We start from the raw sequence: 67,306 nt of genomic DNA, 5'->3' as shown, positions 1-67,306 counted from the left end.
TTTATAATATCTCTTCTCTTATATTTAATTTTTCTTGTCTCGTTGCACTTTTTTCCAAAGGAAAGTTAAATGATGACGGGAAATGGGTATCTGGAGAGCTTTACTTTCTCTTGGTCATGAGTAGGCATTCACTTTATTGCTTCACAACAGAATGCCCCTCTTAGTGTTGGGAAGATTTAGGGCAGCTAGATTTATTACCTTACCCTCTGGCACAGTTGTACAAATACTGTAATAGTTTTGCTTCCCGACTCCTCTTGTCTAGTCTCTGTGATGGCCACATTCTTTTGGTAATTGATGATTTCACCAGGTACATGCATATACCTCATTCGCTTGTCAGTTTTGCGATTTTTTCAGTAGACACTGTATTCCATTTTTCAAAGCTAAGTCTTCCTGCTTCAGACTTGGGAGAACATAGTTTTAGATAAATTTTAGGGATAACTAGCCTCATCCTTTTCGGGTGCTGGGGGAAGGGATTATTTGGATTAAGCGAACTGTGAGAAGAAAACCTCCTGCCACACAATCAGCACATCATCTTCTCGGGTAACAAACACCACGACACCAACCGGGAGGAACCCAGGAGGTTTTGTGGGTAACAGACCTTCTCTCCAACGGCCTCACCTCTTTCTCCTTCTGACTTGCTCTTTGGAAAGCACTGAGCTGTGTCGTGGTTTTGAACTTGTGCAGAAGGAAGAACGGAAGGGAGCAACCTGTTGCAGGATGCGTGCGCGCGTGCACACACACACACACACACAAATGTCAGCCATGGATGACTGCATTTTTCTACTACGACCTACTATGGCATTACACAACCAGTGCATGTGTGTGTGTATCCAGACAAGCTAATCTGTAGAATGCGAGTGTGTCTTTGTGTTGTGGTTAACACCTCCCCACTTTCACAGGCAGAGATAAAACATATGGGGCCGCAAGCAAGTGAGAGTAGAAATAAGACAGGCCCCTTTTTGTACCACATTGTCGGGTGGGTTGAATACGACACGTGAAGGAGTAGAGGCAGGAACCCACACAGAGCAGTACCTCCAGGCTCTGGCACGACAGCGATAGTCACCGGAGTGGCCTGCCCAAGGGAGGACAAGAGTCAGAGCTGGGCTGGCCCAAGCCTTCCCCATCTTGGTCATGTTTCCAAGCTCTAACAGGTGCCTTGCAGGTGCCAGCCTCTGGCATTCAGAGCTGGACGCTTCCACCCCATCCGGCCTTCAGCACGTCAAGTTCTCCTAACAATATGCTATAGGGTCGGTCCAAGAGATCCAGTTTCTTGCTTCTGTGGTGTTCATTTTGCACGTGAAGTTGAAAGTTTGGTGACCACAGGGAAGGAGGTACAATTTTGAGTGTATCTTTCTTCTCTCCATCAAATGCCCCCACTTTTCTCGAAGTCATTGACAGTTCTCACTCTCTGCCGAGAGAGTGGTCTACGGCCGGCACCTGTCTATACCCTGCTCCTCAACACAGACTTTGACTACTGAGTGAACCCAGTAAAAACGGATCACACTGGATAATCACATCATTTCTTTATTTTAACGTTTGCTATAAATATTTTATACTACACACTTGTATGCGCTTATATCTCAAGTATGAGATGGAGATACGTTTCGGGTTTGAAAGTAAAAAATGTTACAAATGTTCTTCAAAGTTACATCAATATGCCAACCCTCTGTAGAGTTTCACCAGGGTTTTTGAACTAAAGTTGAAAGGGAATTGCATGAGTCTGAGCTTTTTCCAAATTAAATTATCATGTCTACTTATGACCGTCAGTTCCTGTCATGTAACATGATTACATGGGCTTTATCAGAAGTGACACATTGGGTGATTTATAGGATGTGTCAGCCAGCAAGATACAAAGGCTGATAATTTCCTGTAATTACTTTTAAAAGAATTTTGAAAATGGACTTTAAATAAATAGTACGGGGCTTCTAGGCTTCTATTTGAAGTAATATTAAAATATCGCTCCAAGATATTACAAGGAATCAAACAATGCAGCCTTTTAACTAACTGATTCAAGCATTGAAGAATAGACACTGTTTTTAAAACATGTTCATTATAGTTGATTTGCAATGATCCTTCAATTTCTGCTGTACAGGATAGTGACCAGTCACACACACACACACACACACACACACACACACACACACACACACACACATTCTTTTTCTCACATTATGCTCCATCACGTCCTATCCCCAGACTGGATGTAGTTCCCTGTGCTGTGCAGCAGGACCTCACTGCCCATCCATTCGAAATGCAAGAGTTTGCATCGACCCACCCCCACTTCCCGGTCCATCCCCTCCCGCCCCTCCCCCAGGGCAGCCACAAGCCTGCTCCCAGAGACACGGTTTTTTTCACGGCGTCTTCCTAAACTGAGAGTTGGTCGGGATGACCTGGGGCTTGCTCATCCCTCAGCCGGCAGAGAGATTCTGCTGCGTCTCTCGCTTTGCGGCCGTGTCCTTGTTCATCTAATCTGTGAGTCACTTGTGCCCCTTGCTCTGAATTCACTCCTCTGCTCATTTCCTTGCCAAAGCTTTCTCACCTTTCACAGCCAAGGGGGAAAAATGCCACTGCCAAGAAGCAGTCACTTCCAGGGATCCCTGGGTTTTGAATAATCCCCCGGCCTGGGGTCCGTGCCAGTCTGTCCCCGAGGCTCTGAGTCATCACGACTACCTGTTCTGCAAGTGAAGCTTCCCACGCTCAGCTGTGATTTCCTGCCAAAATGTGTAGCAACAGGCTACGGCCCGTTTTGCCGTTTCTTTCTCGACGGTGTCTCGGTCCCGCCTCTTGACTGGTGACGCACTGCACTTTAGAGTCTCTATCTTCGCAGACCTGACATCGAGTCAGCGCAGCAAGAGGGAAACAAGGGGCTTAGAACGCCTCAGACACACAGGCTTTATTTCTATTATTTGGGTTTTTAGGGCCACACCCGTGGCACAAGGAAGGTCCCAGGCTAGGGGTCCGATCAGAGCTGCAGCTGCCGGCCTGCACCACAGCCAGAGGAACCCTGGAGCTGAGCCACATCTGCAACCTACACCACAATTCATGGCAACACCAGATCCTTAACCCACGGAGCGAGGCCAGGGATCGAACCTGCATTTTCACGGACACTATGTTGGGTTCTTGACCCACTGAGCCACCAGGGGAACTCCAGGTGTGGCTTTAAACTGAATTCCCCATCTGTTCCCTGGGGAATTTTGAAGAAGCGGCTCACCCTGCTGGCGGCTCACACTGGGAATCCGTGAAATAGCCTCCCTGATGTTCACTGGGCCGGCATCACGGGCCGGCCAAGGCCCAGTCCCTCGTCCCTCATTCTGTAGGCCAGGAACTTGCACTAAGTACATTTCCGGATGCACTTGCTGCTCAGAAATATCAGGTGATGAAATACTGGCCGGGGTGTGAGCTTTACTTCCACGCCGGACGGTCGTTCAGATCTCTCACCCGGCTGCAATGCCTGCAGGGAACCCCGATGAGCATCCGGCCCAGTTTACCTGGCTGCCCAAAGCTTTTACCGACAGCCAGCGTTCCTGTCCAGGGTATTGCTTCACAACAGAGCCGACGTCTCCCTAGTCCACTTAGTCATACCCTCCCTCCATGTGCCCGGGACCCACCGCTTTTTCCAACGAGAGGATAATTTCTTGGGGGTCAGCGACCGTATCTTTCTCACGCATTCACCCTGGCAAGTCAGCTGGCGCAGCAACACAGCCAGTGTTCATCTTTACAGACAGATGTGTGTCAGAAAAGATCTTCTATTTTTGCTCTCATGAAAGATGTTGAGGAGAGAAAGACAGTTGTGCCCTGCTGTCTCGCTGTGTATGTTTCCTAAGACGGAGCTTCGGAGCTGGGGGTTTTCTGCGGTCTTGTGTCTCAAGGCTTAGGGCTTAGCACACAGCATGACAGAAATGATGAATGAAGGAGCGACTTCACAGAAACTGAGGTTCACCTCCATCCTTTCGATGTATAACATCTCGTTATCTGATCATCTACCAAAAAGTGCCTGGTCAGAATTGGCCCTGTCCTCAGAAGGCTGTACGGTCTTAAAAAGCGGTTTCCAGTAAATTAAGAGCCCGGCTGTTGGGATCTTGGCTTAGTTTACACCCATCGGGTAGTTTATTGATTTACTAGAAATCTCTCCGCTTGCAAAAGTGGGTGGGTCAGACAAGGTCGTTTTTCCTAAGCTGATTTCAACACCAGAAAATTCTTCGAAGCCCGAGTTAGTTTCTGTCTATTTCTTACCTCCTTAACTCACTAACTCCAACAGGAAACACACGTTTCAATTACCTGGTGAAAAGTCTCACCAGGTAACTGAAATGTGCCAAAAAATAAGCACTTGAAAGCCAGCGCTCAGCTAAGTAGGACCACAGGTTTTTATTAAAATTCGAAGATTCTCTTCCATGTGGAGCCACAATGGGTCATGAGACAAGAATTCTTGGGACTGCCCTATGTGCAAATGTCCAAGAACCCCTGGAAGCTCTCAACATAGGGTGAAAATACGGTCAAAGCTGTTTCTTAGGAGAAAGACAATCCCCTCTTTAAAAAAGGGGGCAGTTTCAGGACCGGATTAGGAAAGGATGGCTTTTAATCAACTCTGTTTATTCTAACTCACTGAAGCACGGGAGGTGCAGTATTGAACTTGATTTGGCAGAGCTGAGAATCTGAAACACGTGACACCCTTATGCAGCAAGAATGATCTATGGTGGATCCGAGGGAATCCTTCCTGGGTTCCGTCTGCCGAAGATCAGCGCTCTCCCACGGCAGGCTCTTCCTGCAGAATGCGGCGGGATGATGAAATGCCTTGGCCCAGCTCTGAGGATGTGCGATGCCGTCAGCCTGAAAGCATTCTGCCCCACCTGGCCCAGAGAGCACTGCGTCTGATACACAGGACGTGTTTATTTTTTTGGACCTAATCGTCAAGATCCTTATTAGCAGCGGAAGAAAAGTAAAGATTTATTCATCAATAACATCCAAAGACTCCATTTACCAAATTTCCATTCTTTACTTTAATGAAATTTGTCTGTAGGGCTTTTAAAGTTCATTTATAAAGTGGGAAATATATTCAGCTCTGCTGTCTTGGAGATAGATGGCCTCATTATTACGTGTCTGTCAAATATAAGTAGGGCCGTTAATAATGTAAAGACAGCGACTAAAGATTCCCAAAATGCGTGTTTCCTTTAGAGGAAATTGCAAGTCTAACCCTTGAGTTCCTTTTGGAATCAATTACCTGACTTCACACGTATAATGAAATACTTTACTTTTTAGTTAGGAGAACCACATAGAAGATAATGTTCTTCAAAATATTTCCCAAAACAGGAAGAATGTCAGCACAAGAGGATAATGAGTAGACTCATGTTCCAATTTGGGACTAGCCTATGCGACATACCATGCAAAGGACAGTCGCGGCTCCCTTCGGACGGGCATACGGACTGACACGTGATACTGGAGTTGGGGCAGGTGTCCAAAAAGAGAAAAATTACAAACCGTTGGAAGAAAATGAGGCTTCCCTTCGCCTACATTTGATGTGTTCATATGTATCCAGAGATGCCTTCCACTTCCCTTATCCCCACAGTGAGTTCGAAAAGAGAATAAAAGGAGAGAAGGAGTTTTAGAGTAAATCTCAAAATGGATTTTCAGGAGGACGCAGTCCAGTTTCTCAAATATCCGCGTAGAGGGAGAAGTCAGTCCGTATTTCAGCTCTCTTCTCCCTCTGTCCTACCGGGAGCCAGTCTGACCACACAGCCCTGCGCGCCCCAGATATGAACGGTGCCCACTATACCCTGCACGGTCGGTACCTTCCCGGTAGGGTTGTCCACACATATTATCAGTTCATATGCATTCATCATGTGCCGTTCTTCCCGGAAGAGATGCAACAGCAACGCGTGGCTCTTTCCTTTTTTTTAAAGCTTAAAGTTCATCTGAAAGCATGAGAACGGCATCCGAAACTCCTTAGTGAAATGAAGGACTTCTGGATTTCTGACAAACGGGAGGTCCTATGGACGTGCTGCCTCAGCAGACTTCACGCAGAAGAGGGCGTGGGGTTACCTCCCCAGAAGGTGGGGTTGACCCGACAGCTTGGCAAGGACGGGGGAGAATTTGGAAATACTTCAGCTGTAGGTTCTCTGCTAAAGGGGTGACTCGTCAAGATCTGAATAGACGTCTTTATAGATTCAATTGTCAAAAGATCAGGGTTGGCCTACTGCAAGCATTTCCATTCAGCACCTGTTTATCGGGATAATGGTCAGAGGACGGGCGATTAAAGACTCCACTGGTGAGAAGATAAACAAGACCGTTCGCTTCCATAACCTTCAAGAGATGGCGGCGAGGATGCCCTTGAGACGTTGTTCCTTCACCTGGGAAAGGCTAGGGCTTTGAATGTGTGACTGGGACGTGATGCAGGACGCAGTATCCACGGCTTACGACTGCGTGCGAGACGTCGTGGGTAGCTTCTGCGCGGTGGCAGCTTCACGCATCGAGGGCACAGCTGGGAACCTGTGGTCCACAACTGTTCTCACCATTTCCTGGGTCCCCGGGGTGGAGAAACACCTGCCAGCGGGACCCCAAAGGAGGCTGGCCCTAAGAGACGTGGTCTCCTTTTTCTTTAAAATTCCATATTCTGGGAGTTCCTGTTGTGGCGCAGTGGTTAACGAATCCGACTAGGAACCATGAGGTTGCGGGTTCAGTCCCTGCCCTTGCTCAGTGGGTTAAGGATCCGGCGTTGCCGCGAGCTGTGGTGTAGGTTGCAGACGCGGCTCGGATCCCACGTTGCTGTGGCTCTGGCGTAGGCCGGTGGCTACAGCTCCGATTCAACCCCTAGCCTGGGAACCTCCATATGCCGCGGGAGTGGCCCAAGAAATGGCAAAAAGACAAAAAAATAAATAAATAAATAAAATTCCATATTCTGGCAGAGTTACCCTGCTCTGTCTGCGGGCAGAGGAGACGTCGTGCCAGAAGAACAAGTGCAGATTTTCATGTACTTCTTCAATGTACAGTATCTATGGTGAGAGAGACAAGAGCACCCCGTTGGCGTATGGCCCCGAGAAGCATCGCGTGGCGCGAGCTCTGGTTAGCACAGCTAGGAAAACACGTGCAGGACCTGAGTCTCCTCTGGCAGGAAATCTCTTTTCTCTTTGGAGACTTGAAAGAATATCGTTCATGATGGATCTTTGTTCACTTTTATCAATTATTCAGTTGTTAACAAGAGTTAACGTGACTGGCTAAGGCAGGCAATTTCAAGCGCATCGGGGGTGACATAACTTACTCGTTAAGAGCACTGGCTTTGAAAATTTCGACACCATTTCTCTCTCTCACTGATGAGGCGTGCGTCCTGGAAGACGTCCTTGAAACGCTCTGGCATTCATTTTCCTCATCTGAAAAATGGGACAATAACTGCCCCTGCCTTAGAAGATTGTCGTGAAGAGGGCCCAGAGAAGGGGTTTGCTGAACCAATTGTTTACTGGTCTCCCACACGCTTAGAACAGGATGCAGGTGTGTTTCTTTTCAAACGTAATCAAGAGCTGTTTCCCTTCCTTTCTCTCTTTTTCCAGAACATAAATCTGCTGGGAAGCATGTCTGTCATTGTTCCCAGTGAGAGGATGGGGGGCTGTGGCCAGGGAAGGAGCAGGCAGCTGGGGTGCCCACCTGATGCTGCCATCCCCTGATTCACACATCCTGGTGCATCCTGGGTCCCCGCTGTGAGGCTTATCACTCACCCTAGAATCTGTTATCGCCTTTGACTCAACGAGAGGCTTGGCTAAGCTGGGATTTTGGCATAAAACTATTCCTAACTTCCATCAGATTTAGGTTATGGGTGAACACATTGAAAGGAGAGCTGATTTTGTCCTCTCGCTCCTGGCTGCATCAACACGTAAGTATTCTGTTTCCACATTGTTACAATGACAAGATTTTTTAAAATTCACCCACAGAGGGAACATAATTTTCGCTGGCGTGATTTTCATATTCATAGATACTGGATAGGGTCTTTACATTAGTGTTGATATGCTCGGGACACACTGACGAGCATAGCTGTGGAAAAGCAGAAATTTTAAAGACATTGACCAAAAAATCGTGTATTTCTTGGACAGAGTGCACAGTGAATCATCCTCACATATCATTCCTTTCCTCTAAGCTAAAATCATGTGGTTAGGATTTTCCAGCGGATTCAATTATAACCTAGTTTTGGACAATAAAATGCAACAAGATGCCAGGCAAGGCAGGAGATGTAAGATGCTGACGTGCACCCTCTCTGCATTTCCCTGGTTGTCTGGGGCGTCGTCTACCTCTCCGCGCTGTCTCGGTCGGTTTGGGCTGGTCCAACAGATCACCGCAGATGGGGGCTCAAACAATAGGAGCTTATTTCCCACAGCGCAGAGGCTGGACGCCTGCAGACCCAGTGTCTGAGGGGAACCTGCACCTCCTTGTGTCTGCAGGCGGCCGGGGGAGGAGCGAGGTCTCCCTGGTCTGGTGTCTCTTCTGCGAGGGCGTGGGTCCCACTGTGAGGGCCCCACCCTCTCCACCCCATCACCTCCCAGGCCCCCGCTTCCCACCACTACACTGGGTGCCAAGAAGTCAACATCTGGATTTGGGGGGACACAGACATTCAGTCCACAGCAGCTCCTGACACTTTTCATGCACATTTTCAGAAATGTATCATGCGTACCTTTGTCTCTGAGTACAAACTCAGCATCATTCATTCATATAATATACTATTTTATGTACTAATTATTCCATGTGTGGCTACCGATCTGGAGCGACTCCCTCCAAACTTATCATCAGACGCGTCTGGACAAAATTCCACTACCCCAGTGTGCTTGTCTCATGGCAATGAGTCTAAAGGCTTCTGAAATTTTAACTCCAAAATTGGAAATTTTTAAACATAATTTACTTCGTATGAAGAGTTTCTCATTTATATCTAACTATATTGAACAAAGATATATTCCGTACAAGTACTCTTCCTGTTGGGCTTTTTTCTTTGTCAAGGGGCTTGCCCTAGGCATGTGGAACTTCCCGGGCCAGGGACTGAACCCCAGCCACAGCAGTGACAATGCTGGGCTGCAGCCTTAACTGCTAGGTCACCAGGGAATTCTTCTGGCTGACCTTTTTAACTTCAAGACTCAACATATAAAATCAATATAATTTTTAAAAATATGCTAATAATTTTCTCTAAATGGGGTTTGAACAGATTTTAAGCTTTTTTTTTTTTTGGTCTCTTTAGGGCTGCACCCATGGCATATGGAGGTTCCCAGGCTAGGGGTCTAATCAGAGCTACAGCTGCCAGCCTACACCACAGCCACAGCAACACCAGATCTGAGCCATGTTTGCCACCTACACCACAGCTCACGGCAACACCAGATCCTTAACCCACTGAGCGAGTTGAGGGATCGAACCCGCAACTTCATGCTTCCCAGTCGGATTCATTTCCGCTGCACCACAATGGGAACTCCAGATTTTAAGCTTTTTGATGACCTGATTATTATTTAAAAGCCAGGATTAGATGTTGTTGTTGTCATCTGCACAACATGTTTGCAATTATTTTTTTTCTCTATTTGACTTTGATTGGTTAAAATCCATCACCTTTCCTTCCAAGGGCCCTCCTAATGTGATTACTTAATTCTCAAATGACTTTTCTAGTTTGCTGCTTCGAATCTGTGTTAAGTAAAATCTAGATAACAGACGACAGTATCTACTTTATATTGTCTTGAAAATTATATATAAAATTTGCACATAATGCCATGAGAAGATTCTGTTTAATTACTTCTTGGTCTCCAACAATGTTAGTTGCTACCAATTAAAGGCATTAATTACCTTTTAAAGCCAATAGGTTGACTCTTCTTTTGTATCTGTTGTGTTATAATCACAAAGGCAAGAGGAAAACCTATTGCTAAGTGAAAAAGTAACATATTTCTAGTGGAAATGGAGCGCTGAAGGTGGGCGGTAGATCTCTGCGTGATTTTCTCTGGAATTTTTTCAGAAGTAGAGAAAGGAGAAATCACTGACTAAAAAGTAGGAATTAATTTTCCTTAGTTTATTCGCTAAAAGCACAGTGAAGTCAAAAGAATCTGAATAAAGTCTGTGTTTTCATGATAAAGGGAAATCAAAGGGATTACTTTATTTAAATCAGTTGTTTTGCTAATGAGGCAGGCAGAAGTAATAATTAGAGACAATAAACTAATTAAAAAATAACAACATTTAGAAGGCACAGGAAAGCAAATATTTAAAATAATTCCAGTGACCAAAGTGATAAAGACGAAACAATTATTCTCATTTACTGTTGGTGTCATTGTAAACTGGCATAACTCTTTTGGAAAAGCAGTTGAGTCATAAAAACAAATATCTTCTCTGACTCAGTAATCCCATTTCTGGGAATCGATCCAAAGAAAATAACTGAAATGAAGGCAAAAGCTACATGAACAGACAATACTCATTATATTGTGTTTTCTAAGCATAAAAATTGAGAAGATGATGAATATACAAAATCAGAAAATAAATAAATGACGGTGCAGATTCTGAGTGGAATATGATGCTCTCATTAGCAGTCACGGACGCTCCTTCCTACAGAATGCTGGTGGAGTGGTGTGTGCCTTTCTCCGGGTTCTAGTTAGCAGACAGAGCACATGGAGTGACTTCCTCTGCTTCCTAAAGGCCCATTTTAGGAACAGTAAACCACAAAGAAGGGCATTCATCAAAGTCCCAGAGGAGGAAAGGTGAGCCCACAGCCAATCGGTAATATTGATAAATGTGCAGAATGTGGAAAACACTCAGACACATTTATAAACAAAACAAAATCAGAGCTAACACCGGGCTGGACCGTGTGTAACCAATAGCATGAGAGGAGGGCCAAGCCACGCCCCTCTGAAGGGTCCACAGCAAATCCTCATTTGCTTCTTAAAAGCCTGGGGAGCGACAGTGGGCAGAGACCAACGTCATGACCTGCAGAATTGTCGATGGAAAGGCTCTGCAGGTCATCACAGACGGACGGACGGACGGACAGACAGACACACAGCCCGTCTGGGGTGGAAGGCGATGTACATCCGCGGAACACGGGAAGGGCGAGGGTTGCGCTCGCCGATGTTGATGCCCTGGAGTCAAGCGTTCTCCGTTGCGCTGAGGATGGACGTGAGAGGAGTCCTCCTGCTTCTCCCAGGGCCACCCTACGCTGAACACTTCCAGTCCCAGCTCTCCCGCGGGAGCAGAGCTGCCAGTCAACCTACCTGTGCCAAGGGGGGCCTCTAGGTAACTCTCCAAGGTTGCTGAAGGCAGTCTGAGCATCTTCGCTGCCTGATCTCGTCCTCCAATCCACAAACACAAGCAGACAGCAGAAGAACACCATTGTGGGATGAATAAATACTGTTACCAAGTGCAGAAATCACATAAAACGCAAGGGGACAGAGAAGATTTAAAATGATCTGTCCGTAGTAGTATCACTAGAAAGATTCAAGAACATAGGGCTTCCATGAAATGAGACTATGGTTGAGAAGGGTTTAAAAATCTGAAATAATTCTTAGATTTTTAAGATTTAAAAGCAATCATTGATACTGGCTCCTGATAAAGCTTCTGCTCATGAATTTCTGTCCCCCCTGGTAATTGAAGTTCTTAACCATCTATCTGTATCTTCATTTTGAGGGGGAGGGTCAGTACTTTGCCCTGTAATCTCAGCTCTTTAATGGGTTTAAGAAGAGTTGTTGATTTTCAGTTTGTTTATTTTTTTTTTCTTGTTTTATGGATGGATATACAGTTCCTTACATGCTGGCCTGGAAACCATTTTGTTCACATTTTTGGAATTTTTAGTAGAATGTGCTTCAGAAATAGAAACATAAAATTCCATTGAAGGGATTCAAGAAACAGACAAAGAAATCTCTCAGATTTGGGACAAAGAGATAAAGAAAGGAAATGTGTGAGAAGAGGCTAAAAGGTCAGTGAGTCAATGCGAATCTAGTTCCAAGAAGGAGACCATCCAGGAAAGAGAGGGAAAAAGCTAACAAAACAGAGGAGAATTTGGTGGAACAGAAAAGGAGGGCCTTTAAACTGTGCTGATGAGATGATGAAAAAGAACCGACATGGAGACACAGCTTTTTGAAATTTTAGTGCTCTGATAATAAAGCTTTCGGAGAGGTGGAGGGTGAATTTGCCTTCCCTGGGAAGGAAAACAGCCTGGCTCCAGGGTCTGGTTTCTTACTGGTACCAGCGGAAGCGGTGCAACCTTGCATCAAAGCCCTGCGGTAAATTGGTTTGAACCTAGAAATCTGTCATCGCAATGTCCATCTGCTGAGAAAGTAAAGCAATACTGCATTTCTTTGGGGACCGTACACAGAAATGCCCACAGCCACAATGTTAAAAAATGAACTGGATCACGTACAAGACAAGAAGAACTGCCGGGGCTGGGGGAGACTAGAGAATGTGCAGGCTCTGCCTAAAGGTCGATGGAGCCGAGAAAGTGCCATGAAACCAAATCCAACCAGCCAGATCGGCCTGCCTGCTGAGGGCAGGGACTTCCAGGGTTCTCACTCCCTTAGACCAACCTGAAAGAGCCAAGGGCAAACCAACCAACCACAACATCTGGAGAGAAGAGGAAACGGGGTTCAAGAAATCATGGATCTAAGCTCAGAAAGGAAAAGACACTTTAGGCTCCAATCAGAAAGCAACTGGTCATATTAGGATAAGAAGCTGAAAAGTGCCAAGGCAGTATTTTGAATTGAAACCTCTGAAATAAATAATAAGAAGGTACAGACATAATGAAGGCATATAGTGCTTTAGTTAAAGGAGAAAGAAAGATGGCAGGAAGGGAGAAAGAAAGAAAAAAATAAATTTAACAGAAATCCCAGGTAAAGTAAAACCCATAAACAGAAGTCAGGGTCCAGATATTAAAGAAAGACGTGGTATGGGCTTCAGGTGCCTCTACAATGAAAAGACTTTCTGATTTTGTCGCTTTACATATTCTCCTTAAAGGGACACAGATTCGGTCGTTAACAAAACTGGCATTTCCCCTGAGCCCTTGACATCTGGGAGGGGATGCGTCTGCACTGATGGTGCTGGGGGCCGGGGAGGGACAGAGGGGGTCGTAGGTAAGAGGCAGACTTTTCTATCTGGTCAAATGGAGGCACTCCAGGCTGAGGTGGGATTTAGACGCAGACAAGCTGGTGGGGATGCAGAGGCTCCGTCTTCAGTAGGATGGCAGCGTTGAGGGAAGTTCCAAAGTGGCGGAGATCCCACTGGTATTTGCGTTCTTCCAGTTGGTGTGCCTTTATGGCACACCAAATGGATGCGGACGGCACGTTTCCAGGAAAATATGTAATTTGCTTTGGTAGCGCTGTGGAATTACCAGGTTTTCTCCCTGTTTCCCTAGCTTTCTTTTCTGTGGCCTGCAACTCCATAGTAAAATGGATCTTATAATTAAAAGTGGAACAGCTTCTTCTAGACATTAAAGTCATTGACCAAAGTTAATTATCAGGGTTACAGCAGCCACACCTGTTGTACCATGCAGTTGCCAAGAAGCATCCTAAAAATATGAAAATGCATTCACTGTCAGGATTTGGTCCAAGTGCCTCCAAAAGCCAGCGGGATAACGACCTCTCCCAGTTCTGCTGTGATGAGCTGGGGGCTGGTGGTGGGGAGCCGAGCCCCAGGAACAGCTTCAGGGCAGATGCGCGAGAACATCTCTTTTCGCTCCTCTGACCTTCAGGACTGTCAGGCCACTAGCTGGGCCAATTATAGTTTTCTTTTGTTTTAATGCTAAAAATATTTGGAGCATATATTTCAAAGTCAAAATTTACTCCTGCGCAAGAGGAGAAAAGGACCTGACTTGCATCTTTCCTTGTGCTTTGCCAAGTTTTCAAAAGGAATTTTTTTTTTTTTTGAATATGGTATCACAATAAAGTAAGGAAATGCTCACCCATTGGGAAGGTATTTGAGACTTTTGATTGAATCCTGTGTGCTTCAGTCATCATCTAGGCAAGACTTGGCCAAAGGCTAAGTGGGTGGTTGGCTCTTGGGGGAAGGGGATGGTGTTGGCAGGTAAGGAACCCTCAGGTGTAAGTTTCTGCAAGTCTCAGAGCCAGACAGAGGTTGCGGGGTGGGGGGGCGGCGGGGGTGGGGTGAGGTCCTCCAAACCGGGTGTTCACAGCCCGTCTCTGTCTTGCTGGGGGGATGAGGGGGTGACTCCTAGAAGGACCCTCCTCTGGCCACTGCCCCCAGCCCGATTCCTTTCCCTAATGCCACTCCAGTGGCCAGTGGGTTGCGGGGGGGCGGGGGGAGGGTCTGGCTGTGCCCAGCAACTGTTCAGCCGTCAGCACTTTCTTGCTCATCTCCCTCCGTGAGATGGATTGTTCTAGGTGTGGCTGAAGGAAGCTGACCTACTTCAGCTTAGGTGTGAGTCGTGTGTGAGGGTGCTCTGGCGACGGTAAAATTCTGACGAAGAGTAAAATCCTCATGTGCTATCAGTGGGATATATTTTTCATCACAGATAACTATATAGGAAAATAAAAATATATTATGCCCTGTTATAATTGCACCTAAAGATAATTGAAGGAGTTCCCGTCGTGGCGCAGTAGAAACAGATCCAACTAGTATCCACGAGGATGTGGGTTCAATTCCTGGCGTCGCTTAGTGCGTTAAAGGACCTGGCGTTGCCCTGAGCTGTGGTGTAGGTCGCAGACGTGTCTCGGATCCCGAGTTGCTGTGGCCGTGGTGTAGGCCGGCAGCTGTAGCTCCGACTGGACCCCTAGCCTGAGAACCTCCACATGCCGCGTGTGCAGCCCTAAAAAGCAAGAAATAAAATAAAATAAAATAGAAATAAATAAAATTTAAAAAGATAATTAGCATTTGAGAGCTGCGTTTTCACTTGCAGACAATTTTTTTTTCCAGAAATGTTGACGCGGTCTCAGGTGAGCCAGCGGTGTGTGCCCTGAGTAACACTGCTTTTCTAGCCTCGCAGCTGGATGCTCCACTCCCGTTCCTTGCCCCTCTCTCCCTACCTCTCTCTCTGTGTCTCTCACCAAAGGAAGTGTGGGATCGTAGCCAAGAAAACAAGCTAATGGTTATCTCTTAACTAAATATCTCTGAAAGAACTTGAAAAATTCTGGACAGTGCCAAATTTTTGACGATTATTGAACTGTAAAGAAATGGAATCTACCGTGTTTTCATGGCCCCTTGTTCATATTAATTAGACAAACTCTCCAGTAAAAATTTTTCAAAAGAATAATATAGTTCATGATTTGACTTAAGACTTCAATCGGAACCAAACATAAAGCTACACATTGTTATGTGAGTTTATTGTTTGTGTAGCGCAGGTCTGAGAACACAAACACATCCCGACGTGCAGAACATACTCTTGCTGCTTGAGCAGGTGTGCGGGGAGAGGCACGATGGAGCTGCTCTCAGCTCTGCCACCAACATGCTGTGTGATGCTGGGCACACTACTTAACCTCTCTGGGTCTCAGATTTTAATTTGATCATTGTTAAAAGTAGTCGAGATAATATATGCAAATTCCTAGAGAGAAATGTTCAGTAAATGTTATTCTTTGCGCAGATTACCCAAATCTTTTTTTTTTTTGCAGATAAATTAGGTAACAAAAACACAAAGTCACTAATTCCATAAGAAAATTCTTTTCAAAGCATCTTCTTTCTTAAAAAAATTGCCAAATATTTGTTTGAATTAGTTCATTGAAATATGTATTTTATTTATTCATTTATTTGTCTTTTTGCCTTTTCTTGAGCCGCTCCTGTGGCATATGGAGGTTCCCAGGCTAGGGGTCCAATCGGAGCTGTAGCCGCCTAACTACACCAGAGCCAGAGCCACAGCAACGCGGGATCCGAGCCGCATCTGTGACCTACACCACAGCTCAGGGCAACGCCGGATCCTTAACCCACTGAGCAAGTCAGGGAACGAACCCACAACCTCATGGTTCCTAGTCGGATTCGATAACCACTGAGCCACGACGGGAACGCCTATTTATTTATTTTTGATTTAATTTTTAACTTTTAATTTTAAGGGAATTTTTAAAATTGAAGTACATTTGCTGTACAATATTATATTAGTTTCAGATGTATCACAGAGTATTTCAATATTTTTATAGATTGTTCCATTTAAAGTTGTTATAGAACATTGGCTATGTCCCCTGTGCTGTACACTGTATCCCTGTAGATTATCTACTTTATATCTAGTAGTTTGTACCTCTTAAACCCTATCTCTTTCTTTCCCTTCTCCCCGCCCTCTCCCCACGGCAACCACCAGTTTGTTCTCTGTATTTGTGAGTCTGTTTCTGTTTTGTTACATTCATTGGTTTATTTTTTGGACCTCATATAGAAGCGATATCATACAGTATTTGTCTTTCTCTGCCTGTCTTATTTTACTAATCACAATAGCCCATGCGCATTGATGTAAAGGGCAAGATTTCATTTCTTCTTTATGGCTGAGTAGTATTCTGCTGTATGTATACGGCACATCTTCTTTATCCATTCATCCGCTGATGGACACTTAGGTGGCTTCCGTATCTTGGCTGTTGTAAACAGCACTGCTGTGAGTGGTGGGGTGCACATATCATTTTGAATTAATGTTTTTTTTTTTTTTGATCTATAACCAGGAGTGAAATTTCAAAGCATCTTCTTTCTAATACTTTAAAGGCACTATTTATATTAATTAATACTTAAACATATTACAAGAATTTAATTTATATTTATATATAATACTCTATAGGGGATTTTACTAAAAAAGTTATCAACTGTTTTATGTCCTCATATGTTGGAAATAAAAAAATGTTTAAAAACACTCAATTCTAGAAATTTCACCTACTCAATATTTATTTGTCTAGTCATTCAATTAGGCTAATAGAATGATTTTTCTCTATGTTGAAATAGGAATCAAAATGAGACATAACTGTGCAAGGATTTGCATAAACACCGTAGGGGCTCTTTGCATCTGTGCGGGCAGGGTCGCGGAAGCCAAGGGCGGACCTGGGAGACGGCCTTGCGTCCTCCCAGGTGCTCGGCGCTGACTGGTCGCCTGGGCCTCCTTCCTGCAGAGGCCGCTGTCAGAGCCTCGGTGCTCGCTCTTCCCTTTCAGTGACGTTCGCCGTTGTGGCTGAACTTGATTTTCCCACAACCTTCATGGCTGTGACTCAAAAGGAAGTAAATATTTGCCTTGGTGTGGGAACTTTGTAGAAGAAATCTATGTGGAGTCCTGCTGACACCCCACTTCCTGGAGGAGAGGGCTCCAGGCTTGCAGTGCCCTGCCTTTAAAGCACATGAAGTGAGCCCACAGGCCGTTTGAAAAGGGACTGCATTTTGTCATGATCACAGGTTTAAGGTCGCCTCCGACAAAGGCTGCGAAAAATAGACTTTAAGAACAAGATCCTTCATCTTGTTAAGAACCCATTTTAGACAAAACCTATTGGTTGTGTGGACAGGACCCTCTGACCTGTTGTTATCCAAGAGGAGAATTCCAGGCTTATCACACTCTGCTGAGAAATCCTGTCCACACGTACACGGACGTTAGGCTTGCTCAATTTAACACTCTCGTTGGTTTAAATTATCAGTGTGCAGGAAAACTACGCTGTCTCTGATCGCCACTCAGAAGGTGTTAACAACAAAAATGCCACCTCATTAAGTATTTTTTAAAAGATACATTTATCAAAGAATAAGGCTGAATACATTAGTCTGCAAATACATGTGAATTACTTATGACTAAAACTCCTGGAACTAATACGCGAGAAGAAATAAATGACTAGAAGTAGGTGTCCCAAGCTCCTGAAAGCGTACATCTATTAGAATGTGCTTTATTTTATGTATGGCTGATTAGAATTTCAGATGATTACCAGTGTTATTCACAACTCTGAGCACTTACATCGCAGCTCAGAATCACTTACGCATTTCCCATGTTCATACGCATTCACTTATTCGTTTACACAGCATCGTCGCTGTGACCTCACACGGTGACTCAGGGTTGATGTTGTTAGACGTGGCTGTGGAAATGACAGGTAACCGACGTATCTCCTTGGGGGCTACTGAGTCTGCAGACCACATCCAGATCCCCGGCACGTCTTTGACCAACACAGCACATGTATCTTGTTTCGTATCCTTGGAGTAGTCATGCTTCTACAGTACTTCTTTTTTTTTTTTTTTTTTTTTTTTTTGTCTTTTTGTCTTTTGTTGTTGTTGTTGCTATTTCTTGGGCCGCTCCCACGGCATATGGAGGTTCCCAGGCTAGGGGTTGAATCGGAGCTGTAGCCACCGGCCTACGCCAGAGCCACAGCAACGCGGGATCCGAGCCGCGTCTGCAACCTACACCACAGCTCACGGCAACGCCGGATCCTTAACCCACTGAGCAAGGCCAGGGACCGAACCCGCAACCTCATGGTTCCTAGTCGGATTCGCTAACCACTGCGCCACGACGGGAACTCCTCTACAGTACTTCTTGAGAAGTCGGCTGGTCACTTCCCACCGGGGGAAGGTTCCAGTTAACTCCTCCTGGTTCGCAAATCTGCCTACGACGAGGGGCTTGTGGCCATCTGGGAAGGGCATGCCTGGCACAAAGCGGCTGGTGCTGGAGCACGGGGAAGGGGAGCGTGGGGCAGGGGGACACGGGCTGGGGATCTGTCCTCGAGCAGCCTGGGCTTCCTCCCAGCACGGCGGCCTCAGCACAGCGGGACGTCTCACCTGCTGACCCGCTCGCCAGAGGGCAGGGTCCCCAGAAATCAGTTCCTTAGGTCCATCCGGATTCAAGGGGGAGAAATAGCTCCACCTCTGGCTGGGAGGCGAGTTGAGGCCGAGAGCTAGGAGGACGTTATCAGACAGGAGGTGCTATTGTTGCCGTCTTTGGACAGCAATTTACGGAAAGTAGACTAGTCTCTCAGAAAGGAACTCTGTACCTGTCCGAGGTATGAAACCCTTCGTCTCTCTAGAGCACCATCCAGGTGATAAAAAAGAAAGTTCTCTTAACTTAAAATACAGCCCAAGGGAGCAGGGAGAGTGACACGTGTCAGGAGTGGGAACCAAGGAAGAGAGTATTTCAAATTATAAGATGCCTGCGAAGTGGTGGGCTCGTCAGAGAGTCGCCTGAAACCTCCCTGGTTCTGGAAAAGACAACTCCGTGAGGAGTGGAAGACTGTGCTTCTCAGCTGCTTCTCCGTTTTAATCAAATTTTTCACTGAGAACAGCAGAGACTGCTGTGGCTCCTTCTAAGCGCTAATGACGACTGAAAGCCTGCAACAGGAAAACTCTCTGGCAGAGGCTGCTGACACTTCGGAAAGTCTGGGTCCCAGGTTTTAAGCCACCCGGGATGAAGACCGTATTTCCTAGACTGCTGCGGGAGGCAGGACCCTACGATGCTCGAGATTGCTCGCTGCTGATACAGGCCCATGGCATCCGCAGGACTGAAAAGGACGGGGAAGCACTTCTGTGACTGGTTAGGTCACGGGCACCTCTGAAGTTAAGAGAGGAGATTGCGCTGGGTGAACCTGACCTAATCAAGCGGACCTGTAAGAGGAGCTGTGGTCCTCAGAGCGACACTCGGCGCAGAAGAGTCTTGGGGGGCAGCTCCCCCGGGTTGGCTTTGGCAGTGGAGAGGGACGCCTGGGACGGAGCGTGGGGCTGCAGAGCGAGCACAGCCAGCGAAGTAGGGAGCCTGATCCTCCAGCTGCACAAAGCTGCATCCTGCCAACAACCTGGGAGGGCCTGAGGAAAGGGTGCTGAGCTCCAGGAGAGAGCCCAGCCTGCTGGCCGCTTGCTGTCAGTCTCGGGAGACCCTGAGCACGAGATCGGCTAAGCCAGGCACACTTCTCTCTGGAAGTGAGCTGAGAAGGGGGCGTCCTTTTAACTGTAACATTTGTGGTCATTCTCATGCGCGATCTTGAAGTTAGGCTTACTTATCAAGTGAGGTAATTGGAGTGAATATTTTGCCCTCCTCCTGCTTCTTGCTCTCCTCCTGCTGCTTACAACTCAGAGACCACCACTCTGAAGCGTGAAGCTCTTGCCAAAACCTGGGAAAGGTGGGAGAAAAAGCTGGAAGGGCCTGGGATTTGGAGGGCAGAATGAGGGTCCTAGCTCTGGGCTAGTTGCTTCTGGATTTAAATAAGTGAGAGGGCAGAAACGTCTACTTCTAAGCCCATTATTATTGGAGTTTGCTGACGAGTTGTGCTTTTCCTAATGCCTATCATCTTGCTAAGTCAAATCAAAAAGACTCAACTTTTTTTTTTTTTTTTTTTTTTTTTTTGTGGCTGCAGATCTTTAACCCACTGAGCCACCAGGGAACTCCAAAAAAAAATCAACTTTTAAATATGTATATTATGATATTTTGGTACCTAAATCACTATTTTGATGGTATTTTGTCTTTTAAAATCTACAAACACAAAACCTCACACACTCGAGTCCACAGTTTATAAACCATGGTCATTAGCAAAAGACAGCAGAGGGGAAATTTGTGGTTCCTTTCAGAAGAGTATGAACCCAAAGAATAAACCTTATATTTGAGGCATTCTAATGGAACAAAAGGAACAAAAGGAGATCATTGTGCAAATAAAGAAGCTATGGGTTTTAGAGGAAGGGACTTCAGTTCCTGGTTCAGACTCAGCAAAGCAGGCAAGAAGAAGGCTGCCAATGAGCTGAACCATTCTGCTCCCCTTGAGTCACTGTAAAGTCCACTCATCATACCTGTAAACAGATCCTAAGTGTCACCCAACTTGGACACCTGGTTAATATTTACTATTGCTTTCCAATTTAGGAACTCTGATAAATCAAATACATAACAGTAGAAGATTCTCCCATGAAATAGTAATAGGTGTGTCACGTGATCGTTTTGTTCAAAAAATGTCATTGCTATGGAGAGCTGTAGCCATATCTTTGAAGATTTCATCAAGCCACCGGCATATTGAAGTCATTCAGACGTCTGACAGGAAGACATCTGCTTAACTTAAAAAGTTTTCTCAAAAGATTTCATTTTTTTTCATGGCTGCACCGCCATCATATGGAAGAAGTTCCCAGGCCAGGGACTGGATCTGAGAGCAGCTGTGACCCACAGTGCAGTTGGGGCAGTACCAGATCCTTTAACCCGCTGTGCTGGGACAGGGATCACACCGAGCAGCTGCAGTTGGATTCTTAACCCACTGCACCACAGCGGGAAGGCCAAGATTTAATTTTTTTAGAGCAGTTTTGTTTACAATAAAATCGAGAGGAAGATACACAGGTTTCCCATTCACTCCTTGGCCCCAAAACCCACGTACCCTCCCCCAATATCAACACCCCCACCAGAGATGACATTAGGGTTCACTCCTGGTGTTGCACGTTCGGGGGTTTGGATAAAGGTGTAATGACATGTGTACATCATTGTAATTTCATACAGAGGGGCTTCCCTGCCCTGAAAATCTTCTGTGCTTCCCCAACTTTTCCCTCCCTCTCCCCAGCCCCAGCCATCACTGATCTTTTTACTGTCGCCATAGCTTTGCCTTTTCTAGATGTCACAGACTTGTGATCAGAGAGTGTGTAGCATTTTCAGACTGGTTTCTTGTACTTCGTCATAGGAATTTAAGATTCTGCCCTGATTCTCCATGGCTTGACGGCTCATTTCTTTGTAGCTCTGCACAATATTCTTTTTTTTTTTTTTTTTTTTTTTTGTCCTTTTGTCTTTTTTGTTGTTGTTGTTGTTGTTGTTGCTATTTCTTGGGCCGCTCCCGCGGCATATGGAGGTTCCCAGGCCAGGGGTTGAATCGGAGCTGTCGCCACCGGCCTACGCCAGAGCCATAGCAACGCGGGATCTGAGCCACGTCTGCAACCTACACCACAGCTCACGGCAACGCTGGATCGTTAACCCACTGAGCAAGGGCAGGGACCGAACCCGCAACCTCATGGTTCCTAGTCGGATTCGTTAACCACTGCGCCACGATGGGAACTCCTCTGCACAATATTCTATTGCCTGGATAGACCACGGTTTATCCATCACCAGCTGAAGGGCAACTTGATGGCTTCCAAGTTTGGGTAGTTATAAACAAGGCTATAAGCACACATGTGCAGACTGTTGCGCGGCTGTACGTTTTCGGCTCCTTTGGGTAGATACCAAGGAGCCAGATTCCTGGATCTTGTGGTAAAGGTCTGTTGGCAAGACACCGCCAAACTCCTCCAAAGTGGCTGCATCATGGGGCTCCCCTCAGCCATGACCAGGGGTTCCTGTGGCTCCACACCCTCACCAGCATGTGCTGCTGCCGGGGCCCCAGATTTGGGCCAACGGGTGTGCAGTGTAACAGAATCGTGTTGTTGTTTTAGTCAGGTTTTCCTGAAACTCAGCATGTCACAATTTCTTTTTGAGTCGAATAGGTTTCCCACCCCCGACCTGTAGCCCCGTCCCCCGAGGTGCACGTCTCGGACCTTGAAGAACACAAGTGAGGATATACGGCTTAGGTCACACAGTTCTGCTCACAGGTAAGTCCACAGCACCTGCCACTCACTGAGCGACAGTCATCAAAGGTGCACTTGTTTCTATTAGAGACACTTTCTCCAAAGCCATCCACCACGGACACAGAATTCTCTCCCTGTGTAATAAGAGGAAACGCACCTTTCATCCAATGCACTGCCACTACTTCTGTGTATTCCCTGTGTTTACTGTTATTTTTGGAACAGTTTTCTGCACAAAGGAAAAAAGTACCGGGGCGGGGGGGAACCGTCGAACTTGTGGATTATAATGAGATAATAATAATCCAATAAGGAAGTAGTTGGATTATGAATCAGAAAGTAAATATTGTGGAGTCTGAATGGAAAACTCAAACCATGCATTTTGGTGCTCTGACTTCTAAATGTTCTAAAAGCCAAATTCCATGGCAGCTCTTGGCCTTTATTGGGTGCGCTCGGACATGGAATCCTTCATCGGTGCCTCAGCGAGCCGCGCCCTGTGAAATTCCCTCCCTATGTGTTCGGGTAGGCCCTCGACTTGCCCCTGGCCGGCGGGCACAGCAGAGGTGATGGATGTCATCACGCTCTTGGTTCAGTCACCTCGTGGGGCAAAGATGGAAGGACGCTGTGTCCTACAGGCCTTGATCTTGGACTGGAGGGAAACTGTTCGGCTGGCCTTGGGGAGGCTGCAGGGGTCCGTGGCATGGGACCCAGGGCAGCTGTCTCTGGGCCTGAGAGCAGCAGGGCCCCCAGTCATACAGCCAGAGAGAAAGGAAGTCTGCTACAATCTGAAGGGGTGAGTCGGGTTCTCCAGGGAAACCGGAGCCAGGAGGATATACAAGGATACAAGAGGGAACTCATTTTTGTTTTTTTGTCTTTTATTAGGGCCACACCTGACATATGGACGTTACCAGGCTAGGAGTCGAATCAGAGCTATTGCTGCCGGCCTGCACCACAGCCACAGCAACACAGGATCTGAGCCTCGTCTCTGACCTACATCACAGCTCAGGGCAACACCGGACCCTTAAGCCACTGAGCGAGGCCAGGGATCGAACCCATACCCCTCATGGACACTATGTCGGGTTCTTAATGCACGCAATCACAACAGGGACTTCTAAGTTTGCTGCTTAAACTATGTGTACAATCCCTGCTCTGAGTGGAAATTTCTGACAATTGCGTTTTGTAAAGCAACTACCATCACAAAGGTGCCTAAGAGCCAGAGCCCAAACACTGACCCCAGCACATCCGACACTGACCCCAGCCCCCAGGGTGCCCTCCTGTCGTCATCTCTGGGTGACCTAAGGGATCCCACTGAGCACGACTTGGCCTGATACGGAGGGTCCTTTGTGTTCTTGAGCTTCTGTTTCTCAGCTGCGCTCTGTGGAGGGATCTGAGACCGCAGGTCAGGAATGAGCCGTGGACATCGACCGTAAGTCAATGAGGAATTTTAAATTGCTCTCTCTATGTACATACGTGGAAACTTCCAGGTTTCTTTCCTCAGTTTCCAGGAAGAACACTTACTTGCGGCTTTGACCCTGAGGTCTGTTTTCGGGCCGTATTAAGTTGCCTTATGATTCTGCAGCACATGACGATAAATAAAGAGAGGCAGAGTGTAAAAGTCATTTTACTTCTGAAATACCTTCTGTTGTAAATAGATACGCGTTTTCCAGAAGGCTCAGAAAATGTGCTCATTGTAACCTCATCCAGAGTTCTTTCTTTTGTTTCCAAATCCGGTCCTTCTGAGACCCTTTGTTCTGAGTTCATTGTGCAATATTTCCCATGTGACCATGTTTTGTAAAATCGACTCAGATTTTACAAAACCTTAGTTTATGTTCTAAACATGTCTTAACAGGTCCCTAATGAAAGTGTGGTCATTGATTGACAGAGAGGAAAAGGGAACGAGAAAAGCGCAGCTTAGTATAATAAAGTTTCCTATGTCAATGTTAGGTTTTACACTCAAACAAAAGCTAAATTTGGGACACCGATTACATACCAGCATTGATATGAGTCATTTCCTTCCATGATAGCAAAACCCAAGCCCTAACTTCCTTTCTTAGGGTAAATCTGCATAAACCAGCAGATTTCAGATCTCAATTCTGCATGTGTGAGTTCCTCAAAAAAAAAAAATCTCAGTTCAAATTTGTACCTTCAGTGGAATTTTAAATAATTCCAAGAATGAGAGTAGCTGACACCAAGCATTAGATATTAGTAGAACAGTTTCACTTTCAACAATGAAATTCTATGTCAGTTAAAATTTTGCAGATACTGTGAAAGGAAAAGTGAAGAAATACTTGCATCGTAACAAACTAAGAAGACCTGCACTGAACTAAGACACAGACACACACAGACAGACACAGAAACACAGCAACACACAGAAACAGAGACATACACACCCCCTACAATGATGAATGTCATTCCACTTCTGTTTCATGCGGAACCTTAATAACCTAGCACTTTCTTCAACACATCAGCCCACTTCATGTTCAGAAGTGAAAGGAAGAAACTGCCATCTAGTTCAGCGCTTTGAAGATTTTCCGGGAGGAGAAGAATGTGCATATGACTGGTCACTATGCTGCACAGCAGAGATAGACTCAACTCTGTAAATCAACTATACCCTAATAAAAGTAAATTTAATTAAAGCTGGTTAAAAAAAAAAAGATTCCAGGACCTTTTCATTCTGGCCTTAATAAACCTGCTTGCTCTGCTCCCTTCTCCTCCAGGGAGGGATTCTGCCATATGTTTAGGAGGCCCGGGACGTGGACCTTACACCTTTCGCCTGATGTGTGGGCACAGCAAGTTGAGGAGGGCAGGTGGCGGGTGAGGACTAGGCTCTTTCAGGACCCCTTGGAGGAGGTTTTCCAGAGAGTGACTCTGGACACCAGGCATAAGTAACCACAGCTGGTCTGTGGACGAGCAAACAAGGAAGGTCCAAACTGAGAGTCGCTGGTGTGCGGAAGTTCTAGAGAAAATCGCAAGACCAGGTGAGACCTCGAAGGGAGTGCGTGTGGCCGGAAAGGGCAGAGGAGGCGGTCCCGCCTTGAGGCGCCAGCGCTCAAGGGACTGGAAAGAAAAGCAGTGAGCATGGCAGGTGGAGGGGAGGGAGAGAGCAATGGGGACGAGCTGGGACTGGCCGGTGCCCTGGAAGCTCAGCGCGCGCGGGAAGCGCTCCGGGTGCCAGCGGCGAGCAACTCCTCCAATGCGGACAAGCGCTGCGACCCCAGGGGGAGATGCCTGGCGCCTGGACAGGACCTTGGGGTGGAGGGGGTGGGTGAGCAGCGGAAAGCCTGGCAGGGGACAGTTCACCAGAGAAGAGTGTGAGAGGAGAGGCAGGAAAGGCAGGGATGAGGCTTCTCAGGAATTCCACCCCCAGGAGACCCGGGTCCGAGGGGGGAAGGAGAGGCGGCCAGAGGACCCAAGCTTCTCAGGAGCAGGTAAGGAATACCCGCGTTTGCAGGCTGCTGGGAGGGGCTGAGCCAAGCAAGTGCGGGACCTGGAGGAGAACGGAGACTCCGGGGAGCTGGGTCCTTGGAAGGACCAGCGATGAGAGCAGGTGCAGGGGGCCCGGCTCAGCGCAGGGGCACAGAGCACTCCTCCCTGGTAACAGACAGGGACTCAAGTGCACGGTCAGGTGGGACAGGTGGGTAGTTAGGCTGGTGGAGGGGCCTCTTGGATTCCTCAGCAAAGGGAAAATACAACAACCGCGGAGACGGGGCCTGGGCCTGCGGTCGGTGAGGCTTGGGGGTGGGGTGTGTGTGTGTGTGTGTGTGTGTGTGAGAGAGAGAGAGAGAGTGCAGGCCCCCGTGTGCGGAGGAGGAGGAGGGGGGAGGGAAATGCCCTGTATCATTAGGATGTGGGGCTCGTGTCCTCAGGGGGCATCGTGTGGGTGACCTTTGCCTAAAAACACCCCTCCGCCCGGTTGTGTGTTTTCCGCTGTGTCGCAGGCGCAGGTGGAGCTGTTTTTCACTGGGGTTGTGCTTTTCTCCAGGGAGCATCTCAAAACCTGGGAGGAGCAAAGGCGGGGGGTGGGTGGGTGTAGACAGGCAGGGATCACTGGACCCACAAATCCTCTTCATAGGAACGAGGGCGGCGGAAACAGAAGACAGCGCCGCGGAGGAGGGGACCTCGAGGTGGAAGAAAGCGTGGACAGAGCAAGCGACCCCGCAGGCGCGGGGCGTGGAACAGCGCCCACGTGCTTCGGTCACAGCAACAGGGGGATGCTGTCACAGCGGGGCAGGAAACGCGTGACGAGCCCCTGGGCCCGAGCCCGAGGTCGCCCGGGCCCCTCTCTCTGCAGAGGATGCCCTGCCGTCTTCCTGCTCCGGGCATCCTCTCCGCCCAAAGGCCGTCCCTGGGCTGTCGCAGGGAACCCCGCCGGCCCTGCCTCGCCCTCCGCGGAAGCCGGGACCCACGCGTTAGTGACCGCGCGACAGCATCGCTGTCTTTCTCTGCAGCACCTAGGGGACCTACGCCAGGAAGCCGGCCCCTCCTCACCAGTCAGACCCAGCAAGGTGTTGCCTCCGGCCTACTCATGCCAACTCAATGCGCAATTTTTATTTATTTTTTAATTAAAAAATTATTATAGTTCATTTACAATGGTCTGTCCATTTCTTTTTTTTTCTTTCTTTCTTTTTTTGTCTTTTTGCCATTTTCTTGGACCACTCCCACAGCACATGGAGGTTCCCAGGCTAGGGGTCGAATCGGAGCTGTAGCAACACCAGAGCCACAGCAACGTGTCTGCGACCTACACCACAGCTCACGGCAATGCCGGATCCTTAACCCACTGAGCAAGGCCAGGGATCGAACCCGCAACCTCATGGTTCCTAGTGGGATTCGTTAGCCACTGAGCCACCACGGGAACTCCTGGTCTGTCAATTTCTACCACACTGCAAAGCGACCCGGTGAGACATATACATACATTCTTTTTCTCACATTACCCCATGTTCCATCGCAAGCGACTGGACATAGTTCCCTGTGCGGTACAGCAGAATCTCATCGCCCATCCGTTCTAAACGCAGCAGTTCACTTCTAACCCCAAACTGCCCCGTCCATCCCACTCCCTCCCCTTGGCAACCACAAGTCTGCTCTCCATGTCCAAGAGTTTATTTCTCAAAGCGCTATTTTTAGACAACCGTTTCCTTTTCTCATTACAGTGTCACTTGGAAATATCTACTGTCTATAATCTTAGAATCAATTGTTCAGTTGCCCACTTCCCTCATGAGAAAGCACGGCCTTTCAAGTCTGCCACTGTGGTTTATTCACTATTGCTTCCTTGCAATAAACCCATTTTGACCCTATTTCGTATCACTCATAAAATTAATTCCAGATGGGTTACCGATCTAAACGCGAAAGGAAAACAATACAAGTTTTAAGAGAAAACATGAGGATATCGTCACGACCTTGGGGCGAGTACACGTTCTTAAAAGAGACCAAAACACTCAGTGTGAAGGAAAAGCTTAAATGGGCCTCTGCTATGAGTAAGGACTTTCATCAAAAGATGCCATTAGCAGAGAGAAAGAGCAAGCCACGGACTGGGAGAAGACATTTGCAATTCAAATGGCACCAAGGATTTATGTCCAGAAAATACAAAGAAATTCTACAAATCGATAAAAAAGACAAGACGATCCCATGGAAATACACTCCAGAGAACTGAAGAGCCACTTGACAAAAGAGGCTAGACAAACAGCCAATAAAATATGAAAAAGTGTCCACCTCATTAATCAGAGGGAGATGCAACTTCAGTCAATGAGACCTCACTTGGCACCAACCCACTGGAGTGGCTGGTTAGCAGGTTGGTTAGCGGAGGAAGGCAGGGCCAGCTGGACCTCTCAGCCACACTGTTGGAAATAGCCACATGTGTGACTGCGCTGTGGTTCTGTGCTAAAATGGGACATACACACGCACTGTCACTAGCAATTCTGCTCCTAGGAACGTATCCTACCAAAATAAGGACAAACATTCACTCAAAGATGTGCCCAAGAATCTTGCCATTGAAACTCTTATGCCTCCGAGGGCCAGCCAACCAACACATCCAAGGAGCAGGGGGGAAAATGCACCGTGGTCTATTCCAGCACTGGGATGGCCTCCTGGCAATGTTAAAATGCAAAGAGGCATCTCAAGGGTTCACTTTGGGGGCGGGCAGGGCCTGGGGGGCAGGGGCAGGGTCTGGGGTCACCTTCGTCTTTTACTTCCTCATCTGGGTGGGGGTGAAACAGGTGCCTTTGCTGGGTCAGAATTCCTCAGCTGGTGCTCTTCAATTGTGTGCGTTTTTATATTTGTACACTTTTCTGTATGTGAACTGTACTATAGCAAAACTCTAAAATGATTTGCTTGTGTTCAATGGTAGTTAACATTCTAGAATTATTTTCTAAAGAAAGCAATGGCAACGCCATGAGCAACCCACGAAGTTGGAGGCGAAGGAGAAGAAAGAGTAAGAGCCCAGTGAGCTCCACCCCTGAACAACGCTTCCCACACTCAGGAGGGAGGCCGTGAGGGTTCCGTGCCCATTAGATGGGCCAGGGGGAACATTTTTGTGCTGTCATAGCTCGGTTTCATAACAGGAATGAGAAGATGTCTTTTATTTGTTCCATGGCCTTTAAAGATGTTGGCATTAAAAGACGGCACTGTGGAGTTCCCGCAGTGGCTCAGTGGGTTAAGGATCCGGCACAGGTCGCAGCTGCGGGTCAGATTCCATCCTGGCCTGGGAACTTCCTTATGCTGTGGGTGCAGCCAAAAGAGAGCGCGGGTGACCGGGTGCAATGGTAAAATGAGCTGTGGGATCTGAGGCTGAGCTACGACAGGCCCGTGCCCTTACAGCACTTAGCAGTCACCATGGGCCTCACTCATTAACTCACCAAGCCCCTGGCACCATCTCAACTACGGAAAGTGCTCTATGAGCCCAAATTCTAGTCTCTTCTCTATTAATCATATTTGATTAATACCATTTGAAATATCATTAAATAATTTTAAGGCAGGTGTGTGGATTAAAGCTACTCTAGAGCTTTCCTTACATAAACATTGACAAATGACGTGCAAATTGAAGTTTGCACAAGTGATTGATCTGCTCTTCTGCAGTTGAAATTAATTATTACTGTCATATTTACATGACCAGTTCTGATGTGCCCCACCATTTAACCCACTGCCATTTGCCACAGATCACTTTTAAACACAGTATTATATTTTCAGGATACAGCGAGAGAGAATCAGGTCAGAAGTCTAATTTTCTGTGTCTTAGATTCAAGTTTAGCTGGATAAATCTTTTTTTTAAATTAAATTTGGTGAGCTTATTAAAATATTTGATTTATTCTGTCTTTACAGAAGCTTCATAGGATAGTTATCATGGCTATAATGGGACCAGCATATACTTTCCCCAAATTTACCTGTAAGTATTAGCATGATCTACTTACGAACAATGTATTGGGCTGTTTCCACTTGCCATTACGAGCTCTCTTATGGGAGTGAATATAGGGGAGGCTTTTAGAAGGTCACATACGCTTAGTGGGAAAAACCCAAGGACCACCTGGACACGATTTGTTCTGTGTCCCTGCTGGCGGGAGGGTCCCCTGAGCCGTGTCAGACAGATGGGGTTCCTCTTGGTCTCCAGGGAAAGACGGTCTGTGATGTTGAGGCCCCCTTAGCTGCTTGAGAACATGAATGCAGAATGAAACTTGCTTCAGTCAAAGCTGCAGCAAGCGTACCCATCATTAGGTCTCCATCTGGCTCGAAGCAGCGCCTTAGTTTCTTTCATGCACTGTCTTAGAGGGAAATTTACCGTAATTTCCGGACTACAGACGACCCAGTGGAAGCTCACATTGTCTAAGGCCAGAGCTAGAACAGGTCCTAGTGGGGACTGTTCAGAAAGGAGAATCTGCGTGTCCTGAGTATAACATGTAATATGTAAATGCCCCCTCACTTCTGACTGTGGGACCAGAAAACTGCATGCTTTGTTGCTGGCTGTGGCAGGCATGAGTAGGCAGGATCTATATTAGGCGTCTCCTAGTTATTTCTGGTCCGAGCTGATGCTTCAAGGGTTCCTGTTCAACGGTGTCCGTTCTTGTTTTCTGCAGTTAGACTTGGGCCTTGATGGAAAGGTGAGTTATGTTCAGGGAGAAAGGGATTGACACTGAGGCCCACAGGGGCTGGCTGATGAGGAACAGTGATGAACTGATACCAACTGAATTTCCCCTCCGTATTCTCTCGGGGTTTGGTTTGGTTAACGTCAGTTGCCCTGTTGCTTCAGGTCCACTGATTCTTTCCCACGTGGTGCAGAGGCTACTGATGTGTCTGATTAGCGTGCCTTTGTCTGCGTGATCCTGAGATTTGCATGTGTTGGTTCAGCCTCGTAAGGAGCTCTTCCTTACGAGGTCTGTCTCCCTGCTGAAAGTCGCTGTCTCTTCCTGCTCGCTGTCCACCGTTTCCACCGGGGCCTCTAACCTGCCAGTGACTGCTATTTAAAAACACCTGCCTGAGAGTGAGCACGGTCAGGCCCGGGTGTCGCAGGGCCCAGGGCACCTCGTCCCTCACTCATCCAAGGAACACTGACTTGGTCATAGAACGACGAGGCGGAGCTTCCAGGACCCCCCCAATTCATCTTTGCTCACTTAGGTTCTTCCCAAACCGTGCCATCTCATTGTTTCACGCCAAGTATTTCCTCACTTTTTTCTATGAAGCAAAACTGTGCACAATTTGTCTTTTTCCAGATAGGCAGCTATTTCTGCCAGCCCCATTTACTAAAGAGTCTATCCTTTGCTCACTAAATAGAAATAATATCCTTATTAAATATTAGCCACTCAGGTTTTTCATTTATCTATTTGAATATCTCTATGTTAATGACATATTAATTTTATTTTAATGGAATTCTAGGTTTTTGTCTGATATCTAGTAAGTCGCATCACTTCTTTCCTATTTTACATAACTCAAAATTATTCTTGGCTACTTTTGACAGTTATTTTCTCATAAACGTTATGGCCACATAATTAAAATGGAATTTTATGTAATAATTAACATATATTACAGTTGAACAATTTAACGTTTTATATATCAAAGAGTTCTCATGCCTGAATGTTCTCTTTTCATTTGTTTATGTAATGTTATATCGTTCAAGAAGATATTCTATTCCTCTTAATATATATCTTATTTCCTTCTTGCTAATTTATACTTAATATAGCATGCTTTTCTCGCTATTATGAGGGTTTTTTTCTCATTCTCCTGTAAGTTCTCATTATTAAACTAAAAAAAAAAACCTATTGGCTTTTATATATATTTATCTTATGTCCACTCACCTTACCAAATTCTTCTATCAACTCTTAATTGTTTAGAAAGAGACTCTTGGGTTTTCTAGTTATAAAAAAGGAGGTATTTTTTTCTTCTGAAAATTTCACACCATTTATTAAATTCGTTGTCTAATTACAGTGACTAGATCCTTAAAGACAATATTTAATTATAATTTTACTAGCAAGGATACATTTCTAATTTCCAACTTTAATTAGAATAGATTTTTCATTTTACCCTTTAGAGTAGGAATTCCAATTGTCTGGTAGAAATATTACTGGACTTGAGCCGTTCACATCGACTCCTTTCCTTTCCTTTTTTTTTTTTTTAATTTTTAGGGCCTCACCCACAGCATATGGAAATTCCCAGGCTAGGGGTCACATCAGAGCTACAGCAGCTGGCCCACACCAAGGGGTCACATCTGAGCCACATCTGCAACCTGCACCACAGCTTGTGGCACCGCTGGATGCTTAACCCACCGAGGGAGGCAGGGATGGAAGCAGCATCCTCATGGATACTAGTCAGATTCATTTCTGATGCATGCAATGGGCACTCCATATCCACTCCTTTCTTAAAGTTATTTTAAAGGAGGAAAAGATAGCTTTGTTGCTGTGCCGGGTAAAGGGGGCCACCGCAGGCTCAGGCCTTAAAGACAGTGCCCCTCCTTTCTTAAAGTTTTAAAGAGGAAACGGCTACAGAGGAACCTCATTGAGCGTCTTTTTACACTTTAGTTTTCTTTTTAATGTTTGCCTAACGGATCTTGTATGACTGACCAGTGATTCATGCCTCTGCTACTCCATGCGCACACCCACCCAGGAGGAGAATACACCCGCGGGAGGTACATTCCTAGAGCTGCCCCCCCTGCTCCTGCATTTGCAGGGTCCTACCCACACCCACTCCCTTCTCACCTTGGTTGATGACAGCCCTTCCGGTCTCTCCGAGGAGAATGGCCACCGACTCCCCCCACACACACTCATGCACACGCACACACGTGCACACTCACCACCTACCTGCACCTCCATATCCTTTCTCCTCGACTCAGCCAGGCCGCCTCCCTCTACACCTGTCTAATTGGATCCCTCTCCTCCAGCGGTCCAGGGATGTCGCCCCAGGAATGCGCCCTCTTGCTTTTCATTCATTAATCAGTTAATCTCTCTCTTCTCATTAATTACTTAATCCCATCCGGATAGAAACATGCTGTTCTTTCTCCCATCATGAAACAAGTAATAATCTCTCTTTACCTTATTTTCCTGTCCAAGCATTGCCTCACTCTCTCCGTTCTTTGCAGTGAAACCCCTCTGAGCTGCCTGAATCCCCTTTCCCCAGTTCATGTCTCCCTCTGGTTAGGTTCTGGCCTCCAGCGCTCCACCAAAACAATCCTCAATTTTGGAATGCCACCTTGAACGTTCCCCTTACCTATTTAAGCCGTCTTGAAAATCACATCCAATGTCACAGATTTTTTTTTTTTTTTTGTCTTTTTAGGGCCACACCTGTAGCATATGGGAGTTCCCAGGCTAGGGGTCTAATCAGAGCTGTAGCCGCCGGCCTACACCACAGCCACAGCCACGCCAGATCTGAGCCGCGTCTGCCACCTACACCACAGCTCACGGCAACACCAGATCCTTAACCCACTGAGCGAGGCCAGGGATCGAACCTGCAACCTCATGGCTCCTTGTTGGATTCGTTTCCACTGAGCCACAATGGGAGCTCCCAATGTCACCGCTTTAAGTAACAGGTACAGCTCAAACTCCTGGACTTCCATTCCCAACCAGGAGCTCTCCTTGCTATCTCAGGTGCCACATACACAGCCTTGCATCTGATGCCATCTGGATGTCCAGTAGGTATCTGCAACCTCCTGTCATCAAAGCTTGGCTTGTGATCTCTCCCCACCGCCACCAAGTGTGCTGATGCCGTGGTTTTTCAGGCTCACTTTGTGGTTATTTTTAGTGCCGCCTTCTCAAGCCACTTCCTTATCCCTTCCTTTTCTTCCTCACCTCACAAATTCAACCCATCAGAACATCCTTCTGCTTCTGTCTTTTGCAAATACATCCATGGTCACGCCATGTCTCATCATGCTTATTTTTACCACCGCACTGGACGGCACCATGAACACTTGCCTGGATCCGTACAAAGGCTTCCTTATTGGTTTCCAGCCTCAACCCTTGTCTCCTTCAATTCAATCTCCGTGCAGCAGCCAGAGTGATGCTGCTCACAGAGAGGTCAGATGAGGCCAGCTCTGCGTTGAACGCCCTCCAATGGCTTCTTAAAAGACAGACTGGGAGGTCCTGCTGCGGTGCAGTTAAGAATCCTGCATTGTCTCTGCAGCAACTGAGCAACTCAGGTTCAATCCCCGGTCCAGGAGCTTCCATATGCCCTGGTTTGGCAAAAAAAAAAAAAGAGAAGAGAAAAGAAAAGACAGGCTCGCTGCTGCCTGTGACGCCCCCTGACGCCCGGGACCTTTTCTTCCTCGCCCTCTCCCAGGGTTCCTCTGTCCAGGAACCTTGTCCTCTCGCTGCCCCTTGTCCCCATGCATCTCCTTAGCTCCCCGCGCTGGTCCCCGCTCTCCTAGTAACCGAGAGGCGCCTTCTCTGACAAATCCAAGTAGATCACCCCCAAACGGCTGATTCCCCTCAAAACACCTCTTGGTTAACATTCGACACAGTCTCTATGTATTTCTTCTCCCTTCTTACTAAACCACCATCGAACAAAATAGGTCTACGTCATCTACTTATTTTGTTTGTTGTTATGGAACATGTTAGATGCTCATGAAAAAACAGTTGTTCATAAATTAGGAAAACGCAGGAACTCAATTCTGATGTATCACGACTTTGTCTGTAGTCGGAAGTCAGACCTACCGACAATGTCCCTTTATTGTTCTGTCTTTATCAAATTTTTAGGAGTTCTGTTGCCTTTGTGAAGTACATTGGGAGGCCTTTCATCTTTTTTCGGAGGCCTGGAATAATTTAACTTTGAAAAGCTCTCTCTTGAAGGTTATATAAACTCGTGTTACATAAACCTCAGCTGGGACTCCATCTGTCCTCAGTGCCTTGTTCAATGGGAGATCTTTAAGTGTCTTTTTCTAAACTCTCTTATGGTAACTGATGTATTTAAGTTTTCCCTTCCTTTCTGCTTGGGGGAATGTTGGCAATATATATTTTGCTGGGAAATCATCCATTTCCTCTAAATTTTCAAATGTCTTGTCAGAAAGTTTCATATAGACGTATATTTTTATGACTGCTTTAATCACGTCCACATCTATAGCTATTCCTTGTTTCTCTCCCTAGTTTGGTGTATTTTTTGCCTTCTTTTTTTTTTATTCTTTAAACCAGCTCATGAGGCATTAATATAAATAAATGGATTTAAATTAGATTTGAATGTTTAAATTTCTGCTACCTTTAACATTTTTCATTAATTTTAGCTTATGTTATGAATTTTTCATTCCCTATTTGCTCTTTGTGAAAATTATAGAGTCGTAGGATGAGCACAACTCACTTTATTCTTTACCTTTCTTTGTAAATAATGATATTTCATGTCAAGTTTTTTTCCTCTCCTGAGAACTGCTTTCATTTTGTCCCGTAGGTTGAGCCATGAAGAATGGTCTTCTTCATAACTTTTTTACAAAAGGTTGTAATTTTCCTTTTGATTTTCTCCTAGATCCAAGAGGTATCTGTCTGGAAATGTTGTTAATTCCCAAGGGATTCCAATTTTCCATCCCTTTATATTATTTCTGATCTTAGTAGCTCATGTTCATAGAATGAACCCAACAAAGCTCTTAGTTTTGTTTTTTGTTTTTTTTTAAATGTACTAAGGCAATCTTTGGGGCGAAGAAAGTGACTTATTTTGTAGATGTTCCATGAACATGGGAATAAAAAAAAAATTCTCTTTTCAAGCAATATAAGATTTGGTATATTCCAATCAAGTCACACATATTCATTTTATTATTATTTAATTACTTCTTAGAATGTTGTTTTTGCCTTTAAGATCTATCCGCATCTCAAATAAGCAGCTTAAAATATCCCACTTGAGTTATACCACTAACAGTGTAGTTTTATTTTATTTACCTGGGCCTATATAGCTTGGTACACATGGAGGACAGGATGTTTCTCTTTACTTCCTCGTGCTTTTTTTTTTTTTTTTTTTTGTCTTTTGTCTTTTGTTGTTATTGTTGTTGTTGCTATTTCTTGGGCCACTCCCGCGGCATATGGAGGTTCCCAGGCTAGGGGTTGAATTGGAGCTGTAGCCACTGGCCTACGCCAGAGCCACAGCAACGCGGGATCCAAGCCGCGTCTGCAACCTACAGCACAGCTCACGGCAACGCCGGATCGTTAACCCACTGAGCAAGGGCAGGGACCGAACCCACAACCTCATGGTTCCTAGTCAGATTCGTTAACCACTGCGCCACGACGGGAACTCCTCCTCGTGCTTTTAATTCCAAAGTAAACATTTTCCCAGACTGGCATTCTAACTTTCACTTTTATTTCCATTTTCGGACTATTTATTGTCCGCCCTGATCTTGCTGTTATGGTGCATTTGCTATTCGGGGTCAGTATTTCCCCAGGAGGTTTTTCATATGGAGTGTGAGGCTCATATATTTCCCAAATGCATGCCTCGTCACAACATCTTTGGTTTTGAAAGCTGGTGGACATTTCTCATATATTATCTCGGGATGTTATTTTAGTATCATCCGAAAGAATCCTTTTGATAGATTTAGAAGGTTTTAATGTCTTCTTCTACTTCTTTCTTTCTTTCTTTCTTTTTGGCTTCTTTACTTCTTACCACTCAATATTATTTCCTTATCTGAGGAAATTTCAAGTCCCTTACTTGCTTCTTTTCCCTCCGGAGCCCCTGCTTTTCCCGGTCTTCTCCCGGGCTCTCATCTTCTGCCCGGGAGGCCAGCTCTACTGTTTTGCTCTGGGCTTAGAGATGTTTCTTAGACTTAGTTCTCCGGGTTTCTAAGACAGCCCTGGATGGCAACCATCTTTTTCAGCTCATCTAGAAGACGTGGCGGATTTTAGCTTCAGAGTCTCCTCTGTGTGCAGCCCTTGGATCTGGAGCCACATCTGCGCTCTGGTTCACCAAGCGGCTGCGTCTGGTGTCCCTGCCTCGCCTTTCCAGGCTGGGCAGACCTCCTGGGCGTGGGCTATTTTGCTTCGCTTGCTCCCTGCAACTCAGCTCTGGTGGTGGTTTCACACGGGGGCTGCTGGCCGTGCTAAAACTGGAGAGAGGCGCATCGTTCCTCCTTCGATGGCCATTAGCTCAGCCACCTCCTGGGACACGCACCTGTCCTCCTAGTCCCCCCCTTCGGGGACAGGTAGGGCTCTGCCCCGTGCAGCTGTTTCTTCACCTTCAGGACGGCGACCGAACCAGCTCAGGCAGAGCCACAGGTTGATCCCCTCCCCAGGGGTCTCCATAGCTCTGCAACCAGGCCCTTCCCAGGACTCGCTGCTCGGTGCTCTTGCTTGCTGAGGACCCAGTGCGGACGGTGCCCCGATCCCTGTCCAGCCGACGGAGGATGGAGCCCAGCCAATCTCTCTGCAGGTCTTCCCACCGAGCCCTCCTTCGGGGGTCAGCCGCCGCTGTCAGAGCCCTAGCAGCAGCCTGGGAAGTGGCTGGTAATGGAGGGATCAGAGGCGCGTCAGGTGCATCTGCTCAGACCCTCCGCTCAGCGGGGCCCAGTTGTCTCCCATGCACGCTATGGGTTCTATTTAAAATGACTATTTTTTTGTCCTCAGTGTAAAAAAAAAAATTATGTATACTTCCAAGATGTTGAGACACTCGTTTCAATTAATCTTCAAACCTTTCTTCATAGTACTGAAAAAAATCCCTTTCATACTTTCTATTTTCGCTCTACACATGGTTAAAAAGCAGGAGAGAAACCAGCGGCATCAAAACGTCTCGTACACGGACTCCCCTCCTGAGCACATTTCCAGGGAGCGTGGATCATCGTCCCCCGTGGCTCCCTGCCGTTTGCTGCTGTGACGACGCCCCTGCCGACCTCTTCCAGCACGTGGGCACTCAGCTCAAGCTCCGATGACCTTTCCTGATGACCTTGTGGGGCACAAAAGCTCTGGCCGGGCATCCGCCCTGCTTCTAGGATTGCTCAGTGTGGTCCCAAGGCAGGGAGCCTGCCAGGGGTGAGAGGGACTGGAGGGGAGCGAGATGCTGAGCAGTCAGCCTCTGCAGGGCGGTTGCGCAGAAGCAGCTTCCTCCATACATGCAGAGAACACAGGGGTGGGTGACTCCGTCCCAGATCGCACTTGGTCCTGAGCCCTGGAGTCCAGCGGGGAGCCCTTTGCTCAGAGCTGCAGCCGCCCGAGGTTTCCCTCTCGGTGGCCCGGCCAAGGGGCGGCTGTGCCGCGGCAGCCGGCTCTGGAATGGCCTGCTTAGAGTTGTGGTCCTTGTGTTTTTTCATCAGCTTGACTCTCTTCAGTGAGAAAATTCTCCTCATTGTTGAAAGCATAAACCACTCCACTCACCAACCTTAGGATGAGAGGTTTTCCTCACGGGTTCCCGTGTTTTTCAGGCGTGCTGGGTGATACCGCTTGTGTTCAGTCTTCTTTTTCCGGGAGCCTCATACTCTCCCTGAGTGAGGACCGCACTGGCACGTCGGTTTTCTCCCTTAACGCTGTGTGTTTTGGGGTCACCCAGGGGTCCCTCGCGCCTGTAAGTGAAGAGGACATTTCCATGGGCTTCCTCCAGGGGGCAGCATGGCAGGCCCACCACCAGCATTGCAGACGGCCTGGCATCTCATCCTCTGCTGATCTGCCCACCCTTCTCAGGCTTCGGCTTCACTGGGTGACAACCAAGGCCCGCAGATGTTCTTTGAACGGTGGTCCTTTGGGATTCGATGCTTTCCTGGGCCCTCGTCTAACAGCCTAGTAAACGGACGACAAGGGAGGTGATGACCTGGGAAGGTCAGGCTGAGGAACCAGAAACCAGAACCTCCTAGTTCCCTACCAGTGCCTCCTGCCAGCTGGCTTTCGCGGTAATTAGAAAAAATAAAACAGCAGCAACAACAGCGTACCGACACATTCTCTCTCAAACAGTCACATTTCAGTAGCATCAATAAAGTGCCTTAAGAGCTATAAGTCCATTAAACAGTCCCTGTGGCCTCCTGGGGAGTACTGTGGTTCCAGGACTAGCCAGCGAGAAGGCCGGGTTGTGCTGCCACACAGCAGAGCCCCCTCACAGCCTCCCCATGTGAACTGGTCTTAGGAGAGAGTTATTGTTGCCAAACTCGTGACAAGGGCTCTGAGGACTAAACAAACTGAAGGCAGAGAGAGTCATTCAGAGTGCGCTTTCATTCAAAGAGATCCATGCACCCCTATGTTCATTGCAGCACTATGCACAATAGCCAAGACATGTCCATTGACAGAAGAATGGATTCAGAAGATGTGGTACATGTATACAATAGAATACTACTCAGCCATGAAAAAGAATGAGATCATGCCATCTGCAGCAACATGGATGCAAACAGAGACTCTCATGCTAAGTGAAGTGAAGTCAGAAAGAGAAAGATACCGTATGACATCATTTATATGTGGAATCCAAAATATGACACAAATGAAACTACCCACAAAACAAAAACAGGTTCACAGACATAGAAAGCAGACTTGTGGTTGCCAAGGGTGAGGGAGAGGGAGAGGGAGTGGGATGGACTGGGAGTTTGGAGTTAGGAGGTAGAAACTATTGCATTTAGAATGGAAGAGCAATGAGGTCCTACTGCACAGCACTGGGAACTATATCCAGTCTCTTGGGATAGAGAAAAAGAATATACATATATGTATGACTGGGTCACTATGCTGTACAGAAAAAAAAGGAGCACAGCAGATAGAGTCCTGGGTGTCCAGGGACGTGAGAAGAATAAAAGCATTTTAGGAGAATTCCTCTGTCGCAAAAGGGAGATTCTGAAAAGCTTATGTTCCATTTGGCTTGTTTCAGTTTTGTGACTTTCATGCCTTGTTACCTGGAAACTTCCAGGCAGCAGCACACACTCTGGGCACAGGCGACTTGGCCTGCAGGGACGCCTCTGGGTTGCATCTCTATCCTTTGGCCCCGGCCGCAAGAATGAGGTGAGGGCAACCAATCTGGGACCATCAAGGGCTTCTCAGCTGCCGGCCCACCGCTGCCAGGACTTTCCCTGAGAAACGGACAGCCGGCAGAGGTGGGGTACAAGGCTCTTATCAGAGCAGCCATGCGGGAGCTCAGTCTCTAAATAAAAGACGGCAGAGGAGAGCTTGCAGGGCGGCAGTCTGAAACAGGGCTTAGCACATCTACTGGGGCGGCTTCCCAGGAGCCTGGAACGACGGACACGAAGAGACGACCCCTCTTAAAGGGCTCGCGTAGATCATTCGCGGGCTTTGACGTGGGTGGGACCAAGTGGGAGCGTGGAGGGAGTCACCTTGGAGCATGCGCCCCTGGCAGGCACGAGATCCTGTTCTGAGGATGCGAAGCTGCCCTCGTAACAGGAGGTCAGAAAACGAAAAGACGTGGGGGGGGGGGCGTGATGGAGTGAACCCCGCCTTCAGCCTGCAAACCCAAGGACAGGAGGAGGACTTCTGTGCTGCCAAGTAGCTGCCTGGATGGTTTGCATTATTTTATTTTGCACATGGCACGCCTGCAAACACCACCGCGACTCACTCTGCGTTGATGCAAACATTTTTAAACATGACTTTTTAAAAGTTGAAGTGTAGCTGATTTACAATGTGTTCGTTTCAAGTGTACAGCAAATATACACAGACACATACATATATACGCATGTGTGTTTTCCGATTCTTTCCCAGAATAGGTTATCATGGAATCCCGAGCACGTTCTCTGTGCTCCACCGTATCTGTTTCATACAGAGTCGTGGGTATCTGCTAATCTCAGACTCCCCATCTATCCCTCCCCGCTTCCCCTTTCGGTAACCGTAAGTTTGTTTTCTATGTCTGTGAGTCTATTTCTTCAACACTCATTGCATGGGCTTCTTCGTTGAGGTACCTGTTCAGATCTTTTGCCCACTCCTTAATTGAGTTGGATGTTTCTGGTTGTTGTTGTCGCGTTTTAAGGGTTCTTTGTATACTTTGGATTAAGTTATTTATCAGAGATCTGTTTTGGAAATATTTTCTCTCAGTCTACGGCTTTTCATTCGCTGACAGGCGTCTCTTATAGAGGCTACGTTTACGATTTTGATAAAGCCCCACTTAGCGGTTGGCGTTCATGGCGCTCGCTTTCGGTATTTCCTCTAAAAGTCCTTTTGCCATCTCCACGGTGCCGTGTCTTCTCCTATGTTAATGTCTTCCTGGTGTGCTTCATTTTGAGGTGATAGAATATACAGAAGGTTTTCTTTTCAAGTTATGTATTTATTTGTCTTAAGAAATACTGTCTTGATCCTAAGTGGCATGAAGACGTGGCACAATTTTTTACAGAGTGCGTGCGGTTCTCTGAGTCATTTCCTCACGGAGCCCCCAGCTCACTCTTGCTTCCTTCTTCAGATCTGTCCAACAGGGTGACACATCTGTTTGTGGAGCTTTTCATTTCAATTAGTATACGTGTTACCTAGAAATTCCTTTTAGTTTGAAAAGCTGCTTGACCATGTTTGTCTCGTAGTATTTGTTCCCACAGAACTAAATATAGCACATCTACTTGTTTTACTTTTTCGTCTATAGTTCCACACCAAAAATCCTCTGCCAATCAATCTGCCATCTTTTTTTGCCTGCCTGCACCTGTTTACTTCCGAGGTCTGGCTTCCTCGAGGGAAAAGAGACTTTTGCAACTTTATCTGTGTTTGTTCTTTGAGGCTGGGGTTGAGTGCAAGCCCAGCTACACTGTGCCAAGCGCCTGGGGCTGCTGGATCCCTGGCCCACTTTCCTCGGAGGGCTCGCTGTGCGTTTTGTGGGTTCCCAGGCCCCATGAGGACTGGCCCAGGGCTGTCATTTCTTAGGAGACACTGCTTTTCTTCCTCCTCTCAGGCTGAGGTTGCTCAGACTCTCGGGTTCCAGGGAAATTTCCCATTAAGTGACTTATTCCGAGAGCTTGGGTCTTGGGCAAATGGCTGTCTCTGTGGGCGCCCCACCCCCACCCCCGGGGGGAGGGGAATGAGGTGAGTGCCATCGCCACCGCCACCCCGTGGAAAGCTGACCTCAGGCCCAGTGCACCTCTGGGCAGTGCCAGTCCTGTGCTCTGCTCCCCACTCATGCTCAGCTGCCTGACCTCAGATTGTGTCCACCTAACTTGCTACTTTTCATTAATTTTTCTAAAAAGAATGTAAATCCCTTATCCTTAATTTTATTTTTTTATTATTATTTTTTCATCTTTTTAGGGTCTCACCTGCAGCATATGGAGGTTTCCAGGCTAGGGGTCCAATTGGAGCTGTAGCCGCCAGCCTACGCCACAGCCACAGCAACTCGGCATCCGAGCCACATCTGTGACCTACACCCCAGCTCACGGCCACGATGGATCCTTAACCCACTGAGTGAAGCCAGGGATCGAACCTGCATCCTCGTGGATAATAGTTGGGTTCGTTAACTGCTGAGCCACGACGGGAACTCCTCTTATCTATTTTATGGTAGGACTTCTTGGGGATCCCACCTGTCTTCGCTCATCTAATTTACCAACTATGGGAACGGTAGAAATCTTGTATCCTTTTAATCTACAAGCAAAGCATCTCAGTGGCCTGGCAGCACCCTCGTCCTCTAACCTCATCGCCCTTTTAACATGTGACGTGGCTGCTCGTGTCACCTGCCTTCTTCAGTGTTTCGTGGGGACAACCACCAGTGTGCCTTCCCCTCAAGGGGTCATTCTGGCCTCAATTCCATGGAAGCCAGCAGATAGGACTGTGCACAGGCCGTTTATCCCAACTGTATAAAGCGCCCTCCTTACTCCAGGAAGCCTTCTCTCCTGGCTGGGAGGCACGGGGACCCCGCAGCTCTGAGATCCTCTCAAAGGGACACCGTGGCTTCCAAGGACTACACTCTTGGCCAGTTTCCCCACCAGACCGTAACCTGCCTCATCTGCAGAGTCACTGCAGCATCCTTGGTTTGGCGAATGACAGGTGTCTTCTGTACCTGCTGAACCCATTTCTAGGATTAAATGATCCTATCTTTGACTTGAGATAACTTATCGTTTCCCCTTTGTTTCATGAGGAAATCAGCTATTTTTCTGAGGGCTCAAATCAGAGCAGTCACACCCCATTTGCCTTTGATTTGCATCTCCTTTTGGGGAATTTCCACCCAGACTCTAGGTTCATGACGGCTCAATGATTATAAAGATTCAGGTGTCTTAGTTCACAGAAGGGTTAACTAGAAAATGAGTCTTCAAGTTGATATTTCAATTATAAACATAAAATCTACCTATCTTCCTTGTTAAGTACTTTAGTCAACTGAAGTTAGTCTTAAAATTAATAATTTCTTAGTATCTTAAAATTGCAGCAGGAACGATTGTGTTAAAAATTACAAAATTGAGCATTCACCTTTTTCAGCAGAGTCGCCTTCCATACAATTATATTTCACTTCATTTTAGCAAGTAGTGTGTGGGCAAATGGGAAATGATTCATTTCCTTGTGGCCTGACTTATGACACAAAAAGTGTACAGTTTTGGTAAAGACACCGAAATCATAGTTCTACTGACCAGTCTCAAAGTAAGACTGGCTGACATTGCAGAAACACGAAGCGTTTCTTGTTAGAGCTTTCCCATCAGCTGGCACGAAGGATACGGAAAGCCACCAGAATTCAAAAGGCCTGACGAAAGATGCAGGGAGTGCTCCCTCCTGCCGGACATGCTCTGTTTGTCTGTACTTCATGCTCCACCTGACCTCCTCTCTACTTGCCAGCCCTGGTCTCCGGGGCTCCCAGGCTGGTGCATAGACGGGCAACACTTTCAAGACCCCCCACGTCTTCCTGCTCTCAGCAAGGGTCCTTGAGGGGTTTCCTAACTCTAGATGTTCAGTCCTCGCTGCTATAAGAGCAGAGGTGAAGTGTGGCGGGTGCTGGCTAGCCCGGATGCAGGATGCTACATATAATAAAACCGTCACTGGGTTTGGTCCTGTCCCATTGGCATGGTCCACGTGCATCAACATTTGAGCCTGCGTGCCTCAGAACTGAAGGGGACTTGAACTTCAGGTTAAGCTGTATGGCCTCCACGTATATCACTTAGGATTCACACCGGGGGAGGGGGGAGTCATTTGGAGGATACAGCAAGAACACGGGAGTAAGGACTGTAAAAATAAGCCCAAGGCCAACTTAAAGATCACCTACCACTATGCAGGGATAGAATGGCAGATTGAGTTTTTTGTACCGTGACACAGGAACCATGGTCTATAAATGAACTGGTCCCTCTGTGCAGGAGGAAGGCAGAAGTGGCTTCTGGAAGGCAGGGGAGAGTCCCAGCAAAAGCAGGAGATACAAGGAAAGCTGTGAAGGTCTCCCTTTCATGCTGGTGAAGCTTCCACTCTGCCTCGGCACAATGATAAGCTCTAGGAAAACATGTGCCCGCTCGACTCCAACACCTTTGCCATGGAAGTGTCTGTACCTTGGCCTCCTAGACGAATCAGAACCCCAGCTGAGTTTTTTGTGTATTTAATCTGAAATGCGAAACAATCCATTCATACTTCATTAGCCATTTGGAAAACACTGATCAGAATGTCCCATCTTTTTTATAAAAAAAAGTAGTTTCTTTCTTTCTTTTTCTTTTTTTTTTTTTTTGGCTTTTTGGGGCCACACCTGTGGGCATCTGGAGGTTCCCAGGCCAGGGGTCCAATCAGAGCTACAGCTGCCGGCCTATACCACAGCCACAGCCACTCAGGATCTGAGCTGTGGCTGCAACCTACACCACAGCTCATAGCAATGCTGGATCCTTAATCCACTGAGCGAGGACAGGGATCAAACCCACATCCTCATGGATCTTAGTCCGGTTCATTAACCCCTGAGCCATGACGGGAGCTCCAAAAAATGTATTTTCAATGAGTGTTCCCATCAGTGTATTATCAACATGGCTTCCATGAAGTAAATCAATTTCCTTTAGGCTTCAAAGATGTCAGTCTGATTACTTTAAAAAAATTAAGATGAGTTGCAATTTTTATCAGTCTTTGAGCCATATACGGATTGATGAATGTTCTCAAGTCATCATACTTTAAAATGCAAGCAAACAGGTAATTATCGTATACCATCAAATATAATTATACGTGCTAATCTCCATAAAATCCTACAACTTAATATCACATATTAGCAGTTAATCATATAGTTTAAATGGGTCCATGATGCATTTGTATGAACTCTCTCATCTGCATCAGTAAAGAATGCACGGAGCAGGGGAGAGAGGGGGGCAAAGGAATGTTTGAGGGGAAGAGGATGGATTTTGAAACACATTCCACTCTGCCAAGAAATCAGATGGACTCCAGAATCCCATCAACCCAGCGGGGCCGGGAGGCAGCCCAGGGGACACTACCATCCTTCTGTCCACGACTCTGTCCCGGAGCCCGGAGGACCGCCCGTCCCATGTTTCCTCTCCTCCTCCCGCTCCTCCTGCCCAGCCCTGGACAGTCAACAGCAAGGACATGAGAGTTTCTTCCTTGGTCTCCTTTGACCCAAGAGCCCGGTGATGCACCAGTACTCAACCCCACGGCCGATAACCCTTCTTTGGTCTCCGGGAATAATCAATCAGTCATCTGGACGTTCTCTGGAAAGATGCTTCTCTGTCCGTCTCAGCATCCGCTGTCCTGCTTCACCTCCACGGAGCTGCGAGGTCCTGCCTCAAAGTTCTGTTGATGATCCTTCTCCACCTGCTGCTAGAGTCGACCTGAAGGGCGTGCCCCTGTCGTCATGTTGACGCCTTCACAGGAAGTGTTGCTACTGAAAACCAAGGAAAGGAGCAGTTTTGATAGGTGAGGAGACCCAGGCTGACATGATGCCTCACACGGCATGTCAGTTCCGTCCTCACGCTAGGAGGGAGGGTAGAGCTGGTGGTGGAAACAGCAGTGCCTGGACGGTGAAGACATTAAACTCCTGTCCTCATGGTGAGAAACCAGCTGCGAGATGGGTTGTGAGCAGCGGGTCAGAGGGCGGTGTGGCCCTCGCTCAGGGGTCTGTTCATTCTAGAAAGAGCTGGATGAATACACACCCCAGTGACCAGAAGGCAACCAAGTGTGACACCTTTGTCACAGTGGGGGGTGAGGAGCTTGGACCGCTTGCAGAAGGCGCAGTAAGGAAGGCAAGGCAGCAGCTCTGCTCCTCACTTTCCAGGGTTCCCAGAATCAAAGGGCTCTGAGGTCCCCACGCACGCAGATGCTGGTGGTGAAAGAGACAATTTGGCCCCCACAATCCTGGAGAAAGCAGCATGTAAGACTTGGCCCAGCTCAGAGAGTGGCGCTGCTGCCTACCTCGAGATCCCCAGGGCCACCTTTCCTCAAGAAAGGCAAGGAATCTTTCTTGTCTTGTCGCATCTGCTTGCGAGGTGTGTTGAGTGTTCGCATTTCATCGTGCTGATCACACAGTGAGCAGGTGTGTGGGGAGGGCGCGTCCACAGACAGGATGGGGAGGGTGGGAGGAAAGGCTTTCGGGGAGGAAGTGACCACCACTGGCCTTTCAGAAAGAGTAGACGTTTGACGGTTATTGAGGGGAAGCTCTGTGATTCTGGAACGGAACGCCCGTGGGAGGGACACGAGGCACCATTATATGCAGGAGGGCTTTTACATTTTTTCCCAAGACCCCCACTCTATTGCCAAATCCAGGTCTCACAGTCAAATATGCTTGGATGCTTCTGATGCCCCCATTTTGGGAGATGCATTTTTGGAGTCTTGTGTAAAAGATTCAGCGAAGCACAGGGAAGAACCTGTTCTACTGTCCTGCTGGATTAGACAAGCCATCGCTCCGTCACAGCTGCGAGCCTTCCACCCACTGCATCTGCCCCTCCCCCGAGCATCGGCAGGCTTCATACCCTAAGTCAACATCTTGGGGGGACCTGTTCCCTATGCTGCCCCTTGGCAGGAAACGGTCCCTCCCCCTTCCAGGGGCAGGTGGCTGACACCCTACCTGTGACACACAGCCTCACAGGCTTGGCCAGGCTGATGGTGCCAGGGACAAGCACCTCACCCAAGCAGGGCCATCGATGTCCCAATCCCTGGGGTTTGCGATCGAAGCCAAGAGAATCTGGTCAATTTCACTGATGTGGTAGAACTATAACAGGTAAGCAAGTCGGGAACCAGGAGGCAGCCCGGTGCTGTGCTGTGGAGCAGCAGGAAGACAGCACAGAGACAGAGACAGAGACAGAGCAGACACACGGAGAAAGCCAGCCGTGCAGAGAGGAGAATGACAGCCAGAGGCCCGGCTCCAGTCTCTCCTTATCTGTGCTCAGATTCATCGCTTCCGAGAGGCGTCCTGTATCCTTACAGCAAACTCCCACCTTGAACTAAAGGTTTGTTTCTGTCCCCTGCAACTAAAGTCGCCAACCAACACAAGAGTGGAGCCATCCGCCCGAGCTGTGCACATGGTGGATCTGATAGCGGTCTGGGGAGAGGTTACACTTCCCTGAAGAAGCCGAATTATAAGCTCTGGACCCGAGATCTTCACCTGGCATCCTCTGCTTTCCTTCCCTGCAGACACCCAACCACAGAGCAAATGCAAGCTTGGGGGCGGATGGTCCTGAAGAGTGTACACGTGGGGTGTGGGGCTCTGACCGCTGTGGCCCTCTCCCTGCCCAGCCACCCGCTCTTGACCCCGACGGGCTATTTTAATGATGTTGCCAAGCCTCCCACGGCCGCAGCCATCAGAACAGTACGGCAGCTGTCTCCCAGTGACGCAAGGCTAAACCAGCGGGGGTGTGCCAGCACACGGCCTGGAATGTTTGACCAACGTGAGCTGCAGGGACCCTGAAGGGGATGTGCGACCCCCAGGCCACCGCCCGGGACGCCCTCCACCCGCCCTCTGTGGGGCTGCCTCTGAGCGGGCGACTCTCAAGGTGGTGAATGTGAACGTGAGGACTTTGCGGTGCTGGCAGCTGTCTGTCTTTGAGTCCTTCTAGAGGGGAGACCAGTAAGAGCAAGGAGCCACCCACAATCTCCTTAGTAATTTGCCACGGGCACTAGCAGAAAACCTTTACGTGTTCCTTAGAAGAGGAAAGTAGAAGGAGTTCATAAACAATTGCTTTCTGATGCAGAGTTTGTGACTTTCCCGTACGGCCGGTGCTATTCCACGTGCTCACCTCATTAACGGGGGCGAGGCGGCAGAGCCGGCAGGGCCAGCTTCCTTTGCTGGCTTCTGAATGTACGCAATTTCTGGCTGTTTACAGGGAGCAATTGCACGTTTTATGGGCGTGCTGAGAAAAAATGGCAGGAATCTGCCTACAGGGAAGCAAGACATCAGCAAAGTGACAAATGACGTTGATGCTGGGCGGGTACCCTAAGGTCCTTGGTGAGGAGACGTCTGGGCCTTGCCCAGGAACCAGATCTTAGTGCTTTAGGTTTTGCTAATTCGCAAGAAGAGAGGGCTGGGCCCTGTTGCTAAAATCAAGACCAGTTTTTTGTTTATGATTTTTATTTTTTCCATCATAGCTGCTTTACCGTGTCCTGTCGGATTTCTACTGTGCAGCACGGTGACCCACTCACACACACATGTACACTTTCTTTTTTCTCACATGATCCTGCTCCATCATCAGTGCTATGCAGCAGGAGCTCATTGTCTATCCATTCCAAAGGCAATAGTTTGCATCTTTTGAATGAAACTTGCTTTCCCTCCTGAAACTAGATGAGTGGTAGGGTGTGATAGGGGTCAGACTAGTCTTGGTTAAGTGGGAGAGTTAGAAAGTCAGAGGGTGGGTCAAAGAGGTGTGGCTGTGTGGGGAGTGAGACAGATGTCAGGGATCCTACTTGACATGAGTTCATACTTGCAAAACTATTTAAAGCCATGTATTTCTTAAATTCCAAAAGCCACCTAGGTCAGCGGTGACAATATGTCTCCATCAGGGAACAGGAAGCAGAGAAACGAGGGCAGAGCAGCACGAGGGTGATGCTAGTCCTTCTCCCTCTTCTGCTGGGCAAGGACCAGCCCTTATCTCCTCTCGGCTCTGTCTGTTCTAGAGGAGTCTAGGGGACTTCGTGTTTAGCAACCTCACTCATTCATTGTTATTACTGATGTAGGGTAGAAGAGGCTTCTTTTTCCAAATTTGCACATTAACTGGAAACCTGGTTTTTAGGAACATATTCTGCTATTTATTATCTTACCCCAAAGACTTGAAAGTACTGTGCTGTGACTGTCTATCTTTTGGGATGCTCCAGGCTCAGCCTCAGACTCTCCTCCTCACTTGCTCCAGTGCAGCAGAGACTCTGTTCCGAGTATTCCCGATTTAGGAATGGCTCAGGGAGCACAGAACCTGCTTGCCCTCCCTGGAAATAGCTGTACAAGTGCCAGAGCTTTTGCAGAAGTTGAAACATGTCGTCCTTTTCCTCAATATGCCTCATCAGTAAAATCATTCAAACACCTTATGTTTATGCCTTGATTTCCAACAAGGTAATTGCCATGGGGCAGGGGCGGGGGGGGGGGGGGTCCGCTGTGCAGATACCGCTAATACACAGTGACGTCTGTTCTGGGTTTCATCACATCCTGCTGACAATTTTTGACCAGAGAGCTCCTGACGGGATGAATTGTACAGACAAGAAACAGGATTTTCAAGGGACCTCGGAGATCTGGACATCTGTTAGAAATCTCATTCTACTAAAAATAACACTGGTGTCCCTTCAGGCCCGTCCTGGCTTGGGTGGAGCAAGAACAGTAAGGTTCGATCCCACGTGTGTGGACGTTGCCTGTGTGCTCGTTACAGCTGCCTCTCAGTCCATCTCCCCAGGGGCCCTGAGATCCTTGGGGAAGGTCCTTGCAGGAGAGACGTCACTGCCTGGTCCCCCAGGGCAAGGCCAGCACAGGCAGACCAGCCCTGCCCGTCACTTCAGCTCTTCCCCTCACTGGTTCTGTGTGGCTACGCTGAGCCTCAGTTTCCTCTTTCACTAAAGGGGGTGGTTATGATTCTCAACGCCAGGTGTTGTGAAAATACGTGTTACAGGGAGAGCAGAACCAGTAGTGTCACCCGACTGCCCAGGAAGAAAATGCCCATCTCCACTTCCCTCCGCTGAAGCTCTAAATCCAAGTGGGCATCTGCAGCCCTGCGGCCCGGCTTTCCTGCCGTGGTGCTCAAGTGAGAGCCCCTCTGTGACCTGACCCACCTGGTCCTCTCAAGGAGAACACCGTCTCTCCTGAAATGCCAGCTTCACCACCAGCGGGTTCTTCTCATCCAGGGGAACCACAGCTTCGCGTTTTTCAAACAAAGCCAAACAAAGGCCAGCAAACTGCAACCGCTCTCTTGAGATCCTCCGGGCCTGTCCCCTTCTCTGCTCTCCTTCTCTGAATGTCCTTGAAATGTGCCCCCAGTTGTCCCCTCCACTTCCTCGTTCCCTCACACTCCCTGGAATTCATGATTGTCCTGTGATTATTTCTGGACCTGTGGTGCTTAGTTTCCTTAGTTCTCCTTACAGATTCATTTCAAACTCTTCTCCGAGGCTGTACGTCCCCCAGCGTCTTCAGGTAATGAGGGTACCTGGCGGGTGACCCTCTGCTGGAGCTCCTGGACCCAGACAGTCTGGGCTGGTGCCTGTTCATGGTCCTCGGCCCACGTCCTGGGATCTCCCTTCAGCATCGCGCTCAGTGGGTCCCTTCATCTCTCTCCTGGGTTGGATCACGATTCCTCACTTCCAGAGCTGCCTCCTTCCTCGTGTACACCTTCTAGAGTAGATTCTCTGAGCATTGCCCAGAGACACAATTTTTGAAGACATGTTAGCATTTACAAGTAATACTTAAGAATGGGATCTATCTCCAAAAACTGTTTCTTTTGTTTTTTGTTTAGGGTAATGAAGGAATTTATCCATCATCTCGTGGCTTTCAGAGTCCGTGTGAAGAAGCCCAAAGCCCTTCTGGTCACTGATCTTCTGTATATAACCTCTTTTAGTTTATTTTTGTCCTCTGGATGTTTGGTTAAGTCCTCTCTTGGCTGAAATTTCACAATGGAATTCTTTGGTATAAGTCTATTTTTGCATCTCTCTCTCTCTCTCTCTCTCTCTTTTTTTTGTTTGTTTGTTTGTTTGTTTCGTTTTTCTTTTTTTTTTTTTTTTTTTTTTCTTTTTAGGGCTGTGCCTCTGGCACATGGAAGTTCCCAGGCTAGGGGTAGAATTCTACCTGCAGCTGCTGGCCTACACCACAGCGACAGCTATACCAGATCCAAGCCGAGTCCATACCACAGCTCATGGCAACACCAGATCCTTATCCCACTGAGCGAGGCCAGGGATTAAACCTGCATCCTCATGGACACTAGTCAGGTTTGCTACTGCTGAGCCATGACAGGAACTCCAATACACAGACCTGGAGATTACCATACTAAGTGAAGCTAGACAGTGAAAGACAAACACCAGATGATATCACCTGTATCTGGAATCTAATAGAAATGATGCAAATGAACTCATTTACAAATCGAAACAGACGCACAGATTTCAAAAACAAGTTTACGGTTACCAAAGGGGAAACATGGGGAAGGGAGGGATAAATCAGGAGTTTGGGATTAAAATATACACACTATTATATAGAAAACAGATAAGCCGCAAGGACCTGATGCCCAGGGAGCCCTACTCGATATTCTGCAATAACCTATCTGGGAAAAGAGCCTGAAAAAGAGTGGATGTGTGTGTATGTTTAACTGAATCAACTCCGCTGTACCCCTGAAACTAACACAATATTGTGCAGCAACTAGAGTGCAGTAACAGGTAAGGATCCCGCATGTAAATGCCATTATCCTTTTAATTACAGATAATTAAATAATCTAATTTATGGAAAGGATTTATCGAAAGGATTATTAAATACTTCAGTTTACTTGTATCTAATAAAAAATCCCTTTACATTTGTTCAGTTTGTTTCTGATGGGAGAAAAGGCAGAAGTCGGTGTTCTTCCCCCACATCCGCTCCGGGAAGGCTCCTTTCACTCTCGTCCCCTGAAACGGCCCCAAATTCACCAAGAGTTTCCGTATCACCACATCCAAAGACACCTTCCCTTCACCCGTTTCTACACTGCAGCCTCTCCTCCCTTCTTGAAACACGGTCCCCTAGAAGTTGCTCAGCCATGACTGTCCAGCCATCACCGCTGAGTCAAGCTGGCCAGGTGCCCCATGTACCCCATCCGAGGACCCCGTGCCCTGGGGTCAGCCTCAGCTCCTGACGTCCGTGTCACTACAACAGAACCTCCTCCTCTCCCTTTGTTCCTGATCCCTGCCGGTGCTGGGTGGTGATTTTCAGCCAGGGATAGGGAGACTCCCCCCCCCCGCCCCCAGTGTCCTGAGACCATCACTGGGGGTCCGTCCACACAGTGGGGGTCACACCACACAACAGAGCGGGTCCGGGAGCCATGCCCCACACTCCCTGGCTCTGAGCTAAGCGTCAAAACAATCTAAAAAGAACATAGTTGGGCGGTTACTGTTGTGTTTCTGGCAATGCTATCAGAAAAACAATGATGGCTTGGGGCGTATTTTTAGAAAAACCTGCTGGGTTTTTTTAATAACCTCCAATAGATATTTTATATGTCCTAATAAATTCCTGGAGCGATTTTTCAGGCGCCAACATTACCATCTCTCCTCGAAAAGTCAGGCGAACAGCCCGCCCGCAGCTTGCCGCCCACTCATGACACGGCCTCAGCCATTTCCAGTTACCCCCGAGGGACCGTAACGTCGGCCGATGGTCACCAGGACCCTGCATTTTTACAGGGAAGAAATGGGCAGCCCGACTCTCCCGCATTCAAACAGGTCACCTTTTCCACTTTGGAGCGTATTCTCTTTGGGGGAGAAGATTGAAAGCCTGGAAAACGACGAGCACTTTTGTTTTGTGTTTGTTACGTGTCACCTCCTGCATCTTTCCCAAGTCGTCTTGCTGCAAACCTAGTGACACCGCAGATAAGGCTGTCTGTTCCTCCAGCTTTACGACGGCCTCCTGCTCCTGAATCTTCTCCTTAGGTCCGCGCCACGCGTGGTTAAAGTAAATTTATGGAACCACTCATCGGCAGACGCTGCTGGTTTCAAATCTGTCTCCCAACGCATTCTCCTTCACTTTGGACTTTATCTCGTGTGGGGGTGTTTTTTAGCGCTTCTTATTTTATCTCGTGAGGCTATTAGGCCCATTTTCCAGGGGAAAGGACCATTCTCAAAAGAGAATGATCACACTGTGGCAACGTCTCCATGCTCAGAAGTGGCAAGGCGGGAATTCAAGTCCAGGCATGAGGGTCCCCAGCTCACGTGGGCTTGCAAATGTTGAGAATGAGAAATGATATTGGGATACATTTCTTCTCCGCTCCTGGGTGCGGCCTTGGAGTGTGGGGTTCCATATGCGGGTGAGTTGGAGAACCACCGCCCTGAAGCTTCTGGGGTCATCTGAAAGCAGAGGGCTTGGTTTAAGGGGAGAGGTGGTTGTTCCACGGATCTCAGTGTGAACTGCCTGAGGCTTGCCACGGAAGAGGGTAGAGGAGGGCCCTGGCCTTTGAAAGGAACGGGGGACCGCAGCCTCAGCTGGCCTCTGATCGGCCCCCTCCGTGGTGGCCAATGTGACTTGGGGATCAGAAACCAATAAACCAATGTCCACGGGGACTCTAGTCCAGCAGGATGGGGTGAAGGAGACAAGGAGCAGGAAAATGATGAGGCCACTGCTAGGGGACAGTGTTGCTGGGTCTTGGAACGTGAAGTACTGATTGGCCTTGGAAGCAGAAATCTCAACATTGGAGGAAAATGAAGCCCTGCGTGTCCAGCTGGGCCCCTGCGGCCCCCCTGCTGGCGAGCGTAGCAGGGGCTTTCACTGCTCTCCTTCCACGTGTCCTCTGGGGCTGCAGGACCACACGTGCCCTGGAGCAGAGACCTCGCCTCTCAAAGGAGAGGGCACTGTCGCTTTGCCAGTTCTTGGTGCAAAGACAGGCCTCCGGGATCCCCCGCGGAGAAGAGGTGCCGTGGCTCCTGTTCTTTGTCTCTGAAGAAATAGAGTCGATAGGGAGCTGGGCTTTTGAACAAAGAGACTTTTAAAAAAGGACACATCATGAATTTTCTGTTAAAAGTGTTTCGATGAAGAGGTCAAACTGGGTAGAAAAAAGAACTGTGTCCTTATGACCCGGAAGTAAGCGGAATAAAAGGGCTTGCTTTGCACTCTCCACGTGTGCACACGTGTGTCACGTGTGCAGATGTGCATGCATGCACACTCGTGTGCACCTGAGTGTCACCTCCCCCAGAGCCACATCGCCAGCGTTCAGGTGGCCCTAGATGGTACGGGCAGAGCAGGGCTGCCAGGCTGGAGCACAGGCTGGCCCCATGCGCCCTGGTTAGAGACATGCATCAGCATTGTTGGCTAAGTAAAATTAATCCCATTTATTAAAAAAAAAAAAAAAACCTCAGAATTATTTCATCTTAGTCTGTGGTTATTCTTATGTCTGTAGATATATTATTTTCTTTCAAGGGGAGGATTTGCCTTGGATCTATGGCAAATTATTCTACATTTTATTCTACAATTTAACACTGGAAACCAAGTGTCTCAGGCCTACTCTGAAAACAGCTGTCCTGAGACATTCAGCAGAGCTGGGCTTGAAATAAGGGCATCTTTACAAAGACCTCGCAGCCAGCACCACACTCTTCTTTGAAGACACCGTTGCTAAAGCCTCTCTTTAAAGACCGCCTGATCTCACGCGCCCACTTAATGTCACGGAAGGGATTCGATACTGCAGACAGGACCCGCCCACCAGAGGAATTCCATTTCCATTCTCTGCAGTGACACCTAGAACAGGAACTGATCTAACTGAGCAGGGGCCCTCCGTTTCAGGCGGACGCCTAAAGCATCTGCTGCCAGACTTCCGCGGCCGCCCTGTGTTATTGACATGGACCATATTTTCTTACACAACCATAAAAGCACTTTTCAAAAAGACCCCTGGGGTTTATGAATTGCTTTCCCATGTGTATACTGATTTTAAAAAAAGAAAATTAGAACATCTACAAGCGCTGCCTATTTTGAAGTAAAAGGAATAGTTTTTCTTAGATTTTTAAAACATTAAAATAACAATATGTGATGGTTCTAATGAACTGAAGTTGAATTCTTTAAAAGGTGAGCACCATCTTACTAATGACAGATATGTCCATTTTTCTGAGAAATAGGATGATGTGTTACGTAAATTTTGAAAAGAAAAAAAAATTGTGGTATTCAGCAATATCTCATGAAGATATGATACAAATGCCAGAAATCTTTGCAACACTGTCTTACACTAAGGAAGATGACAGTACTTGCGTTATAAGAACATTTTCATATCATACAGAAGATAAAATTATGTCGTTTGCTTGGGTTTTATACTAAATGTACACATAGCATTATAAAATTTGAAGTGGAAATAGAGTCAATCATGATTCAAAGCTATTCAATGCTTTGTGTAAATTTCAAAATAACTCAGAAGGGAAAGCAAAACAAATAATTTCATTAGGAACAAACTGAAAACAGGACAACATAAAATTATAGTGTCCTTTGACAACAAAGGTAAGAATTTAAACATCAGGGAATGTGTGTACAACATTTCTTGAAGGAAATTGGAATGTGTTTATTTTCTATTTGCTTATTGAGTTTAAATGGAAGTTTTTTCTTTCTTTTTTTTTTTGGACCACACCACGGCATGTGCAAGTTCCTGAGCCAGGGATCAAACCTGAGCTACTGCAAAGACCTAAGCCACAGCAGTGACAATGCTGGATCCTTAACCTGCTGTGCCACCAGGGAGCTCCAGAGAGGGTTTAAATTATATTTCATAAATTCAAAAGCGGCATAATTTGATAGGCTAAGGAACAGGAATAATAACTCATTGTGTTGATATGTGTATTCTTACTGATGTTTTTAAAGCATGGGTTAACAACTTCTAATCCCTGGGTCAATTCGTCAAACCTGGTAACTAACATTTCACTTTACTGTCAAAAAGTGTTTGTACAAAGAGCTAGCCTCTTGTTAACAAACCACTGAGTCAACAAATGGGAGTTAAATGACTGAAGAGCAGGGTCAGAGCAAAGTCAGGCGATGCATTGTTTTTTTCTTCTAAGTGTTTTTTCAACCATTCAACTGTTTTTCTTACATATCCACTTTTGTTCCTCATCAAACTCTCCCTGCACATGTGTATGTCACTCAAAGACCAAACTCCTATAACTTCCTCTAGTTCATTTCTATCAAGTTCTCTTTCTCACGTTTACCACCGACTGTAGCTATATCCATCTATCTTTACCTATAGCTATACCCATATCGATCGATCGATCAATCTACCTATCTCTCTATCTACAACTATACTTATTTTATATCTACACCAATATTTAAAAACATATTAATTTAGTAGAATTTATACTGAAAACAAATTCTGTAAATTAAAAAAAAAAAAAATTATGGCCACACCCGTGGCATATGGAAGTTCCCAGGCCAGGGATTGAATCCCGAGCCCACAGCTGCGACTTATGCTGCAGCTGTGGCAACACTGGATCCTGTAACCCACTGTGCCAGGCCAAGGATTGATCCTGAACTTCCACAGCTACCTGAGCCACTGCAGTCAGATTCTTAACCCATTTGCCACAGCAGGAACTCCAAATACTGTAAATTTTTAAAATTTCTTTTCTTTTCTTTCTTTTTAGGGCTGCACCTGTGGCATGTGGAAGCTCCCAGTCTAGGGGTCAACTCCAAGCTGCAGCTGCCGGCCTACACCATGGCCACAGCCATGCTGGATCCAAGACGCATCTCTGACCTACACCACAGCTCGTGGCAGCACTGGATCCTTAACCCACTGAGCGGGGCCAAGGATCAAACCCGCTTCTTCATGGATACTAGTCAGGTTCTTAACTTACTGAATCATACCAGGAACTCCCAAAACAAGGTATTTATTGAGGAATTTAGAATGTAATAATAATCAAACAACGGTATGTTGTATAGCCATTATTTGAAACTAACTTAACATGGAAAAATGATGATATACTATCAAGTAAAAAAAAGAATAAAGTAGAAAACCAAATTGTGATATAGTAGAGACAGAATTTTCTTTAAAACATGTCCATGTATATATCCATATGCTTTTGGAAATAGATACAAAAATTGAAAGAACTGTATCTAAATGTGAACAGTGGCTATGGTGAAAACCTATGTGCAACTGCTCTCATCTTTGTACTGATTTCTTTCTTCTTATATTTTTCTGCAAGACGCCTCCTATTCTTACAATCATAAAAATGTTAAAACATTTTCTCGTTACAGTAAAACCCAAGAGCACTGAGGAAGTCTGATTCTACCAGAGCCTGGCTGGATCGGGACCTTCCTGGGTGTGGTTCTCTTTGGGGTCCTCCACCCTGCACGGTGGATTTGGGCCTTTAGCAACGATAGCCGTGACAGCTGTGTCAGAACCGAACCGTCCCAATACTGCTGTGTAGAAATGACATTGAATGAACTTGACCCCAGAGGGCTAGTATGCATTGGATCCTGCTCCAGTTGTCTTTGCCCTTTCATATGCATTTATGCTCTTCCAAGATACAGCCTAAACGTTCGTTTTCCAGTTATTACTTAAAGCATCATTTACTCCACAATTCACTGAAGGGCTCGAGGTCACATCCCTTTACATTGCTGATTTAGACACCAGAATCTAAAGAAATGCAATACCCTTGTGCTAGTGAAACTCAAGATTTGTCTTATTTTTTTTTTAATCATGTATGCTTCCTTTCTTGCTTTTCTTAAATCTTGACTGTTTTCCACGAGGATTCACTAGAGAACATATATGTGCATATTCTGTGTTCTATGCAGATACACACACAGACTCTATATGTTGTGCTGGGACATGTGCCTTTGAATCCCATGCATCGGCCAAGACACATCACTGATAAGGCGGGGCTCCAACAGCTTTGACGCTGCCCTGTAGAAACACACCCCCTCCCCTGGGTCCATGGTGGAGAATGGATGGTGCCAGCGTCCGAGGGCCTGAGTGGGACAGGCATGAGCAACCAGAGACCTCAATCCTCTGACACGTTTGCGAGTTCATCTTGTAAAATTAGGGAGCATCTCAGGTACAAGGGCAGCCTTGCAGGAACTCGGGCCTGGACCAGAGGCCATGGGCTGTGGCGAGGGCAGCTCCATGTCACACCCACAGAAGGCATCCAGTTTCTAGGTTACGTGTAAGTTTGAAGAGATATTATGAAAGATGTACTTTAATTCTCAGGGGAACTGGCATGTTCGGTGGACAGGAGTCTCTCCTCCCTTGATGGCCACCCGAGCCAGATACATCACCGGGGGACCCCTGCGGGGACAGGGAAGCGGGGCTCATTCCACGTGTTCCCTCAAATCAGTACCATTTTAATTTGGTGTTCGTTCTTTGGAGCCGATGCCTAAGAGTCTCTTGGGAGTGCTGAATTAGAACCAGCTGGGCTTTCAGCTCCATCGCCTCCCTTTCCTGTTTCCCTGAGAAAACAATCCCAGAGCAGGGGCGTAGCCAAGAGGGGACCATTCAGTGCTCGGCCGGGACTGCATTTCCAGTGCTAATCACGTGCAGGAAAGCCACACGCTACGAGATACTTTTTCTGGTGAACTCATAATTGGTTTTAAGTATTGCTACCTTCCCGAAGGAACTCAGAAGCTTCCATTTTTTTCTTTCAATTCTTTTTTGAATTTTTCAGACTTGGTAAAAGCTACAGTGTTATCTCCTGGACTGGCTGTGCAAATCCACTCTCAAAGGGATGTAAGAATCTTTATCAAGACAAATAACTTTTTCAAGTGATGGATAAATCAAAATAGTGCTGAATCACCACGAGCATTTCAATAATAATTTCATTTTGAGAATTTTTGCCATATGAGTCATTTATATTTTGTTTCTGAGAATTCAGCCAACGCCTAAAATCCAACATTCTCATCCTATTCCACTTTAGTAATATTCTAATAATTTAAATATTTTGCTTTACAATTTTGACTAAAAAGGAAGCAACTTATTGAGATTTTTTTTTTTTTGCCACATGGTCTTTAGTCTTATGCAAATACAGATTTATTGTTTTCTATGTAATTAATATATTAATATTACAGGTAACTATATACTAACTAGTATTTTAATTAGTGTATTTGCTTGGCTTTCTTCTTGTTCTTGCTCTCTTTTACCCACTAAATAAGCGAACTGTGACACATCACCTCTGTATGCATAAACAGCACTCTACTGCCCAAGCTAACTGGCAAATTAAAGAAAATTATATAGCACGCCAGACGCTGTACCGTCATCTCCCCGCCTGTCACACCGACCACATGGGTAGGGAATTGCAGAACAGTTGTAAATTCCTGATTCCACTGTAAGAATTTCCAAATCAAACTCCATGCACAGAAAGCTTGTGACAGTATTAACTACAGCCATGGAGCTGAACCTGGGTTGAGATCTGAGAGTTTTGCAAACAACAAAATCATTTCTCTCGCATATTATCTGAGTATACATCCTACATGTACTTCAGTCAATATCTCTTGACTGAATGAAGTTACCCACTTTAGTTACGCAGACAGGAAAGTCTTTCAGTGATTTTTAAGGAACAGGGTATGGAATAGTTATTCTTCTCGGAAGAAAACGGTGCGACCGTATCACACAAGAGCAAAGAGGCTGCTGGTCGACGCTTCCGAGACCCTGGGTTTGGCTTTTCCAAGTGCGGGTGACCCAGAGGGAAGAAAGCGTTTCTAACTCCGAACCCCCTGTTCTTTCTGGGGTGAAACTCTGCCTCCTAAGGACATGACCTTGAAGGTCTCTTTGCAAAAACCCATGTTCATGTAGCAGAGTAAACTCCAGCAGTGGCTTCTTTGTGAGCACAGACTGAGCCTCTTGATAATTTAGGGAGCTGACTGGATGCAGGTATTTTGCTGTGTCTCGTTTTGCAGCCTAATCATTTCAGAAGCAGGCTAGAACTGTCAGACTCCTGCCGAAAGCCTCAATCAGCAGACAATACTCGCAGTGACCTCTTGAAAAAAAATGAAGTCAGGTGTTTGCCTCCGGCCGAGCAAAGAAAAGGCGCATTTTATTACACGTGGACTGCATTCCTTGGCAAAAACGCCACACCACAGTTCTACTGTTTACAGAGAGGCTGAAACACCGGTGAGGCCAAACACCACACAGAGTAACCCCCGTAAGACGCACGGATTTCTTTCCTAGTAGCCCTTTATTTCTCAATCCAGTCCTTCCAAAACGAGGTCACAAGTCTACCACCAAAGCGCCCTCTTTTCTCCCCAGTGGTGGAAGAAGTTCTCCCCATTGCTGCCTTTTCGGTCCAACATACGCAAGTGTGTACAACTGTATCCCTTTAAAGGCTACTTTGGGGGGGACAACCCAGGAGTGAGCAAGGCTGCAGGACCAAATGGATGGAATGTGTAATTTTTGAGAAAAACGGGATTGAATTTCTGATAGGATTTTGAGCCAAGAAAAAAAAATCTAAAACTGGGTTAACGAAGGGCGTTTGTTTGCAATGTTATCTCTACAAATTTCCCTGGTGATCTTTCCTGCTTCCGATCCATCTCCACGCACACCTGCCCGTCTCGCCCATCTTTCCTCTAAAAATAGAGCTGCAGTTTCGTTCTTTTAGAATTTTTTTTTTTTTATTTTAATGGAGAGAATAGGATTTCCTTCTTTGTTTCAGCACCATAGGACTCTAACTCTAGAAAGCTGCAAAAATAAACTCTGAAGCTCTTTCTGCAGTGGCCACATGTGGGACCCGGTCTCCACCACACACACCCCGCCCCCACCCCGGCCCTCCAGTGCCCGGGGCACATTCTAGTCCCAGAGACGCAGCGGGGGACTGGGGATGAAAACTCGTCTCTGCTAAGTCAGAGGAAACCAAAAGGTCCGGGTACAATGGCCTGTGTCCCGAATTTGCTTTTTGGAAGAATGTCATTTCACTTAACCAAACCCCCGCGAGCAGATGTGATCTGGCCATGCCCTCAAGAGCTGCTGTGATGCCGAAGGGACTGAACAGAGAGGGAAACAGAGTAGACTGTGAAATACTCTCACGGATGTCAGAGGCAAAAAGAGGGGCCTTACGAGCGGCAAGATCGTCAACCGTGAGCAATTTAGACAGTGACCTAGCCCCGCGCGGTTGAGAATTTGTTTGGCAAATCATGGGTTCGATTTCCAGTTTAAAACTAGAGTAGGATGGATTTTTTGCCTATAACAGCGCTACGATGTAGAAGACGGATCTTGCTTAAGCAGCAGTATTTTTCAATTCCAGGTCACATCTCCTATGTTATGTCAACCACACCAGAATTAGTCTTTTTGAAAACAGTGCTTTGGTTTAGCTAAAGCCCAAGAAGGTATGTTTATTTCCTTAATTAATTCATCCTAGAGCTCTAGAAAGGGGTGTTTGGTTGTTTTTCAACTGGGATTTTTGCTTTTCTTTTTCTTACTTTGCCTCTGAAGTTAGGCATCCATTGATAAGCTAAGTGCGCAAAGCTGATTTATGCTAAGGGATTGCATCCTTATTGATTATCCTGTTTTTTCTATTTATATTGTATCTTTGCAACATCACTGTAAATCACTTGGTCAAATAACGCTTGCTTCCAGCTCTTTCGATGGTCCACAACACTGAGTATAAATGGCCTGTGAATTCCTCAAGCAGGGAGGAAATAGTTGTGTTTTACTGAAAGGGCACCCCCCCCATTAAGCCAGGGCGGGGGGCGGGGGTATTGGGATAGACTGGGAATTTGGGGTTCGCAGATGCAAACTATTGCCTTTGGAATGGATGAGCAATGAGATCCTGCTGTATAGCACCGGGAACTGTATCTAGTCACTTATGATGGAGGATAATTTAAGAAAAACAGTGTATATGTGTAAGTGTGACTGGGTCACCTTGCTGTACAGTAGAAAATTGACTGAACACTGTACACCAGCTATAATGGGAAAAAATCATTGAAATAAATTTTAAAATTTTAAAAAATATTTTGCTAAATTAAAAAAAAAAAAAAAAAAAAAGCAGCCTGGAGGTGGGCTCCAAGGAGAAACCGAGAGATGTGAAGACAGTATAGGGTCTATTTGTATTGGAAATTTTTAAATTTTTATTTTTATTTTATTTTTTTTATTTTTTTGCTTTTGCTTTTTTAGGGCCTCTCCTGTGGCACATTAGTTCCCAGGCTAGGGGTCTAATCGGAGCTGTATTCGCTGGCCTACACCACAGCCACAGCAACTGAAGATCCGAGCCACATCAGCGACCTACACCACAGCTCACGGCAGTGCCGTATCCTTAACCCACTGAGTGCGGCCAGGGATTGTACCCGTGTCCTCATGGATACCAGTCCCGTTTGTCACCACTGAGCCACGACGGGAACTCCTGAGTCACATAATTTAAATCATTACACAACAAGGTCGCTCTGGTGAGTGTGAGCCTCGTGACAGCAGTGGATCTGGTGAAAACGTGGGCAGGCAGCACCCACTCTGTCCAGCTGCTTCGGAGAGGAGCCTTGGGGTCGAAGGAGAGGAGAACTGTCCAGAAGGAAGAGCAGGACCAGGCGGCCGGGGGCAGTGAAGAGGGGAGCACAGGGCTGTCCACGGGGAGGTGGGACCCCGCCAGGGACGCAGCAGCAGCTTTGAGTGAGCCGGGGAGAAGGGGGCAGGCCTCGCCCACGCTGCCTTTCTGCCCTTAACAAGGACGGATGCTGCGAGGAAGGGGTCCAGGCACTTTAACAGGTGCCTCCCAAACCTCACTGTGCACGGTTACCTGGGGCTTCCTGTTAGAACGCAGATTCTGACCGCTCAGCCTGCGATGGGCTGGAGAGCCTGCATCTCTAACCTGCTCCCGGGGACCCAGGTGTTGCCTGAACACAGTTTGAGGAACAGGTGTGACCCGAGGCCTGGCGGGGGCTAACGTGCTCAGAAACAGTCTGTGCGTGTGAGGTTTGGGCTGGTGTTGCCGTGGGGAGACGCCAACGTGCAGGCGGTGGAGGCCGAGCTCTTGGGGCAGAGAAAAGGCCCTGGTAGCCATGGAAGGAGCAGGTTCCCGCAGGAAAGGGGAGCAAAGAGTCACACGAGGGGCCCGAGTAAGCTTCCTGGGTTGGGGGTGAACCCTCCCACACCCCAAGCCGTCTGCGAACCCCCACAGGAGCATGCTCCCGGTTCTCTGCAATTCGACCTGAGTTTCTTCCTCACCGTGGATTCTCTTCTTTTCTTTCCCCTGAGCTTCAAGAAAGGAGGTTCAGGGCATCAGCACTGGGAGCTCGAGCCCAGGTTGCCCGTTTCTGCGGGGGTTTTGTCATCGCAAAAACCTACAGCTTTTCCTTCTGTGCAGGGAACGCCCAGCTCCTCTCGCCGGGTCTTTCTCTCCGGTGAGTCCCCTCGCTCTTCACCCACAACACTCTCACCTGCACCCTGCACCTCTCACCTTCCTGGTCGCCGGACGTGTGTGGGGAGGACGCCACCCTGGCTGGCGGTCGGACAGGCTCCTCAATCCTGACCCCGTTTATCTGGAGATGACGTGTCACACCCCACAGGGGAAGGGCTCAGTCCCACAGGAGTCTCCCCGCCACACACACACACACACACTGTGGATGCCAGTCCCAAGTCCAGCTTGTCACCTCTCTTTCTGATCTCCTGGCTAAGGTCAGAGGTTCCAGTGACATTCTCCCGCTAGCGCGGCTCATGGCACCGGGGAAGCGCCCGTGTTCTCCAGCTTTTTAAAGACCATGGTGAAGGGAACAGGTGCTCATCCAGATGGCAGAGGGGCACCGCCAGGTGTGCGGGCTGGGGCAGAGCATCCGGGCCCTCCAGCTGCCCCCCTCCCAGCACCTCCATGTGCTCACCTGACCTGGGAGCTCTCAGAACCCCGTGCTCTTAGAATCCGATGGAGGTTTCATCACGTGGGCATGAGCCGTCACTAACTCCATTGTTAGCCCTGCTCCCTTCTCCAGAGGGTGGGGCAGGCTGAAAATTCCAAGCTTCTCAAGTCACCTGGTCTTCCTGGTGACCCGCCCTCATCCAGGAGCCCCACAAGAGTGGTCTCATTAGAACAAAAGAAACTCCTATCATCACCCAGAATTCCAAGGCTATCAGGAGTCCTGTGTCAGGAACCGGGGACAGGTCAACACCTCTCGTCCATAATTTCACAGCTACGTTCCGGGGGCACGGGAGCTGGCATCAGGATTGATGATCACGGGTTGACGGGAGGATGAGGTGCAGAGGGTGGCCCTTCCTTGTGCTCATACCTCAGTCTCAGGGGAGTTCCCTGGCGGCCTACTGGTCAAGGACCCATGGCCCGGGAACTTTCATACGCCATGGGTACGGCAAACAAGCAAACACACAGACCATATCCCAGCCTCAGGCTTCATCCCTGCCTCCCTTTCTCAGCCAGGGCATCAGTCCTACACGACACGCCTTCTGGGGTCAGATGCTAGCTCACTTCATCCTCGGCATGGCACCTTTTGCGTGTGATGAAATGCGTTTCCCTGGGACAGCCGCCCAGACAGCCCCACCAGCGCTGCGTTCTCCTTGTAAACCTCAAATGCCAGTGTGCACATTACTATTAATCAGGGGCTTGCCTCTGCCCCAAATACACTGAAGAGGTTCTTGTAAGCTAGACTCATGTTGTGAATCTTTCTATCTCACTCATTAGACAGACATAACGGGTCTTAAGAAATTAATTGGTTGGTAATGTCAACACGTATCTTTCACTTAGTAAAATCCATGGAGAGTAAGAACTTAGGAAATAAATAGTATTGCTCTAGTGCTATAACATCAGCAAGGAACAAAGATTGAGGCAAATATAGTGAAAACGTTTGAGGCCTTTAAAAATTCAATTCCTCCTGCACAGCCAAAATGTGATGGGAATTAAACAGCCGAGGTGCATTTTCACTTTTTGTAGACATTTTCTCCCCATCCTGATGCCGTTATTACCTCGTGTCTGACTACGCAGCACTTTTCATTTGAGCAATGACGACTGCTTTTACAGTGGCCGCAGGTTCCGGATTAAACACGGAAAATGCATTTCAGTTTTGCTGCTGGGATGAGTTCAACCAAACGAGGTTTACCTTCCAGCGTGTGTGAGATGGGGGCCGGTTGTGTGTCATCACTGCGGCTTGTGGCGGTCATGTGTGTGCCACTGAAATACCGAGTTCAGACTCCTCGGCTGGGAGGCCGAGGGGACCCGGCTCAGCTCGGGTGGCGCGTGCGTCCTGGGAAAGGAGTCGGGAAGCTGTCGGCTGCGGTGTCAACGTGCTGCGTGGAGAGGTGTTTCCCGCGAGTCGCCGTGCAGCCCTGCTCCTGAGACTCTGTTTGCTGCTGCAGCTCAGCCTAATTTAACGGACCTTGGGGCAGCGTCCCTGCCTTTTAAGTGCCCCTTCTCACATTAGACGGTTCCAGTTTTAAGCAATTTAACTTTCTACCAGCCTCCACGTCACAACACACCATTTGAAATGCAAGGACATTCCATTCTCCTGACGAAGCTGGGAGAGATGTTATTTTTTCTCCCTTCAACTGGCGAGGACGCGGATGGTGCGGCGATTTATAAAGCGGACTCGGCAGTATGTAGCAGGTGCATGGGGAGAACAGATTCCAGAACCACAGTCACATTTTCGAGAAACCCGCCTGACGTGCGCTCAGGTCTGTGGACACGGAGAGACCGGGGGGTCCCCCACCCTCCTCGGCTCACTTTAGAGAAATCCAGGGGCATTTATGACCGGGTCTGGGGGGCTGTCCCCTGGCCTGCTCTCCCTGAGCCCCACTGAAGGAAACGCGATGGGCGCCCAGCTGTGTTCTCTGATCCCGAGCCCCTGCCACGGCAGGACGGTGCCCGAGCTGGACGTCACCCCTCGGGGAGTGCAGCACGACCTCACCGCCTCCCTGCGGAGATGACCCCACGCCTCCACAACCCCGGCTGTGCACCCACAACGACCACTCGAGCCCGGGCACGGCTCCGCGCCTCTGAGGACCACCCTTTGGGAAGTAGGTTCCACCCCCCAGGGTCAGGGGACAAGGAGGGAGAGCGAGCGCCTCAAACCCACAAAAGGGGACGGTGCCACGAGTACCTGATGCCTCCTCTATCTGTCATAACCTCACGCTCTGCGGGCACACTTGCACCTCGATTTCCACGGCCCGGCGGAAGCGGTGCTCTCCAGACAGGAACAGTCTCGCGGGGGGTTAATTCTCAGGACTTAATAAAAACCAAAAAGGAGCAATCAGCGACAGCCAACGCAAAGGGCCCAAACTCATAAAGCTGCTGAAGCAAGGCCCGCACAGAACGCTCTCAAATCTTCAAAGAACGTCAGAACGGACGCCCGATTAATCAGCATCACAGTCCCACGGGGGGGGTTCACAAAGACGCGGTGCCGAGAAGCTGAGGACACGCCCGAGGTTCCTGCGGATCGTCAGAATCGGACTCCCGGCCTCTCGGAATCCCAGGTCCCGAGCCTGGGCGAAGCCTCGAGTCCACGCGAGGGGATGACCACACGAATACCTGGTGCTTCAGGTATTTGTCACAGACTCACAAATGAAATCCATCACCCATAGAGAGGGGTTATTGCAGTCAGCCTCTGACAATGGGCTGTGCCTCGGGTGATGCTATAAACATGTCATTGACATTCTGGATGTTCAGCAGCTTGCGAAATACAATAACCTTCCTCCCGCGAACGGATGGGGCGTGATTATCTCACATGTGGGCCCTTGGCGACTGCGGCAGGAAGGCGGCCCCCTGCCAAGGGTGGCTCGCTCGGGTGGGCCTCCCTGACGGTCACCTGGGGCCTGCGGGCAGTCTGCAGGGCCAGCAGCCCTTATACATGGATGGCGAGGCAGGAAAGAGTGGCATGTCTTTCCTGGCATTTGCCAGTGTCATAACCAGAGGAAGCGGATGTCTTCTGAAACCACAAAGGAGAGACGGGGACCGGAACAAGGTGGTTTGTTAGCAGGCAGGTTGGAGGGGGTCTCTGAGGGGCCCTGGGAGAGGCCATCCTTACCCTGCTGCCCACACTCCCTGGCCTGTGGTGGGAAGGCCTCAGGTGCCTGTGGCTCATTCTGGCCGTTGGCCGGAACGAAAGCCCTAAAGCCTCATCTTTTAGGATTTGAAAGTTCTGGCTGGTGTGCCTAGCTTTTGATTGCTTGGTTTCTAAAAGGGAGAATTCTCACAAAACCAGTGAGTGAACCCCCACCCTTCCTCCTGATATATCGAGGTGACTACGGAGGGACTTGACTTTGAAGCAGTCCCTCTGCCCGCCTCACTTGTCCTGCCCGAACCATTTCACCCTCTAACCGGGGCTGGACCCCAAACTGCCGTGGATGCTGCTGCCCCTGGGCCTTGAGGAGAAAGTGGGCCCAGGGCCCGTGGGGCCAGGACTCTGCCCACTGCAACAGAAAAGACATCTCGGCTTTGTCCTAGTTCGTTCCGGCTTCGATGAGGGAATACCATCGGCCGGGTGGCTTATGAACAACAGACAGTATGTCTCAGGTCAGGGTACCGTGGGTTCAGTGTGTCTGCTGAGGACCAGCCTCCTAGCTCTTAGTCGGCGTCTCCTTGCTGTGTCCCCTCTGGGGCCCCCCTAAAAGGACACCAATCCTATCCTGGGACCTGGGGGGTCCACCCTCATGACCTCATCACCTCCCACAGGCCCCGCCTCCCGACACCATCCCTGGCGGGTTTCCTGTGGCTCATGTAGACGCCATGGCTGGCAGCTGGGC

The 67,306-nt window shown here is 47.7% G+C and overlaps 1 long non-coding RNA gene across 1 annotated transcript; it reads left to right on the top strand.

The window, feature by feature from the left end:
- Positions 1-25,649: 25,649 nt before the first annotated feature.
- Positions 25,650-26,945, top strand: LOC146399614 (uncharacterized). Its single transcript, XR_014818237.1, has 2 exons — positions 25,650-25,790; positions 26,435-26,945. It is a non-coding gene; the product is annotated as an uncharacterized LOC146399614 (long non-coding RNA).
- Positions 26,946-67,306: the final 40,361 nt, after the last annotated feature.

This window comes from Sus scrofa, chromosome 10 (genome assembly GCF_054392235.1).
Source record: "Sus scrofa isolate SSC_HxYL_T2T_F1_AM1 chromosome 10, Sscrofa_HxYL_maternal_Yorkshire_Landrace_v2.0, whole genome shotgun sequence".
Taxonomy (NCBI): domain Eukaryota; kingdom Metazoa; phylum Chordata; class Mammalia; order Artiodactyla; family Suidae; genus Sus; species Sus scrofa.
Note: the sequence above shows the minus strand (reverse complement) of the source record. Positions and strands in the feature narration are given on the sequence as shown.